This window comes from Pongo pygmaeus, chromosome 19 (assembly GCF_028885625.2).
Source record: "Pongo pygmaeus isolate AG05252 chromosome 19, NHGRI_mPonPyg2-v2.0_pri, whole genome shotgun sequence".
NCBI classification, from domain to species: Eukaryota; Metazoa; Chordata; class Mammalia; order Primates; family Hominidae; genus Pongo; species Pongo pygmaeus.
In genome coordinates, this window is record NC_072392.2 from 74298218 (window position 1) to 74369814 (window position 71597).

Consider the following 71597-nt stretch of genomic DNA (forward strand, 5'->3'; position numbering starts at 1 on the left):
CAGAACTCGGCTTGATTTGACCGAATCTAGAGCACTTACATCACAGAGAGTCCCATGCTGGTAAACCCTTCAGTCCCAGGCAAATAAGGGTAAATGGCAACACCATCACAGAGACACCTGATGCTTTCTGAATCCCAGTGGACTCCTTTTTCTACCCACCTGCTTTGGTCTAGCTCTGAATTTGGGACACATTGTGCCAAACACCCTTTCCCTAGTGAGTTTAATAGAACTGGAAGACACAGGTGGAATAGGTTGTAGCGAGAAAGATGCTTGTTACTCTTGAATCAGACTTTTGTGGATAAATAGGCTTGGGGCTGGGCATGGATTCAATGCGTCACTGTGAACATATCAGCATCACACGACTGCCCACAGACATTTCCAGTCTACATACAGTCAACCATGAGGCTGGACAGAGAGAACTATATGCCTCCTGGATCACCAGGAACTATCACATGAGCAGATGATGGTCAGAACAGGAATGATGCTGATGATGAGACTGCCTTCCTTTTATCTGAAACAAAGTTTTTATGAGTAATTCTCAATTAACAAACAGATTAAACGCTTACTTTCAAAAGATTCATAAGATTTCAGAAACAACTTCCTCTTTGACGATCGCAAAGGGAGTATGGAAAACAGTGTAAACAGCAACAAGGAAAAGTCCTGCTAATTGGTGGAAACTTTGGAGGCCAGATGTATAAAAGGTCCAGATTGCAAGGAGTCATCAGATTCTGGGAAACTCACCTCTGAACAGAAGCCCACCCTCCACCCCTGACACCATGACCCACTGTTGCTCTCCTTGCTGTCAGCCTACATGCTGCAGGACCACCTGCTGCAGGACCACTTGCTGGAAGCCCACCACAGTGACCACCTGCAGCAGCACACCCTGCTGCCAGCCCTCCTGCTGTGTGTCCAGCTGCTGCCAGCCTTGCTGCCGCCCAACTTGCTGTCAAAACACCTGCTGCAGGACAACCTGCTGCCAGCCCACCTGTGTGAACAGCTGCTGCCAGCCTTCCTGCTGCAGCACACCCTGCTGCCAGCCCACCTGCTGTGGGTCCAGCTATGGCCAGAGCAGCTCCTGTGCACCTGTGTACTGCAGAAGAACCTGCTACCACCCCACGACTGTCTGCCTGCCTGGTTGCCTCAACCAGAGCTGTGGCTCCAGCTGCTGCCAGCCCTGCTGCTGCCCAGCCTGCTGTGAGACCACCTGCTGCAGGACCACTTGCTTCCAGCCCACCTGTGTGTCCAGCTGCTGCCAGCCTTCTTGCTGCTAATCAACTCCCAAGAGAACTACCATCCTCACACAACAAATTTCTGCTCAACTGACTCATCTTTTGGGGGACTAATTTACTTTGCTGCTGACAGCCACCATGCTCTCACCCAAATTTTTATGACTTCTCTTCATGTTTAAAATCTTGGGAATCTGCTTGAGGGAGGGCAGAATGCTTCATCCTGATTCTCTTTTTCCTTACACCTTGTGGATCATGTGCCAGCTTCATGTGTTCTCAATTTTGAGTCATGGTCTCAGCTTTGACTCTAAAGTCACGAGCTTCATTCTTTGCTTCTGAGGAATTTAGGCTTCTGCAACTGATCAACAATCTTTGCAATCTTTTTTTGTTTGTTTGTTTTCAATATCCTCCTCATGGTTCTTGTATCCTTCTTTCTTCTTTTCATGATAAATTTGAGTTATGCCCCTGGTAGCAGAGATCCTTACCTATATGTTTCTGAATAAACTCTGAACCGTCCTCATCTCATATGGTGTTTTGTTTTATTTGAAAGCATTCCTGATGTGGGAATTACACACATATCACATACCATAGGTATTATCCAATTTGATTCTCAAAACAGGTGGTCATGTATTATTACCTTCATTTTTCACCTGGAAAAAAAATTAATATGTGATGTTATGTAGCTAATAAAGGACAGATTCTGATCCAAGCTGAGGTCCTCTCTTTCTGCCCAAGGACACTTACATTTAACTCTCAACATAGTAGAAATGACATTGGAAGTCAGCACTAGCAAGACATGCACTTGAGTTTATTTAACAATGAGAGAAATAATGTCTCATATTTGCAGATATTTTTATTCACAAAAAAATTCCCAAATTATTTTTTCCCACACCTCAGTGAGAAACAGCTGCATGACATGGCAGCAGGGACTTTATTTAATGGCTGCCCTGAATGCAGGGATCTTTTTATCTCAGCCTCTGACCAGGCAATCATTCAATTCATCTGCATCAAAAAGAATCTTGAGAATTCATTATATCATCATAAGAGAGAGTCTCATCTGAGGTGACTTATTCTCAGTATGATGTAAATAAAATTCTTACACAGCCTCCCTCTCCTGAATACCTATTGGCAAAGTCAATGAAACTAAGTTATTCCTTGTAAAATACAGACCATACCTTATGCCACATTAAGACAATTTGTCCCCTAATCAAAATGTTATGAGGAAAATTGAGTAAGGAATTAAGCTGGGAATTGAGAAAGTATGCAATGGGTATGTAAGACGTGGCACAATCCATAATCTCTAAACCAAGGAAGGGAATGAAAGAACATTCTGCATTTTGTAAGACCAATATGAGGCATCTAAAGAAACTGAAAACTGTGTTTCCAGGGAAATCAGAAGAATGTAAGAAAGGAGCAAAGTAGAACTTGTGCATTCATAGAAGTCATGATAGACAGAGGTTGGTGCTTTTGGTCCTGAACTGATGCAAGCTAAGCATTCACTCATGGAAAGATTGATTGATACTGGCTCTGAGAGAAATATAAAGCTTGGGGACCTGGGTCACCTTCTTGGGACCTCCTACCAGCATGGGAGTGGTAGAAATACCTCTGATGAGCTAACAATGTAGATTTCCATGACAGATGCCAACTTCTGAGACTGTGAATCTAGAATGGTCTAAAAACTTGGCTGAGGGATGAAGGCCGCTTACTGTGATCATCGTTCAGGGATGAAGTAAAGGAGATGAAAACTAGGACATTCTCTTTGACTAGCATCAGTTATGAAAGATGAATAAGTTCTGCATGTCTACTGTACAGTAGTGTCACTATAGTTGTAAACATTTTATCATATACCTGAAATTTGCCAAGAAGTTAGATCTTACATGTTCACACCACAAAAATAAAAAAGAAATGGTAACTATGTGGGCTAATAAATATGTTATTCACAATGGATATATATATTAGAGCATCACCTTGTATACCTGAAATAGACACAATTTTTATTTGTCAATTACACCTCAATACAGATAGAAAAAGTATTTAGTTGATCTAGTTAATTATTACAAAAATATTCTTCTCTTCAACGTTAAAATTAGAAATTTTCTGAACAAAAACACTAATTCTGGGCTGCCTGCTATAGGAGACGTATTGGCTAAATGCTTTGTGTACATTATTATTAATTCTTTTTTTTTTTTTTTTTTGAGATGGAGTTTGCTCTGTTGCCCAGGATGGGGTGCAGTGGTGTAATCTCGACTCACTGCAAGCTCTGCCTCCCTGGTTCATGCCATTCTCCTGCCTCAGCCTTCCGAGTAGCTGGGACTACAGGCGCCCGCCACCACACCCGGCTAATTTTATGTATTTTTAGTAGAGATGGGGTTTCACGGTTTTAGCCGGGTTGGTCTCGATCTCCTGACCTTGTGATCCGCCCGCCTCGGCCTCCCGAAGTGCTTGGATTACAGGCATGAGCCACTGCACCCGGCTATTATTAATTCTTTAACAAACTTTCAAAATAGGTATTAATGTTCCCTTTGTAGAGATGAGAAAATTGAGGCTGAGAGAGTTAGTGTATTGTCACAGATTAGTTTCTCCCAGAAGAGATTCTGAGGAAAGCATTCCAGTGAAACTAGTTTATTCGGAAGTGCAGATCACACTAGTAGGGATTGGGGAAGTGATACAGAAAAGGGTACACTATCAAGTCAGTATCACAGTCACCAACTAAAGCTTAAACTAAAGGGAAAACTATCAGAAATGACAAAAAAACACACTGCTAGAATTATCCTACTTCAGGAATGAGGAAGCTAGAGTCTTTATAAATCAGCTCTCCGGAATCATTGGTTGAGAGTTTTTCTCTGTGTTGCATTCACAGGTGACATGACTTCTTACAGCAGCAATACAAGAGCCCTTAGGCAGAGAGATGCAGATTCTAACAGATGGAAATTAGTCCAAGCACACTAAGATCTAATATATATGGATGCAGTCATGAAAACTTATCTACGATCTACAATTAGCTCCACTCAAGTAAAACCTTTGCTACTTAAATGTGATGGACAGCCACAAGCTCTAGAAGAAGGAAGAAGAGGAGGTGAGAAAGAGGAGTAAGAGAAGGGACAGAAGATGAGTGGAGGACAAAAGAAATAAAGAAAGAAATAAAGAGAGAGAAAGAAAAAGAAGGAAGGAAGGGAGAGAGAAAGAAAGAGAAAGAAAGAAAAAGAAAGAGAGAAAGAAAGAAAGAAAGAAAGAAAGAAAGAAAGAAAGAAAGAAAGAAAGAAAGAAAGAAAGAAAGAAAGAAAGGAAAGAAAGAAAGAAAGAGAAAAGAAGAAGGAAGGAAGAGGAAGGAGAGAGAAGAAGGAAATGAAAAGAAAGGAGAGGAAGGGAGATGTAAAATGAAGGCCAATGAAATAAGCTACACTTACTGTTGCTATAGTACAGTGCATCTGAGATTCACAATCTCCATTAATTACCACCAGTTCTATTCTCCCTTCACCCCTGGCCAGCACTCTTCTTGGTCTGGATAACTGCCTGATAGAGTAGCTCAGAACTTCCTTCCTGAGTGGTCTGAGCCTCTAGTTACTATACCACTGTCCACTGTGATTGCTGTTCTTACTGATTTCTGGTTATCACTGGACATGGACACACTATGAGGTTCTCCAGTGTTATGGGTTAATTTGTGTCCCCCAAAATTCATATTCAAATAGAATCATTTAAAGTGTTACGTGATAAGGCAAGGTCATATTGGAAACAATTAGGCCTCTGATTAAATATGACTGATGTCTATATAAAAGGGGGAAATTCAGAGAGTATGCATATAACAGAAAAATTATGTCAAACACACATGGAAATGGTAGATATCAACAAGTCAAGGAGAGAGACCTGGAACAAGTACTTCCCTCACAGGCTTCAGATGAAAACAACATTGCCAACAGCTTAATTTCCGAACTGTGAAAAAATAAATTTAAGCCACTTGGTTTACTGTAATTTATTATGGCAGTGCTAGTAAGTTAATACACTTACTAAGTATCCTGAGCTATAGATATGTTCTGCTACACTATATGGCTTAAAGATAATTACCCCTCACCAAATAATAACGCCTTTCTCTGTCTGTTGCTCTGCTGACAGGAAGAGTTCAAAATGACTAGGCGATAATGATTCCTTTTGATTATAACAAAGAAATAGAGAAGCAAATACAATAATTTTTATTCACATGAAAATTTTAAAAAGCCAAAAGTCACCTACTGTATTATAACTTGATAGAGTGGTTAGCTGTTTGGAAATGAGTAAGTGGATATAACTGGGAGAGAATGGGATTAATTTCTATTTCCTAACCTGGTAATGGGGACATAGATGTATTTACAATGTAATACTATATCAGGTTGGAAATTAATAATTTGTGTTCTTCTCAAATGAATGATAAACCTAGAAAATGTTTTTTTCTTTTTTTTCTTTTTTCTTTTTTATTTTCTTATTTTTTTATTTTTTTAATTTATTTTTATTATACTTTAAGTTTTAGGGCCATCCCATTACTGGGTATATACCCAAAGGACTATAAATCGTGCTGCTATAAAGACACATGCACACGTATGTTTATTGCGGCACTATTCACAATAGAAAATGTTTTAAACATGTTAGAACTCCACAATGAATCAGGTATCATCTCAACTCATCTAATCCCTTCATTGAAAAGAAATAGAAGAAATGACACTGTGCTAGTAACTAGGTTTAGGGCTAGAGCCACAGCACATGCTGGTTGGCCTGAATCTCAAGTATTTATGTGATGGAAAGTCCTCCATTCTCATCCTGGAAATCCCCACACTCCCAGACAAGTCAGAATGAATGGTCGCCCTAGGGCATAGATTGATTGATGTTGTCTAAATCCCACTGGATTTCTCTGCATCCACCTGTTCTGGATCTGCTCTGCCGCATGGAACACACTGTGCCAGACACCGTCTTCCCAAGTGACATTCAAACAACTGAAAGACACAGATGATGTGGGTGGCACAGAGAGATGCCTGTTAGTCTTCAGCCAGAATTTCTGGGGGAATAGTCTTGGGCCCAGGCATGGATTCATTTTGTCACTGTAAATATGTCAGCACCATGCTTCTCCCCACAGACACTTCCCAGTCTTCATACAGCCAAACATGAGGCTGGCCAGAGAGAACTTCCTGACCCTCCCGGATCAACAGGAACTATCACATGACCAGATGATGGTCAGAGCAGGAATGATGCTGATGATGAGACGGGCTTCCTTTTATCTGAAACAAACTTTCAATGAGTAACTCACAATTAAGAAACAGATTAAACCCTTAGTTTAAAAGGTTCATAAGATTTGAGAAACAACTTCCCCTTTGACAGTAGCAAACAGATGGTGGAAAACAATGTAAACAGCAACAAAGAAAAGTCCTGCTGATTGGTGGAAACTTTGGAGGCCAGATATATAAAAGGCCCAGACTGCAAGGGGTCATCAGATTCTGGGAAACTCACCTCTGAACAGAAGCCCACCCTCCACCCCTGACACCATGACCCACTGTTGCTCCCCTTGCTGTCAGCCTACATGCTGCAGGACCACCTGCTGCAGGACCACTTGCTGGAAGCCCACCACTGTGACCACCTGCAGCAGCACACCCTGCTGCCAGCCCTCCTGCTGTGTGTCCAGCTGTTGCCAGCCTTGCTGCCGCCCAACTTGCTATCAAAACACCTGCTGCAGGACCACCTGCTGCCAGCCCACCTGTGTGAACAGCTGCTGCCAGCCTTCCTGCTGCAGCACACCCTGCTGCCAGTCCACCTGCTGTGGGTCCAGCTGCTGTGGCCAAACCAGCTGTGGGTCCAGCTGTGGTCAGAGCAACTCCTGTGCACCTGTGTACTGCAGAAGAACCTGCTACCACCCCACGACTGTCTGCCTGCCTGGTTGCCTCAACCAGAGCTGTGGCTCCAGCTGCTGCCAGCCCTGCTGCCGCCCAGCCTGCTGTGAGACCACCTGCTGCAGGACCACTTGCTTCCAGCCCACCTGTGTGTCCAGCTGCTGCCAGCCTTCTTGCTGCTAATCAACTCCCAAGAGAACTACCATCCTCACACAACAACCTTCTGCTCAACTGACTTATCTTTCGAGGGACTAATTTACTTTGCTGCTGACAGCCACCATGCTCTCACCCAAATTTTTATGAATTCTCTGCATGTTTAAAATCTTAGGAATCTGCTTGAGGGATGGCAGAATACTTTATCCTGTTTCTCTTTTTCCTTACACCTTGTGGATCATGTCCAGCTTCATCTGTTCTCAATTTGGAGTCATGATCTCAGCTTTGACTCAAAAATCAAGAGCTTCATTCTTTGCTTCTGAGGAATTTAGGCTTCTGCAACTGATCAATAATCTTCGAAATTATATTTTTGTTTTCAATATCCTTCTCATGGTTCTTTTATCCTTCTTTCTTCTTTTCATTATAACTTTGGGTTATGTCCCTGGTAGCAGAGATTCTTACCTATATGTTTCTGAATAAACTTTGAACCATTCTCATCTCATATAGTGTTTTGTTTTGTTTGAAAGCATTCCTGATATGGGATTTACACACATATCACATACCATAGGTATTATCCAATTTGATACTCAAAACAGATGATCGTGTATTATTACCTCCAATTTTTCAGCTGAGAAAAATTTACTGTGTGATGTTATGTAGCTAGTAAGGGGCAGACTCTGGTCGAAGGTGAGGTCCTCTCTTTCTGCCCAAGGACACTTACATTTAACTCTCAATATAGTAGAAATGACACTGGAAGTCAGCACTAGCAAGATGTGTACTTGAGTTTATTTAACAATGAGAGGAATAATCTGTCATATTTGCAGATAACGCTTTTGTTCACACACAAAAAAATCCCGAAGTAGTTCCCCACACCTCAGTGAGCAAAGGCTGCATGATATGCATTTAATGGCTGCCCTGAATGCAGGGATCTTTTTATCTCAGCCTCTGACCAGCCATTCATTCAGTTCATCTGCGTCAAAAAATGTTTGAGAATTTATTGTGGACTCAGGAGACGGAGCCTCATCTGAAGAAACTTATTCTCAGTGTGACGTAAATAAAATTCTTATACAGCATCGGTCTCCTGAATACCTATTGACAAAGTAAATAAAACTAAGTTATTCCTTGTAAAATACAGACCATACATTATGCCACATTAAGACAATTTGTCCCCTACTTGAAGTGTTATGAGTAAAATTATGTAAGAACAAAGCTGGGAATTGAGAAACTATGCAATGGGCAGGTAAGACTTGGCACAACCCATAATCTCTGAGCTAAGGAAGGGAATAAAACAACCTTCCACATTTTGTGAGGCCAATATGAAGAACCTAGAGAAATGAAAAACTTCTGTTTTCAGGGAAATCAGAAGAATCTAAGAAAGGAGCAAGGTAGAACTTGTGCATTCATAGAAGACATAATAGACAGATGTTGGTGCTTCGGGTCCTGAACTGATGTAAGATAACCATTCACTCATGAAAGGATTGATTGATGCTGGCTCTGAGAGAAATTGAAAAGTCAGGGACCTGGGTCACCTTCTTGGGGCCTCCTACCAGCAGGGGAGTGGTAGAAATACCTCTGATGAGCTAAAAATGTAGATTTCCATGACAGACGCCAACTTCTGAGACTGTGAATCTAAAATGCTGTGAAGACTTGGCTAAGAGACAACGGCCACTGACTGTGATCATCGTTGAGGGATGAAGTAAAGGAGATGAAAACTAAGACATTCTCTTTGACAAGCATCAGTTATGAAGGATGAATAAGTTCAGCATGTCTAACGTACAGTAATGTGACTATAGTTAAAAACACTTTATCATATACCTGAAATTTACCAAGAAGGTAGATCTTCAATGTTCACACCAGAAAAATAAAAAGGAAATGGTGACTACGTGACCTAATAAATATGTTATTCACAATGAATATATATATCAGAACATCACCTTGTATACCTGAAATATACACAATTTTTGTTTGTTAATTATACCTCAATATAGCTGGAAAAATGTATTCAGTTGATCTAGTAATTATTACAAAAATATTCTTATCTTCAACACTAAAATTGGGAATTTTCTGAACAAAAACTACTAACTCTGCATTGCCTATAATATGATGGGTATTGGCTACATGCTTTGTGTATATTATTATTAACAATTTAACAAACTTTCAAAATAGGTATTAATGTCCCCTTTGTAGAGATGAGAAATTTGAGGCTGAGAAAGTTAACGTATTGTCATAGATTAGTTTCTCCCAGGAGAGACTCTGAGGAAAGTATTCCAGTGAAACTAGTTTATTGGGAAGTACAGATCACACCGGTAGGGATTGGGGAAGTGATACAGAAGAAGGTACACTATTAAGTCAGTATCACAGTCACCAACTAAAGCTTAAACTAAAGGGAAATCTATGAGAAATAAGGAAAAACACACAGCTAGAATTATCCTACTTCAGGAATGAGGAAGCTAGAGTCTTTATAAATCAGCTCTCCAGAATCATTGGTTGAGTGTTTTTCTCTGTGTTGCATTCACAGGTGACACGACTTTCTTTCTAAAGCTGCATTACAAGAGGTCTTAGGCACAGAGATGCAGATTCTGACAGACAGAAATTAGTCCAAGCACACTGACATCCAAGATATATGGGTGCAGTCATGAAAACTTGTCTACGATCTACAATTAGCTCCAGTCAAGTCGAATCTTTGCTACTTAAATGTGATGGACAGTAATAACCTCTAGAAGAAGGAAGAAGAAGAGGAGAGGAAGAGGAGGAAGAGAAGGGACAGAAGATGAGAAGAGGAGGAAAAAGAAAAGAAAGAAAAGGAAGGAAGGAAGGAAAGAAAGAAAGAAAGAAAGAAAGAAAGAAAGAAAGAAAGAAAGAGAAAGAAAGAAAGAGGAAGGAAGAAAGAAAAAGAGAAAAGAAGAGAAGAGGAGAGAAAAGAAAAGAAAGATGGAAGGAAGGAAAAGAAGAAAGAAAGAATGAAAGAATGAAAGAAAGAAAGAAGGAAGGAAGGAAGGAAAGAAGGAAAGAAAGAAAGGAAGAAAGAAAGAGAAAAGAAGAGGAGAGAAAAGAAAAGAAAGATGGAAGGAAGGAAAAGAAGAAAGAAAGAACGAAAGAAAGAAAGAAAGAAGGAAGGAAGGAAAGAAGGAGGGGAAGGAAGGAAGGAAGAGAGAGAGGGAAAAAGAGGAACTGAGATGTAAAAGGAAGGGCAATGAAATAAGCTACACTTACTGCTGCTATAATACTGTGCACCTGAGATTCCTAATCTCCATTAATTACCACCAGCTCTAGTCTCCCTTCACCCCTGGCCATCACTCTTCTTGGTCTGGATAACTGCCTGATAGAGTAGCTCAGAACTTCCTTTCTGAATGGTCTGAGCCTCTAGTTACTATACCATTGTCCACTGTGATTGCTGTTCTTACTGATTTCTGGTTATCACTGGACATGGACACACTATGAGATTCTCCAGTGTTATGGGTTAATTTGTGTCCCCCAAAATTGATATTCAAGTAGAATCATTTAAAATGTTATCTTCCAGAATCTACAATGAACTCAAACAAATTTACAAGAAAAAAACAAACAACCGCATCAAAAAGTGAGCGAAGGACATGAACAGACACTTCTCAAAAGAAGACATTTATGCAGCCAAAAAACACATGAAAAAATGCTCACCATCACTGGCCATCAGACAAATGCAAATCAAAACCACAGTGAGATACCATCTCACAGCAGTTAGAATGGCAATCATTAAAAAGTCAGAAAACAACAGGTGCTGGAGAGGATGTGGAGAAATAGGAACACTTTTACACTGTTGGTGGGACTGTAAACTAGTTCAACCATTGTGGAAGTCAGTGTGGCAATTCCTCAGGGATCTAGAACTACAAATACCATTTGACTCAGCCATCCCATTACTGGGTATGTACCCAAAGGGCTATAAATCATGCTGCTATAAAGACACATGCACACATATGTTTATTGCGGCACTATTCACAATAGCAAAGACTTGGAACCAAGCCAGATATCCAACAATGATAGACTGGATTAAGAAAATGTGGCACATATACACCATGGAATACTATGCAGCCATAAAAAATGATGAGTTCATGTCCTTTGTAGGGACATGGATGAAATTGGAAATCATCATTCTCAGTAAACTATCGCAAGAACAAAAAACCAAACACCGCATATTCTCACTCATAGGTGGGAATTGAACAATGAGAACACATGGACACAGGAAGGGGAACATCACACTCTGGGGACTGTTGTGGGGTGGGGGGAGGGGGGAGGGATAGCATTAGGAGATATACCTAAAGCTAAATGGTGAGTTAATGGGTGCAGCACACCAGCATGGCACATGTATACATATGTAACTAACCTGCACATCGTGCACATGTACCCTAAAACTTAAAGTATAATAATAATAAATAAATAAAAGAAATGACACTTACTTTGCTAGTAACTAGTTTAGGGCTTGAACCACAGCGCATACTGGTTGGCCTGAATCTCAAGCAGTTATGTAATAGAAAGTCCTCCATTATCAACCTGGCAATCCCCACACTCACAGACAAGTCAGAATGAATGGTTGCCCCAGGGCATAGATTGCTTGATGCTGTCTAAATCCCAGTGGATTTCTCTGCATCCACCTGTTCTCGATCTGCTCTGCCACATGGAACACACTGTGTCAGACAGCCTCTTCCCAAGTGACGTTAAAAGAACTGAAAGGCACAGATGGTAAGGGTGGCACAGAGAGATGCCTGTTAGTCTTGAGTTAAAATTTGGTGGGTGACTAGTCTTGGGCCCAGGCATGAATTAATTTTCTCACCATAAATACATCAGCGTCATGCTTCTCCCCACAGACACTTCCTAGCCTACATACAGCCAAACATGAGGCTGGCCAGAGAGAACTACGTGAGCCTCCCAGATCAACAGGAACTATCACATGACCAGATGATGGTCAGAGCGGGAATGATGCTGATGATGAGACTGCCTTCCTTTTATCTGAAACAAAGTGTCTATGAGTAATTCACAATTAAGAAACAGATTAAACACTTACTTTCAATAGATTCATAATCTTCAAGAAAGAACTTCCCCTTTGACAATACCAAAAGGACTGTGGAAAACAATGTTAACAGCAACAAGGAAAAGTCCTGCTGATCGGTGGAAACTTTGGAGGCCAGGTGTATAAAAGGTCCAGATTGCAAGGGGTCTTCAGATTCTGGGAAACTCACCTCTGAACAGAAGCCCACCCTCCACCCCTGACACCATGACCCACTGTTGCTCGCCTTGCTGTCAGCCTACCTGCTGCAGGACCACCTGCTGCAGGACCACCTGCTGGAAGCCCACCACTGTGACCACCTGCAGCAGCACACCCTGCTGCCAGCCCTCCTGCTGTGTGTCCAGCTGCTGCCAGCCTTGCTGCCGCCCAACTTGCTGTCAAAACACCTGCTGCAGGACCTGCTGCCAGCCCACCTGTGTGAACAGCTGCTGCCAGCCTTCCTGCTGCAGCACACCCTGCTGCCAGCCCACCTGCTGTGGGTCCAGCTGCTGTGGCCAAACCAGCTGTGGGTCCAGCTGTGGTCAGAGCAGCTCCTGTGCACCTGTGTACTGCAGAAGAACCTGCTACCACCCCACGACTGTCTGCCTGCCTGGTTGCTTCAACCAGAGCTGTGGCTCCAGCTGCTGCCAGCCCTGCTGCCGCCCAGCCTGCTGTGAGACCACCTGCTGCAGGACCACTTGCTTCCAGCCCACCTGTGTGTCCAGCTGCTGCCAGCCTTCTTGCTGCTGATCAAGTCCCAAGAGAACCACCATCCTCACACAACAAATTTCTGCTCAACTGACTCATCTTTTGGGGGACTAATTTACTTTGCTGCTGACAGCCACCAGGCTCTCACCCAAATTTTTATGACTTCTCTGCATGTTTAAAATCTTGGGAATCAGCTTGAGGGAGGGCAGAATACTTCATCCTGATTCTCTTTTTCCTTACACCTTGTGGATCGTGTGCCAGCTTCCTCTGTTCTCAATTTGGAATCTTGATCTCAGCTTTGACTCAAAAGTCAAGAGATTCATTCTCTGCTTCTAAGGAATATAGGTTTCTGCAACTGATCAATAATTTTTGCAATTATATTTTTGTTTTCAATATCCTCCTCATGGTTCTTGTATTCTTCTTTCTTCTTTTCATGATAACTTTGGGTTATGTCCTTGGTAGCAGAGATTCTTACCTATATATTTCTGAATAAACTCTGAACCATCCTCATCTCATATGGTGTTTTGTTTTATTTGAAAGTATTCCTGATATGGGATTTACACACATATCACATACCATAGGTATTATCCAATTTGATTCTCAAAACAGATGGTCATGTATTATTACCTTCATTTTTTTAGCTCAGTACAATTTAATGTGTGATGTTATGTAGCTAATAAAAGACAGACTCTTGTCCAAGCTGAGGTGCTCTCATTCTGCCCAAGGACACTTACATTTAACTCTCAATATAGTGAAATGACATTGGAAGTCAGCACTAGCAAGACATACACTTGAGTTTATTTAACAATGAGAGGAATAATCTCTAATATTTGCAGATAACATTTTTGTTCACAAAAAAGTTTTCCCAAATAAGTTTCCCACACCTCAGTGAGCAACAGCTGCATGATATGGCAGCAGGGACTGCATTTAATGGCTGCCCTGAAAGCAGGGAACTCTTTTCGTCTCATCCTCTGAACAGCCATTCATTCAATTCATCTGTATCAAAAAATGCTTGAGAATTCATTGTGGACTCATGAGAGAGAGTCTCATCTGAAGAAACTTATTCTCGATGTCACATAAATAAAATTGTTATATGGCCTCTGTCTCCTGAATACCTATTGACAAAGTAAATGAAACTAAGTTATTCCTTGTAAAATACAGACAGTACCTTATGCCACATTAAGAAAATTTGTCCCCTAATTGAAATGTTATGAGGAAAATTAAGTAAGAACAAAGCTGGGAATTGAGAAAGTATGCAACGGGCATGTAAGACTTGGCACAATCCATTATCTCTGTGCGAAGGAAGGGAATGAAACAACCTTCTGCAGTTTTTGAGGACAATATGAACCATCTAAAGAAATGCAAAACTTGTGTTTTCAGGGAAATCAAAATAATGTAAGAAAGGAGCAAATTAGAACTTCTGCATTCATAGAAGTCATGATAGGGGGCAGTTCCAAGGTGGCCGAATAGGAACAGCTCCAGTCTACAGCTCCCAGCGTGAGCGAAGCAGGAGATGGGTGATTTCTTCATTTCCAACTGAGGTACCGGGTTCATCTCACTGGGGCTTGTTGGACAGTGGGTGCAGAATAGTGGGTGCAGGATAGTGGGTGCAGCACACTGAGCATGAACCAAAGCAGGCCAAGACATCACCTCACCTGGGAAGCACAAGGAGTCGGGGGAAGCTGTGACAGATGGCACCTGAAAAACTGGGTCACTCCCACCCTAGTACTGTCATTTTCCAACAGTCTTACAAACGGCACACCAGGAGATTATGTCCCGTGCCTGGCTCAGAGGGTCCCATGCCCACGGAGCCTCACTCATTGCTAGCACAGCCGTCTGAGATTGAACTGCAAGGTGGCAGTGAGGTTGGGGGAGGGGTGCCTGCCATGGCTGAGGCTTGAGTAGATAAACAAAGTGGCCAGGAAGCTCGAACTGGGTGGAGCCCACCACAGCTCAAGGAGGCCCGCCTGCCACTGTAGACTCCACATCTGGAGCAGGGCATAGCCGAACAAAAGGCAGCAGAAACCTCTGCAGACTTAAATGTCCCTGTCTGACAGCTTTGAAGAGAGTAGTGGTTCTCCCAGCATGGAGTTTGAGATCTGAGAATAGACAGACTGCCTCCTCAAGTGGGTCCCTGACCCCCAAGAAGCCTAACTGGGAGACACCCTCCAGTAGGGGCAGTCTGAGACCTCACGTGGCCGGGTACCCCTCTGAGACAAAGCTTCCAGAGGAAAGATCAGGCAGCAACATTTACTGTTCAGCAATATTTGCTGTTCTGTAGCCTCCTCTGCTGATACCCAGGCAAACAGGGTCTGGAGTGGACCACCAGCAAACTCCAACAGAACTGCAGCTGAGGGTCCTGACTGTTAGAAGGAAAACTAACAAACAGAAAGGACATCCACACAAAAACCCCATCTGTATGTCACCATCATCAAAGACCAAAGGTAGATAAAACCACAAAGATGGGGAGAAACAGAGCAGAAAAGCTGAAAATTCTAAAAATCAGAGCGCTTCTCTCCTTCCGAAGGAACACAGCTCCTCACCAGCAATGGAACAAAGCTGGACAGAGAATGACTTTGATGAGTTGAGAGAAGAAGGCTTCAGATGATCAAACTTCTCCAAGCTAAAGGAGGAAGTTCGAACCCATCACAAAGAAGCTAAAAACCTTGAAAAAAGATTAGACAAATGGCTGACTAAAATAACCAGTATAGAGAAGTCCTTCAATGACCTGATTGAGCTGAAAACCATGGCATGAGAACTACATGATGAATGCACAAGCTTCAGTAGGCAATTCAATCAACTGGAAGAAAGGGTATCAGTGATTGAAGATCAAATGAATGAAATGAAGTGAGAAGAGAAGTTTAGAGAAAAAGAGGAAAAAGAAAGGAACAAAGCCTCCAAGAAATATGGGACTATGTGAAAAGACCAAATCTGCGTCTGATTGGTGTACCTGAAAGTGACAGGGAGAATGAAACCAAGTTGGAAAACACTCTGCAGGATATTATCCAGGAGAACTTCCCCAACCTAGCAAGACAGGCAAATATTCAAATTCAGGAAATACAGAGAATGCCACAAAGATACTCCTCGAGAAGAGCAACTCCAAGACACATAATTGTCAGATTCACCAAAGTTGAAATGAAGGAAAAAATGTTAAGGGCAGCCAGAGAGAAAGGTTGGGTTACCCACAAAGGGAAGCCCATCAGACTAACAGCAGATCTCTCAGCAGAAACTCTACAAGCCAGAAGAGAGTGGGGTCCAATATTCAACATTCTTAAAGAAAAGAATTTTCAACCCAGAATTTCATATCCAGCCAAACTAAGCTTCATAAGTGAAGGAGAAATAAAATACTTTACAGACAAGCAAATGCTGAGAGATTTTGTCACCACCAGGCCCGCCCTACAAGAGCTCCTGAAGGAAGCACTAAACATAGAAAGGAACAACCGGTACCAGCCACTGCAAAAACATGCCAAATTGTAAAGACCATCAATGCTAGGAAGAAACTGCATCAACTAACGAGCAAAATAACCAGCTAACATCATAATGACAGGATCAAATTCACACATAACAATATTAACCTTAAATGTAAATGGGCTAAATGCTCCAGTTGAAAGACACAGACTGGCAAATTGGATAAAGAGTCAAGACCCATCCGTGTGCTGTATTCAGGAGACCCATCTCACATACAGAGACACACATAGGCTCAAAATAAAGGGGTGGAGGAAGATCTACCAAGCAAATGGAAAACAAAAAAAAAGCAGGGGTTGCAATCCTTGTCCCTGATAAAAGAGACTTTAAACCAACAAAGATCAAAAGAGACAAAGAAGGCCATTGCATAATGGTAAAGGGATCAATTCAACAAGAACAGCTAACTATCCTAAATACATATGCACTCAATACAGGAGCACCCAGATTCATAAAGCAAGTCCCTAGAGACCTACAAAGAGACTTAGACTCCCACACAATAATAATGGGAGAATTTAACACCCCACTGTCAACATTAGACAGATCAACAAGACAGAAAGTTAACAAGGATATCCAGGAATTGAACTGAGCTCTACACCAAACGGACCTCATAGACATCTACAGAACTCTCCACCCCAAATCAACAGAATATACATTCTTCTCAGGACCACATCACACTTATTCCAAAATTGACCACATAGTTGGAAGTAAAGCTCTCCTCAGCAAATGTAAAAGAACAGAAATTATAAAAAAAAAAACTGTCTCTCAGACCACAGTGCAATCAAAGTAGGACTCAGGATTAAGAAACTCACTCAAAACCACTCAACTACATGGAAACTGAACAACCTGCTCCTGAATGGCTATTGGGTACATAACAAAATGAAGGCAGAAATAAAGATATTCTTTGAAACCAATGAGAACAAAGACACAACATACCAGAATTTCTGGGACACATTTAAAGCAGTGTGTAGAGGGAAATTTGTAGCACTAAATGCCCACAAGAGAAAGCAGGAAAGATCTAAAATTGACACCCTAACATCACAATTAAAAGAACTAGAGAAGCAAGAGCAATCACATTCAAAAGCTAGCAGAACGCAAGAAATAACTAAGATCAGAGCAGAACTGAAGGAGATAGAGACAGGAAAAACTCTTCAAAAAATCAATGAATCCAGGAGCTCCTTTTTTGAAAGGATCAACAAAATTGATAGACCGCTAGCAGACTAATAAAGAAGAAAAGAGAGAAGAATCAAATAGATGCAATAAAAAATAACAAAGGGGATATCACCATCTATCCCACAGAAATACAAACTACCATCAGAGAATACTATAAACACCTCTACACAAATAAACTAGAAAATCTTGAAGAAATGGATAAAGACTAAACCAGGAAGAAGTTGAATCCCTGAATAGACCAATAACAGGCTCTGAAATTGAGGCAATAATTAATAGCCTACCAACCAAAAAAAGTCCAGGAGCAGACGGATTCATAGCCAAATTCTACCAGAGGTACAAGGAGGAGCTGGTACCATTCCTTCTGAAACTATTACAATCAATAGAAAAAGAAGGAATCCTCCCTAACTCATTTTATACGGCCAGCATCATCCTGATACCAAAGCCTGGCAGAGACACAACAAAAAAATAGAATTTTAGACCAATATCCCTGATGAACATTGATGCAAAAATCCTCATTAAAATACTGGCAAACTGAATTCAGCAGCACATCAAAAAGCTGATCCACCATGATCAAGTGGGCTTCATCCCTGGGATGCAAGGCTGGTTCAACATACGGAGATCAATAAACGTAATCCAGCATATAAACAGAACCGAAGACAAAAACCACATGATTATCTCAATAGATGCAGAAAAGGCCTTTGACAAAATTCAACAACCCTTCATGCTAAAAACTCTCAATAAATTAGGTATTGATGGGATGATCTCAAAATAATAAGAGCTATCTATGACAAACCCACAGCCAATATCATACTGAATGAGCAAAAACTGGAAGCATTCCCTTTGAAAACTGGCACAAGACAGGGATGCCCTCTCTCACCACTCCTATTCAACATAATGTTGGAAGTTCTGGCCAGGGCAATCAGGCAGGAGAAAGAAATAAAGGGTATTCAATTAAGAAAACAGGAAGTCAAATTGTCCCTGTTTACAGATGACATGATTGTATATTTAGAAAACCCCATTGTCTCAGCCCAAAATCTCCTTAAGCTGATAAGCAACTTCAGCAAAGTCTCAGGATATAAAATCAATGTGCGAAAATCACAAGCACTGTTATACACCAATAACAGACAAACAGAGAGCCAAATCATGAGGGAACCCCCATTCACAATTGCTTCAAAGAGAATAAAATATCTAAGAATCCAACTTACAAGGGATGTGAAGGACCTCTTCAAGGAGAACTACAAACCACTGCTCAATGAAATAAAAGAGGACACAAACAAATGGAAGAACATTCCATGCTCATGGATAGGAAGAATCAATATCGTGAAAATGGCCATACTGCCCAGGGTAATTTATAGATTCAATGCCATCCCCATCAAGTTACCAATGACTTTCTTCACAGAATTGGAAAAAACTACTTTAAAGTTCATATGGAACCAAATAAGGGCCCGCATTGCCAAGACAATCCTAAGCCAAAAGAACACACCTGGAGGCATCATGCTACCTAACTTCAAACTGTACTACAAGGCTACAGTAACCAAAACAGCATGGTACTGGTACCAAAACAGAGATATAGACCAATGAAACAGAACAGAGCCCTCAGAAATAATACCATACATCTACAACCATCTGATCTTTGACAAACCTGACAAAAACAAGAAATGGGGAAAGGATTCCCTATTTAATAAATGGTGCTGGGAAAACTGGCTAGTCATATGTAGAAAGCTGAAACTGGATCCCCTCCTTACACCTTATACAAAAATTAATTCAAGATGGATTAAAGACTTAAATGTTAGACCTGAAACCATAAAAACCCTGGAAGAAAACCGAGGCAATACCATTCAGGACATAGGCATGGGCAAGGACTTCATGTCTAAAACACCAAAAGCAATGGCAACAAAAGCCAAAATTGACAAATGGGATCTAATTAAACTCAAGAGCTTCTGCACAGCAAAAGAAACTACCATCAGAGTGAACAGGCAACCTACAGAATGGGAGAAAATTTTTGCAATCTACTCATGTGACAAAGGGCAAATATCCAGAATCTACAATGAACTCAAACAAATTTACAAGAAAAAAACAAACCACCCCAACAAAAAGTGGACAAAGGAGATGAACAGACACTTCTCAAAAGAAGACATTCACACAGCCAACAGACATATGAAACAATGCTCATCATCACTGGCCATCAGAGAAATGCAAATCAAAACCACAATGAGATACCATCTCACACCAGTTAGAATGGCTATCATTAAAAAGTCAGGAAACAACAGGTGCTGGAGAGGATGTGGAGAAATAGGAACACTTTTACACTGTTGGTGGGACTATAAACCAGTTTAACCATTGTGGAAGACAGTGTGGTGATTCCTCAAGGATCTAGAACTAGAAATACCATTTGACCCAGTCATCCCATTACTGGGTATATACCCAAAGGATTATAAATCATGCTGCTATAAAGACACATGCACACGTTTGTTTATTGTGGCACTATTCACAATAGCAAAGACTTGGAACCAACCCAAATGACCATCAATGATAGACTGGATTAAGAAAATGTGACACATATACACCATGGAATACTATGTAGCCATAAAAAACGGTGAGTTCATGTCCTTTGTAGGGACATGGATGAAGCTGGAAACCATCATTCTCAGCAAACTATCGCAAGGACAAAAAACCAAACACCACATGTTCTCACTCATAGGTGGGAATTGAACAATGAGAATACTTGGACGCAGGAAGGGGAACATCACACACCGGGGCCTGTCATGGGGAGAAGGGAGTGGGGAGGGATAGCATTAGGAGATATATCTAATGTAAGTGACGAGTTAATGGGTGCAGCACATCATCACGGCGCACGTATACATATGTAACAAACCTGCACATTGTGCACATGTACCCTAGAACTTAAAGTAAACAAACAAACAAAAAAAAACCGAAGTCATGATACACAGAGGTTGGTGCTTCAGCTCCTGAACTGATGCAAGCTAAGCATTCACCCACGGAACGTTGATTGATACTGGATCTGTGAGAAATACAAAGATTAGGGACCTAGGTCCTCTTCTTGGGGACTGCTACCAGCAGGGGAGTGGTAGAAATACCTCTGATGAGCTAACAATGTAGATTTCCATGACAGATGCCACTTCTGAGACTGTGGCTCTAGAATGCTCTGAAGACTTGGCTAAGAGACAACAGCCACTGACTGTGATCATCGTTCAGGGATGAAGTAAAGGAGATGAAAACTAGGACATTCTCTTTGACTAGCATCAGTTATGAAAGATGAATAAGCTCAGCATGTCTAATGTACAGTAATATGACTATAGTTAAAAACACTTTATCATATACTTGAAATTTACCAAGAAGGTAGATCTTAAATGTTCACACCACAAAAATAAAAAGGAAATGGTAATTATGTGACCTAATAAATATGTTATTCACAATGAATATATATATCAGAGCATCACATTGTATACCTGAAATATACACAAATTTTTATTTGTCAATTATACCTAAGTACACCTTGAAAAAAAGTATTTAATTGATCTAGTTAATTATTACAAAAATATTCTTATCTTCAACATTAAAATTAGAAATTTTCTGAACAAAAATCACTAATTCTGTGTTGCCTGCCATGTGATGGGCATTGACTAAATGCTTTGTGTACATTATTATTAACTATTTAACAAACTTTCAAAATAGGTAATAATGTTCCCCTTGTAGAGGTGAGAAATTTGAGGCTGAGAGAGTTAACATATTGTCATAGACTAGTTTCTCCCAGAAGAGACTTTGAAGAAAAGATTCCAGTGAAACTAGTTTACTGGGAAGTGCAGATCACATCGGTAGGGATTGGGGAAGTGATACAGAAGAAGGCACACTATTAAGTCGGTATCACAGTCACCAACTAAAGCTTAAACTAAAGGGAAAACTATCAGAAATGATGAAAAACACACAGCTAGAATTATCCTACTTCAGGAATGGGGAAGCTAGAGTCTTTATAAATCAGCTCTCCAGAATCATTGGTTGAGTGTTTTTCTCTGTGTTGCATTCACAGGTGGCGTGACTTTCTACAGCTGCAATACAGGAACCCTTAGGCACAGAGATGCAGATTTCGACAGATGGAAATTGATCAAAGCACACTAACATCCAAGATATACGAGTGCAGTCACGAAAACTTGTCTACGATCTACAATTAGCTCCACTCAAGTCAAATATTTGCTACTTAAATAGGATGGGCAGCCACAAGCTCTAGGAGAAGGAGGAAGAGGAAGAGGAAGAGAGGAAGCAGAGGAAGAGAAGGGACAGAAGATGAGAGGAGAAGGAAAGAGAAAAGAAGGAAAGAAAAACAGAAAGAGAGAGAGAAGGAAGGAAGGACGGGAGGGAGGGAAAGGAGGCAGCGGGGAGGAACTGAGGGAGGGAAAGGAAGGAAGGAAGGAAGGAAGGAAGAAAGAAAGAAAGCGAGAAGGGAAGGGAAGGGAGGGAGGAAGGGAGGAAAAAAGGAAGGAAGGAAGGGAAAGAGAAAGAAAGAAAGAAAGAAAAAAGAGAAAGAAAGAAAGAAAGAAAGAAAGAGAAAAAAAGAAAAAGAAGAAAGAAGAAGGAAAGGAAAAGAAAGGAGAGGAAGTGAGATATAAAATGAAGGCCAATTAAATAATCTATACTTACTTCTGCTATAATACAGTGCACCTAAGTTTCATAAACTCCGTTAATTACCACTAGTTCTATTCTCCCTTCACCCCTGGCCAGCACTCTTGTTGGTTTAGATAACTGCTGATAGAGCAGCTCAGAACATCCTTACTGAAGGGTCTGAGCCCCTGGTTACTATACCATTGTCCACTGTGATTGCCGTTTCTACTCATTTGTGGTTATCACTGGACATGGACACACTATGAGATTCTGCAGTGTTATGGGTTAATTTGTGTCCCTCAAAATTCATATTCAAATAGAATCATTTAAAATGTTATCTGATAAGACAAGGTCATATTGGAAACAATTAGGCCTCTGATTAAATATGACTGTCTATCTACAAGGGAGAAATTCAGAGACAGTATGCATATAGTAGAAAAATTATGTCAAACACACTTGGAGATGATAGACTTCGACACGTCAGGGAGAGAGACCTGGAACAGATAGTTCCCTCGCAGTCTTCAGATGAAAACAACATTGCCAACACCTTAATTTCAGAAAAGAGGCCTTCAGAACTTTGATAAATAAATTTAAGCCACTTTTTTTCAGTAATTCATCAGGGCACTGCTAGTAAATTAATATACTCAGTAAATCTCCTGAGCTATAGATATATTCTGCTACACTATATGGCTTGAGGGTAATTATCCCTCACCAAATAGGAACTACTTTCTCTGTCTGCTACTTTGCTTGTATGAAGAGTCCAAAATGACTAGGCGATTAAGATTACTTTTGTTTATGCCAAAGAAATAGAGAAGCAAATACTATACTTTTTATTCACATGAAAACTTTAAAAAACCAAAAGTTACCTACTGGATTACAACTTGATAGAGTGATTAGCTGTCTTTGGGAATGAGTAAGAGGATATAATTGGGAGATAATAGGATTAATTTCTATTTCCTAACATAGATGTAATGGGGACATAGATGTATTTACAATATAATACTATATCAAGTTGAAAATTAATAATTTGCATTCTTCTCAAACGAATAGTATACCTGGAAAATGTTTTAAACATGTTAGAACTCCATGATGAATCAGGCATCATCTCAACTCATCTAATTCCTTCATTAAAAAGAAATAGAAGGAGAGAGAGAAGACATGCTGCTTACTGTGTTAGTAACCGGGTTGCAGCTAGAGCCAGAGAGCATGCTGGTTGGCCTGAATCTCAAGCAGTTATGCCATACAGAGTCCCATATTCTCATCCTGGAATCACCACACTCACAGACAAGTCAGAATGAATGGTCACTCGGGGCATAGATTGCTTGATGCTGTCTAAATCCCAGTGGATTTCTCTGCATCCAACTGCTCTCGATCTTCTCTACCACATGGAACACACTGTGACAAACACCCTCTTCCCAAGTGACGTTCAAAGAACTGAAAGACAGGTGGTGTGGGTCGCACAGAGAGATGCCTGTTAGTCTTGAGTCAGAATTTGGTTGGTGACTAGTCTTGGGCCTAGGCATGGATTCATTTTGTCACTGTAAATATATCAGCGTCATGCTTCTCCCCACAGACACTTCCCAGTCTACATACAGCCAACCATGAGGCTGGACAGAGAGAACTTCCTGAGCCTCCCAGATCACCAGGAACTATCACATGACCAGATGATGGTCAGAACAGGAATGATGCTGATGATGAGACGGGCTTCCTTTTATCTGAAACAAAGTGTCTATGAGTAATTCACAATTAAGAAACAGATTAAACCTTAATCTGTTTAACCTTAAGGAAACAACTACCCTTTGAGAATCACAAGCAGACTGGGAAAACAATGTAAACAGAAATAAGGAAAAGTCCTGCTGATTGGTGGAAACTTTGGAGGCCAGATGTATAAAAGGTGCAGATTGCAAGGGGTCCTCAGATTCTGGGAAACTCACCTCTGAACAGAAGCCCACCCTCCACCCCTGACACCATGACCCACTGTTGCTCCCCTTGCTGTCAGCCTACATGCTGCAGGACCACCTGCTGCAGGACCACTTGCTGGAAGCCCACCACAGTGACCACCTGCAGCAGCACACCCTGCTGCCAGCCCTCTTGCTGCGTGTCCAGCTGCTGCCAGCCTTGCTGCCGCCCAACTTGCTGTCAAAACACCTGCTGCCAGCCCACCTGTGTGACCAGCTGCTGCCAGCCTTCCTGCTGCAGCACACCCTGCTGCCAGCCCACCTGCTGTGGGTCCAGCTATGGCCAGAGCAGCTCCTGTGCACCTGTGTACTGCAGAAGAACCTGCTACCACCCCACGACTGTCTGCCTGCCTGGTTGCTTCAACCAGAGCTGTGGCTCCAGCTACTGCCAGCCCTGCTGCCGCCCAGCCTGCTGTGAGACCACCTGCTGCAGGACCACTTGCTTCCAGCCCACCTGTGTGTCCAGCTGCTGCCAGCCTTCTTGCTGCTGATCAAGTCCCAAGAGAACCACCATCCTCACACAACAACCTTCTGCTCAACTGACTTATCTTTTGGGGGACTAATTTAATTTGCTACTGACAGCCACCATGCTCTCACCCAAATTTTTACGACTTCTCTTCATGTTTAAAATCTTGTGAATCAGCTTGAGGGAGGGCAAAATACTTCATCCTGATTCCCTTTTTCCTTACACTTTGTGGATCATTTGCCAGCTTCGTGTGTTCTCAATTTTGAGCCATGGTCTCAGCTTTGACTCAAAAGTCAAGAGCTTCATTCTCTGCTTCTAAGGAATTTAGGTTTCTGCAACTGATCAATAATCTTTGCAATCATATTTTTGTTTTCAATATCCTCCTCATGGTTCTTGTATTCTTCTTTCTTCTTTTCATGATAACTTTGGGTTATGTCTCTGCTACCAGCGAGATTCTTAGCTATATGTTTCTGAATAAACTCTGAACCATCCTCATCTCATATGGTGTTTTGTTTTATTTGAAAGTATTCCTGATATGGGATTTACACACATATCACATACCATAGGTATTATCCAATTTGATTCTCAAAACAGATGGTCATGTGTCAGTACCTCCATTTTTTCAGCTGAGAACAATTTAATGTGTGATGTTATGTAGCTAGTAAAGGGCAGACTCTTGTCCAAGCTGAGGTCCTCTCTTTCTGCACAAGGACACTTACGTTTAACTCTCAATATAGTAGAAATGACATTGGAAGTAAGCATTAGCAAGACATATACTTGAGCTTTTTTAACAATAGGACAAATCATCTCTTATGTTTGCAGATAACGTTTTTGTTTACAAAAAATTCCCAATTTCCCACACCTCAGTGAGCAACAGCTGCATGATATGGCAGCAGGGACTGCATTTAATGGCTGCCCTGAATGCAGGGATCTCTTTTTGTCTCAGCCTCCGACCAGCCATTCATTCAATTCATCTGCATCAAAAAAACGCTTGGGAATTTATTGTGGACTCATGAGAGAGAGTCTCATATGAAGAAACTTATTGTCGATATCATGTAAATAAAATGCTTATACAGCCTTCATCTCCTGAATACCTATTGACGAAGTAAATGAAACTAAGTTATTTCTTGTAAAATACAGACCGTACATTTTGCCACATTAAGACAATTTGTCCCCTAATTGAAATGTTATGAGGGAAATTATGTAAGAACAAAGCTGAGAATTGAGAAACTACACAATGGGCATGTGAGACTTGGCACAATCCATAATCTCTGAGCCAAGTAAGGGAATGAAACAGCCTTCTGCATTTTGTGAGGCCAATAGGAAGCATTCAAAGAAATGAAAAACTTGTGTTTCCAGGGAAATCAGAAGAATGCAAGAAAGGAGCAAAGTAGAACTTGTGCATTCATAGAAGTCATAATAGACACAGGTTGGTGCTTTGGGTCCTGAACTGATGTAAGCTAAGCATTCACCCATGGAAAGATTGATTGATACAGGCTCTGAGAGAAATATAAAGGTTGGGGACCTGGGTCACCTTCTTGGGACCTCCTACCAGCATTGGAGTGGTAGAAGTACGTCTGATCAGCTAAAAATGTAGATTTCCATAACAGATGCCAACTTCTGAGACTGTGAATCTAGAATGCTCTGAAGACTTGGCTAAGAGACAACGGCCACTGGCTCTGATCATCGTTCAGGGATGAAGTAAAGGAGATGAAAACTAGGACATTCTCTTTGACTAGCATCAGTTATGAAAGATGAATAAGTTCAGCATGTCTACTGTACAGTAATGTGACTATAGTTAGTAACACTTTATCATATACCTGAAATTTACCAAGAAGGTAGATCTTAAATGTTCACACCACAAAAATTAAAAGGAAATGGTAGCTTCGTGACCTAATAAACATATTATTCACAAGGAATATATATATATCAGAGCATCACCTTGTATACCTGAAATAGATACAATTTTTATTTGTCAATTATACGTCAGTACAGCTAGGAAAAAAGTATTTAGTTGATCTAGTTAGTTATTACAAAAATATTCTTATCTTCAACATTAAAATTGGTAATTTTCTGAACAAGAGACACTAATATGTCCTGGATTGCCTGCTATGTGATGGGTATTTGCTAAACGTTTTGTGTACATTATTATTAACTCTTTAACAAACTTTCAGAATAGGTATTAATATTCCCAGCATAGAGAGAAGAAAATTGAGGCTGAGGGAGTTAACATAATGTCATAGATTAGTTTCTCCCCACGAGACTTTGAAGAAAAGATTCCAGTGAAACTAGTTTACTGGGAAGTGCAGATCACATCGGTAGGAATTGGGGAAGTGATACAGAAAAGGGTACACTATCAAGTCAGTATCACAGTCACCAACTAAAGCTTAAACTAAAGGGAAAACTGTCAGAAATGATGAAAAACACACAGCTAGAATTATCCTACTTCAGGAATGAGGAAGCTAGAGTCTTTATAAATCAGCTCTCCAGAATCATTGGTTGAGTGTTTTTCTCTGTGTTGCATTCACAGGTGGCATGACTTTCTACAGCTACAATACAAGAGCCCTTAGCCACAGAGATGCAGACTCTGACAGATGGAAATTAATCCAAGCACACTAACATGCAAGATATATGGGCACACTTATGAAAACTTGTCTGAGACCTATGATTAGCTCCACTCAAGTCAAATCTTTGCTGTTTAAATGTGATGGACAGCCACAAGCTCTAGAAGAAGGAAGAAGCAGAGGAGAGGAAGAGAAGGAACAGAAGATGAGAGGAGGAAAGAGAAAAGAAACAAAAAAGAAAAAGAGAGAGAAGGGAGGAAGGAAGGAAGGAAAAGGAAAGGGAAGGGAAGGGATAAAGGAACCAAAAAAAAAAAAAAACACGAAGGAAGGAGAAGGGGTGATTGAAGAAAAAGAAAGAAAGAAAAATGAAGAAGGAAATGAAAAGCTGGGGGAGGAAGTGAGATATAAAATGAAGGCCAATGAAATAAGCTACACTTACTGCTGCTATAATACAGTGCACCTGAGATTCATAAACTCCATTAATTACCACCAGTCCTATTCTCCCTTCACCCCTGGCCAGCACTCTTGTTTGTCTAGATAACTGACTGAGGGAGTAGCTCAGAGCATCCTTCCTGAAGAGTCTGAGCCCCTGGTTACTATACCACTGTCTGCTGTGATTACTGTTTTACTCTTTTGTGTATCACTGGGCATGGACACACTGTGAGATTCTGCAGTGTTATGGGTTAATTTGTGTCCTCCAAAATTCATATTCAAATATAATCATTTAAAATGTTATGTGATAAGAAAAGGTCATATTGGAAACAATTAGGCTTCTGATTAAATATGACTGATATCTATACACAAGGGGGAAATTCAGAGACAGTATGCATATAGTAGAAAACTTACGTCAAACACACATGGAAATGATAGACATCTACAAGTCAAGGAGAGAGACCTGGAACAGATACTTCCCTCATAGACTTCAGAAGAAAACAACGTTGCCAACAGCTTAATTTCAGACTAGAGGCCTTAGGAACTGTGAAAAAACAAATTTAGGCCACTTGGTTTGCAGTAATTTATCATGGCACTGCTAGTAAATTAATATACTCAGTAAATCTCCTGAGCTATAGATATATTCTCCTACACTACATGGCTTGAGGATAATTACCCCTCACCAAATAGTAACTCCTTTCTCCGTCTGCTGCTCTCCTGACATGAAGAGTCCAAAAACTTTTGATTATGCTAAAGAAATAGAGAAGCAAATACTATAATTTTTATTTACATAAATATTTTTTAAAGCCAGAAGTTACCTACAGGATTACAACTTGACAGAGGGATTAGCTGTCTTTAGGAATGAGTAAGAGGATATAATTGGGAGAGAATGGGATTAATTTCTATTTCCTAACATAGATGTAATGGAGGCATAGATATATTTACAATATAATAATGTATCAAGTTGGAAATTAATAATTTGCAGTCCTCTGAAATGAATGGTATTCCTAGAAAATGTTTTAAACATGTTAGAACGCCATGATGAATCAGGTGTCATCTCAACTCATCTAATTACTTCATTAAATAGAAGGAGAGGCTGTGGATGGTGGCTCACGCCTGTAATATCAGCACTTTGGGAGGGCGAGGCGGGCAGCTCACAAGGTCAGGAGTTCGAGACCAGCCTGACAAATATAGTGAAACTCTCTCTCTACTAAAAATACAAAAATTAGTAGGGCATGGTGGCGGGCATCTGTAGTCTCAGCTACTCGGGAGGCTGAGGCAGGAGAATCCCTTGAACCCGGGAATCGGATGTTGCAGTGAGCCGAGATCACACCACTGCACTCCAGCCTAGGCGACAGAGCAAGACTCCGTCTAAGAAAGAAAGAGAAGAAATGACACTGACTGTGCTAGTAACCAGGGTTATGGCTAGAGCCACAGCTTATGCACGTTGGCCTGAATCTCAAGCAGTTATGTCATAGAAAGTTCTACATTCTCATCCTGGTAATCCCCACACTCTCAGACAGGTGAGAATGAATGGTCACCCCTGGGCGTAGATTGCTTGATGCTGTCTAAAGACCAGTGGATTTCTCTCCATCCACCGGCTCTCGATCTGCTCTGCCACATGGAACACACTGTGACAGACACTCTCTTCCCAAGTGACGTTCAAAGAACTGAAAGACAGGTGGTGAGGATTGCACAGAGAGATGCCTGTTAGTCTTGAGTCAGAATTTGGTGGGTGAATTGTCTTGGGCCCAAGCATGGATTCATTTTGTCACCGTAAATATATCGGCATCATGCTTCTCCCCACAGACACTTCCCAGTCTACATACAGCCAACCATGAGGCTGGGCAGAGAGAACTTCCTGAGCTTCCCAGATCACCAAGAACTATCACATGACTAGATGATGGTCACAGCAGGAATGATGCTGATGATGAGACGAGTTTCCTTTTATCTGAAAGGAAGTTTCTAAGAGTAATTCACAATTAAGAAACAGATTAAACCCTTACTTTCAAAAGATTCATAACTTTTAGGAAACCACGTCTCCTTTGACAATACCAAAGGGACTGTGGAAAACAATGTTAACAGCAACAAGGAAAAGTCCTGCTGATTGGTGGAAACTTTGGAAGCCAGGTGTATAAAAGGTCCAGATTACAAGGGGTCATCAGATTCTGGGAAACTCACCTCTGAACAGAAGCCCACCCTCCACCCCTGACACCATGACCCACTGTTGCTCCCCTTGCTGTCAGCCTACATGCTGCAGGACCACCTGCTGCAGGACCACTTGCTGGAAGCCCACCACTGTGACCACCTGCAGCAGCACACCCTGCTGCCAGCCCTCCTGCTGTGTGTCCAGCTGCTGCCAGCCTTGCTGCCGCCCAACTTGCTGTCAAAACACCTGCTGCAGGACAACCTGCTGCCAGCCCACCTGTGTGAACAGCTGCTGCCAGCCTTCCTGCTGCAGCACACCCTGCTGCCAGCCCACCTGCTGTGGGTCCAGCTGCTGTGGCCAAACCAGCTGTGGGTCCAGCTATGGTCAGAGCAGCTCCTGTGCACCTGTGTACTGCAGAAGAACCTGCTACCACCCCACGACTGTCTGCCTGCCTGGTTGCCTCAACCAGAGCTGTGGCTCCAGCTGCTGCCAGCCCTGCTGCCGCCCAGCCTGCTGTGAGACCACCTGCTGCAGGACCACTTGCTTCCAGCCCACCTGTGTGTCCAGCTGCTGCCAGCCTTCTTGCTGCTAATCAACTCCCAAGAGAACTACCATCCTCACACAACAACCTTCTGCTCAACTGACTTATCTTTCGAGGGACTAATTTACTTTGCTGCTGACAGCCACCATGCTCTCACCCAAATTTTTATGAATTCTCTGCATGTTTAAAATCTTAGGAATCTGCTTGAGGGATGGCAGAATACTTTACCCTGTTTCTCTTTTTCCTTACACCTTGTGGATCATGTGCCAGCTTCATCTGTTCTCAATTTGGAGTCATGATCTCAGCTTTGACTCAAAAATCAAGAGCTTCATTCTTTGCTTCTGAGGAATTTAGGCTTCTGCAACTGATCAATAATCTTCGCAATTATATTTTTGTTTTCAATATCCTTCTCATGGTTCTTTTATCCTTCTTTCTTCTTTTCATTATAACTTTGGTTTATGTCCCTGGTAGCAGAGATTCTTACCTATATGTTTCTGAATAAACTCTGAACCATTCTCATCTCATATAGTGTTTTGTTTTATTTGAAAGCATTCCTGATATGGGATTTACACACATATCACATACCATAGGTATTATCCAATTTGATTCTCAAAACAGATGATCATGTATTATTACCTCCAATTTTTCAGCTGAGAACAATTTACTGTGTGATGTTATGTAGCTAGTAAGGGGCAGACTCTGGTCGAAGGTGAGGTCCTCTCTTTCTGCCCAAGGACACTTACATTTAACTCTCAATATAGTAGAAATGACACTGGAAGTCAGCACTAGCAAGATGTGTACTTGAGTTTATTTAACAATGAGAGGAATAATCTGTCATATTCGCAGATAACGCTTTTGTTCACACACAAAAAAATCCCGAAGTAGTTCCCCACACCTCAGTGAGCAAAGGCTGCATGATATGCATTTAATGGCTGCCCTGAATGCAGGGATCTTTTTATCTCAGCCTCTGACCAGCCATTCATTCAGTTCATCTGCGTCAAAAAATGTTTGAGAATTTATTGTGGACTCAGGAGACGGAGCCTCATCTGAAGAAACTTATTCTCAGTGTGACGTAAATAAAATTCTTATACAGCATCGGTCTCCTGAATACCTATTGACAAAGTAAATAAAACTAAGTTATTCCTTGTAAAATACAGACCATACATTATGCCACATTAAGACAATTTGTCCCCTACTTGAAGTGTTATGAGTAAAATTATGTAAGAACAAAGCTGGGAATTGAGAAACTATGCAATGGGCAGGTAAGACTTGGCACAACCCATAATCTCTGAGCTAAGGAAGGGAATAAAACAACCTTCCACATTTTGTGAGGCCAATATGAAGAACCTAGAGAAATGAAAAACTTCTGTTTTCAGGGAAATCAGAAGAATCTAAGAAAGGAGCAAGGTAGAACTTGTGCATTCATAGAAGACATAATAGACAGATGTTGGTGCTTCGGGTCCTGAACTGATGTAAGATAACCATTCACTCATGAAAGGATTGATTGATGCTGGCTCTGAGAGAAATTGAAAAGTCAGGGACCTGGGTCACCTTCTTGGGGCCTCCTACCAGCAGGGGAGTGGTAGAAACACCTCTGATGAGCTAAAAATGTAGATTTCCATGACAGACGCCAACTTCTGAGACTGTGAATCTAAAATGCTGTGAAGACTTGGCTAAGAGACAACGGCCACTGACTGTGATCATCGTTGAGGGATGAAGTAAAGGAGATGAAAACTAAGACATTCTCTTTGACAAGCATCAGTTATGAAGGATGAATAAGTTCAGCATGTCTAACGTACAGTAATGTGACTATAGTTAAAAACACTTTATCATATACCTGAAATTTACCAAGAAGGTAGATCTTCAATGTTCACACCAGAAAAATAAAAAGGAAATGGTGACTACGTGACCTAATAAATATGTTATTCACAATGAATATATATATCAGAACATCACCTTGTATACCTGAAATATACACAATTTTTGTTTGTTAATTATACCTCAATATAGCTGGAAAAATGTATTCAGTTGATCTAGTAATTATTACAAAAATATTCTTATCTTCAACATTAAAATTGGGAATTTTCTGAACAAAAACTACTAATTCTGCATTGCCTATAATATGATGGGTATTGGCTACATGCTTTGTGTATATTATTATTAACTATTTAACAAACTTTCAAAATAGGTATTAATGTCCCCTTTGTAGAGATGAGAAATTTGAGGCTGAGAAAGTTAACGTATTGTCATAGATTAGTTTCTCCCAGAAGAGACTCTGAGGAAAGTATTCCAGTGAAACTAGTTTATTGGGAAGTACAGATCACACCGGTAGGGATTGGGGAAGTGATACAGAAGAAGGTACACTATTAAGTCAGTATCACAGTCACCAACTAAAGCTTAAACTAAAGGGAAATCTATGAGAAATAAGGAAAAACACACAGCTAGAATTATCCTACTTCAGGAATGAGGAAGCTAGAGTCTTTATAAATCAGCTCTCCAGAATCATTGGTTGAGTGTTTTTCTCTGTGTTGCATTCACAGGTGACACGACTTTCTTTCTAAAGCTGCATTACAAGAGGTCTTAGGCACAGAGATGCAGATTCTGACAGACAGAAATTAGTCCAAGCACACTGACATCCAAGATATACGGGTGCAGTCATGAAAACTTGTCTACGATCTACAATTAGCTCCAGTCAAGTCGAATCTTTGCTACTTAAATGTGATGGACAGTAATAACCTCTAGAAGAAGGAAGAAGAAGAGGAGAGGAAGAGGAGGAAGAGAAGGGACAGAAGATGAGAAGAGGAGGAAAAAGAAAAGAAAGAAAAGGAAGGAAGGAAGGAAAGAAAGAAAGAAAGAAAGAGAGAAAGAAAGAAAGAAAGAAAGAAAGAAAGAAAGAAAGAGGAAGGAAGAAAGAAAGAAAGAGAAAAGAAGAGAAGAGGAGAGGAAAGAAAAGAAAGATGGAAGGAAGGAAAAGAAGAAAGAAAGAACGAAAGAATGAAAGAAAGAAAGAAAGAAGGAAGGAAGGAAGGAAGGAAAGAAGGAAAGAAAGAAAGGAAGAAAGAAAGAAAGAGAAAAGAAGAGGAGAGAAAAGAAAAGAAAGATGGAAGGAAGGAAAAGAAGAAAGAAAAAACGAAAGAAAGAAAGAAGGAAGGAAGGAAAGAAGGAGGGGAAGGAAGGAAGGAAGAGAGAGAGGGAAAAAGAGGAACTGAGATGTAAAAGGAAGGGCAATGAAATAAGCTACACTTACTGCTGCTATAATACTGTGCACCTGAGATTCCTAATCTCCATTAATTACCACCAGCTCTAGTCTCCCTTCACCCCTGGCCAGCACTCTTCTTGGTCTGGATAACTGCCTGATAGAGTAGCTCAGAACTTCCTTTCTGAATGGTCTGAGCCTCTAGTTACTATACCATTGTCCACTGTGATTGCTGTTCTTACTGATTTCTGGTTATCACTGGACATGGACACACTATGAGATTCTCCAGTGTTATGGGTTAATTTGTGTCCCCCAAAATTGATATTCAAGTAGAATCATTTAAAATGTTGTCTTCCAGAATCTACAATGAACTCAAACAAATTTACAAGAAAAAAACAAACAACCGCATCAAAAAGTGAGCGAAGGACATGAACAGACACTTCTCAAAAGAAGACATTTATGCAGCCAAAAAACACATGAAAAAATGCTCACCATCACTGGCCATCAGACAAATGCAAATCAAAACCACAGTGAGATACCATCTCACAGCAGTTAGAATGGCAATCATTAAAAAGTCAGAAAACAACAGGTGCTGGAGAGGATGTGGAGAAATAGGAACACTTTTACACTGTTGGTGGGACTGTAAACTAGTTCAACCATTGTGGAAGTCAGTGTGGCAATTCCTCAGGGATCTAGAACTACAAATACCATTTGACTCAGCCATCCCATTACTGGGTATGTACCCAAAGGGCTATAAATCATGCTGCTATAAAGACACATGCACACATATGTTTACTGCGGCACTATTCACAATAGCAAAGACTTGGAACCAAGCCAAATATCCAACAATGATAGACTGGATTAAGAAAATGTGGCACATATACACCATGGAATACTATGCAGCCATAAAAAATGATGAGTTCATGTCCTTTGTAGGGACATGGATGAAATTGGAAATCATCATTCTCAGTAAACTATCGCAAGAACAAAAAACCAAACATCGGGTGCAGCGCACCAGCATGGCACATGTATACATATGTAACTTACCTGCACATTGCGCACATGTACCATAAAACCTAAAGTATAATAATAATAATAATAATAATAATAATAATACAAGAAAAAAAAAAAAAACCAAACACCGCATATTCTCACTCATAGGTGGGAATTGAACAATGAGAACACATGGACACAGGAAGGGGAACATCACACTCTGGGGACTGTTGTGGGGTGGGGGGAGGGGGGAGGGATAGCATTAGGAGATATACCTAAAGCTAAATGGTGAGTTAATGGGTGCAGCACACCAGCATGGCACATGTATACATATGTAACTAACCTGCACATCATGCACATGTACCCTAAAACTTAAAGTATAATAATAATAAATAAATAAAAGAAATGACACTTACTTTGCTAGTAACTAGTTTAGGGCTTGAACCACAGCGCATACTGGTTGGCCTGAATCTCAAGCAGTTATGTAATAGAAAGTCCTCCATTATCAACCTGGCAATCCCCACACTCACAGACAAGTCAGAATGAATGGTTGCCCCAGGGCATAGATTGCTTGATGCTGTCTAAATCCCAGTGGATTTCTCTGCATCCACCTGTTCTCGATCTGCTCTGCCACATGGAACACACTGTGTCAGACAGCCTCTTCCCAAGTGACGTTAAAAGAACTGAAAGGCACAGATGGTAAGGGTGGCACAGAGAGATGCCTGTTAGTCTTGAGTTAAAATTTGGTGGGTGACTAGTCTTGGGCCCAGGCATGAATTAATTTTCTCACCATAAATACATCAGCGTCATGCTTCTCCCCACAGACACTTCCTAGCCTACATACAGCCAAACATGAGGCTGGCCAGAGAGAACTACGTGAGCCTCCCAGATCAACAGGAACTATCACATGACCAGATGATGGTCAGAGCGGGAATGATGCTGATGATGAGACTGCCTTCCTTTTATCTGAAACAAAGTGTCTATGAGTAATTCACAATTAAGAAACAGATTAAACACTTACTTTCAATAGATTCATAATCTTCAAGAAAGAACTTCCCCTTTGACAATACCAAAAGGACTGTGGAAAACAAGGTAAATGGCAACAAGGAAAAGTCCTGCTGATCGGCGGAAACTTTGGAGGCCAGGTGTATAAAAGGTCCAGATTGCAAGGGGTCTTCAGATTCTGGGAAACTCACCTCTGAACAGAAGCCCACCCTCCACCCCTGACACCATGACCCACTGTTGCTCGCCTTGCTGTCAGCCTACCTGCTGCAGGACCACCTGCTGGAAGCCCACCACTGTGACCACCTGCAGCAGCACACCCTGCTGCCAGCCCTCCTGCTGTGTGTCCAGCTGCTGCCAGCCTTGCTGCCGCCCAACTTGCTGTCAAAACACCTGCTGCAGGACCTGCTGCCAGCCCACCTGTGTGAACAGCTGCTGCCAGCCTTCCTGCTGCAGCACACCCTGCTGCCAGCCCACCTGCTGTGGGTCCAGCTGCTGTGGCCAAACCAGCTGTGGGTCCAGCTGTGGTCAGAGCAGCTCCTGTGCACCTGTGTACTGCAGAAGAACCTGCTACCACCCCACGACTGTCTGCCTGCCTGGTTGCTTCAACCAGAGCTGTGGCTCCAGCTGCTGCCAGCCCTGCTGCCGCCCAGCCTGCTGTGAGACCACCTGCTGCAGGACCACTTGCTTCCAGCCCACCTGTGTGTCCAGCTGCTGCCAGCCTTCTTGCTGCTGATCAAGTCCCAAGAGAACCACCATCCTCACACAACAAATTTCTGCTCAACTGACTCATCTTTTGGGGGACTAATTTACTTTGCTGCTGACAGCCACCAGGCTCTCACCCAAATTTTTATGACTTCTCTGCATGTTTAAAATCTTGGGAATCAGCTTGAGGGAGGGCAGAATACTTCATCCTGATTCTCTTTTTCCTTACACCTTGTGGATCGTGTGCCAGCTTCCTCTGTTCTCAATTTGGAATCTTGATCTCAGCTTTGACTCAAAAGTCAAGAGATTCATTCTCTGCTTCTAAGGAATATAGGTTTCTGCAACTGATCAATAATTTTTGCAATTATATTTTTGTTTTCAATATCCTCCTCATGGTTCTTGTATTCTTCTTTCTTCTTTTCATGATAACTTTGGGTTATGTCCTTGGTAGCAGAGATTCTTACCTATATATTTCTGAATAAACTCTGAACCATCCTCATCTCATATGGTGTTTTGTTTTATTTGAAAGTATTCCTGATATGGGATTTACACACATATCACATACCATAGGTATTATCCAATTTGATTCTCAAAACAGATGGTCATGTATTATTACCTTCATTTTTTTAGCTCAGTACAATTTAATGTGTGATGTTATGTAGCTAATAAAAGACAGACTCTTGTCCAAGCTGAGGTGCTCTCATTCTGCCCAAGGACACTTACATTTAACTCTCAATATAGCGAAATGACATTGGAAGTCAGCACTAGCAAGACATACACTTGAGTTTATTTAACAATGAGAGGAATAATCTCTTATATTTGCAGATAACATTCTTGTTCACAAAAAAGTTTTCCCAAATAAGTTTCCCACACCTCAGTGAGCAACAGCTGCATGATATGGCAGCAGGGACTGCATTTAATGGCTGCCCTGAAAGCAGGGAACTCTTTTCGTCTCATCCTCTGAACAGCCATTCATTCAATTCATCTGTATCAAAAAATGCTTGAGAATTCATTGTGGACTCATGAGAGAGAGTCTCATCTGAAGAAACTTATTCTCGATGTCACATAAATAAAATTGTTATATGGCCTCTGTCTCCTGAATACCTATTGACAAAGTAAATGAAACTAAGTTATTCCTTGTAAAATACAGACAGTACCTTATGCCACATTAAGAAAATTTGTCCCCTAATTGAAATGTTATGAGGAAAATTAAGTAAGAACAAAGCTGGGAATTGAGAAAGTATGCAACGGGCATGTAAGACTTGGCACAATCCATTATCTCTGTGCGAAGGAAGGGAATGAAACAACCTTCTGCAGTTTTTGAGGACAATATGAACCATCTAAAGAAATGCAAAACTTGTGTTTTCAGGGAAATCAAAATAATGTAAGAAAGGAGCAAAGTAGAACTTCTGCATTCATAGAAGTCATGATAGGGGGCAGTTCCAAGGTGGCCAAATAGGAACAGCTCCAGTCTACAGCTCCCAGCGTGAGCGAAGCAGGAGATGGGTGATTTCTTCATTTCCAACTGAGGTACCGGGTTCATCTCACTGGGGCTTGTTGGACAGTGGGTGCAGAATAGTGGGTGCAGGATAGTGGGTGCAGCACACTGAGCATGAGCCAAAGCAGGCCAAGACATCACCTCACCTGGGAAGCGCAAGGAGTCGGGGGAAGCTGTGACAGATGGCACCTGAAAAACTGGGTCACTCCCACCCTAGTACTGTCGTTTTCCAACAGTCTTACAAACGGCACACCAGGAGATTATGTCCCGTGCCTGGCTCAGAGGGTCCCATGCCCACGGAGCCTCACTCATTGCTAGCACAGCCGTCTGAGATTGAACTGCAAGGTGGCAGTGAGGTTGGGGGAGGGGTGCCTGCCATGGCTGAGGCTTGAGTAGATAAACAAAGTGGCCAGGAAGCTCGAACTGGGTGGAGCCCACCACAGCTCAAGGAGGCCCGCCTGCCACTGTAGACTCCACATCTGGAGCAGGGCATAGCCGAACAAAAGGCAGCAGAAACCTCTGCAGACTTAAATGTCCCTGTCTGACAGCTTTGAAGAGAGTAGTGGTTCTCCCAGCATGGAGTTTGAGATCTGAGAATAGACAGACTGCCTCCTCAAGTGGGTCCCTGACCCCCGAGAAGCCTAACTGGGAGACGCCCTCCAGTAGGGGCAGTCTGAGACCTCACGCGGCCGGGTACCCCTCTGAGACAAAGCTTCCAGAGGAAAGATCAGGCAGCAACATTTACTGTTCAGCAATATTTGCTGTTCTGTAGCCTCCTCTGCTGATACCCAGGCAAACAGGGTCTGGAGTGGACCACCAGCAAACTCCAACAGAACTGCAGCTGAGGGTCCCGACTGTTAGAAGGAAAACTAACAAACAGAAAGGACATCCACACAAAAACCCCATCTGTATGTCACCATCATCAAAGACCAAAGGTAGATAAAACCACAAAGATGGGGAGAAACAGAGCAGAAAAGCTGAAAATTCTAAAAATCAGAGCGCTTCTCTCCTTCCGAAGGAACACAGCTCCTCACCAGCAATGGAACAAAGCTGGACAGAGAATGACTTTGATGAGTTGAGAGAAGAAGGCTTCAGATGATCAAACTTCTCCAAGCTAAAGGAGGAAGTTCGAACCCACCACAAAGCAGCTAAAAACCTTGAAAAAAGATTAGACAAATGGCTGACTAAAATAACCAGTATAGAGAAGTCCTTCAATGACCTGATTGAGCTGAAAACCATGGCATGAGAACTACAGGATGAATGCACAAGCTTCAGTAGGCAATTCAATCAACTGGAAGAAAGGGTATCAGTGATTGAAGATCAAATGAATGAAATGAAGTGAGAAGAGAAGTTTAGAGAAAAAGAGGAAAAAGAAAGGAACAAAGCCTCCAAGAAATATGGGACTATGTGAAAAGACCAAATCTGCATCTGATTGGTGTACCTGAAAGTGACAGGGAGAATGAAACCAAGTTGGAAAACACTCTGCAGGATATTATCCAGGAGAACTTCCCCAACCTAGCAAGACAGGCAAATATTCAAATTCAGGAAATACAGAGAACGCCACAAAGATACTCCTCGAGAAGAGCAACTCCAAGACACACAATTGTCAGATTCACCAAAGTTGAAATGAAGGAAAAAATGTTAAGGGCAGCCAGAGAGAAAGGTTGGGTTACCCACAAAGGGAAGCCCATCAGACTAACAGCAGATCTCTCAGCAGAAACTCTACAAGCCAGAAGAGAGTGGGGTCCAATATTCAACATTCTTAAAGAAAAGAATTTTCAACCCAGAATTCCATATCCAGCCAAACTAAGCTTCATAAGTGAAGGAGAAATAAAATACTTTACAGACAAGCAAATGCTGAGAGATTTTGTCACCACCAGGCCTGCCCTACAAGAGCTCCTGAAGGAAGCACTAAACATAGAAAGGAACAACCGGTACCAGCCACTGCAAAAACATGCCAAATTGTAAAGACCATCAATGCTAGGAAGAAACTGCATCAACTAACGAGCAAAATAACCAGCTAACATCATAATGACAGGATCAAATTCACACATAACAATATTAACCTTAAATGTAAATGGGCTAAATGCTCCAGTTGAAAGACACAGACTGGCAAATTGGATAAAGAGTCAAGACCCATCCGTGTGCTGTATTCAGGAGACCCATCTCACATACAGAGACACACATAGGCTCAAAATAAAGGGGTGGAGGAAGATCTACCAAGCAAATGGAAAACAAAAAAAAAGCAGGGGTTGCAATCCTTGTCCCTGATAAAAGAGACTTTAAACCAACAAAGATCAAAAGAGACAAAGAAGGCCATTGCATAATGGTAAAGGGATCAATTCAACAAGAACAGCTAACTATCCCAAATACATATGCACTCAATACAGGAGCACCCAGATTCATAAAGCAAGTCCCTAGAGACCTACAAAGAGACTTAGACTCCCACACAATAATAATGGGAGAATTTAACACCCCACTGTCAACATTAGACAGATCAACAAGACAGAAAGTTAACAAGGATATCCAGGAATTGAACTGAGCTCTACACCAAACAGACCTCATAGACATCTACAGAACTCTCCACCCCAAATCAACAGAATATACATTCTTCTCAGGACCACATCACACTTATTCCAAAATTGACCACATAGTTGGAAGTAAAGCTCTCCTCAGCAAATGTAAAAGAACAGAAATTATAAAAAAAAAAAACTGTCTCTCAGACCACAGTGCAATCAAAGTAGGACTCAGGATTAAGAAACTCACTCAAAACCACTCAACTACATGGAAACTGAACAACCTGCTCCTGAATGGCTATTGGGTACATAACAAAATGAAGGCAGAAATAAAGATATTCTTTGAAACCAATGAGAACAAAGACACAACATACCAGAATTTCTGGGACACATTTAAAGCAGTGTGTAGAGGGAAATTTGTAGCACTAAATGCCCACAAGAGAAAGCAGGAAAGATCTAAAATTGACACCCTAACATCACAATTAAAAGAACTAGAGAAGCAAGAGCAATCACATTCAAAAGCTAGCAGAAGGCAAGAAATAACTAAAATCAGAGCAGAACTGAAGGAGATAGAGACAGGAAAAACCCTTCAAAAAAATCAATGAATCCAGGAGCTCCTTTTCTGAAAGGATCAACAAAATTGATAGACTGCTAGCAGACTAATAAAGAAGAAAAGAGAGAAGAATCAAATAGACGCAATAAAAAATAATAAAGGGGATATCACCATCTATCCCACAGAAATACAAACTACCATCAGAGAATACTATAAACACCTCTACACAAATAAACTAGAAAATCTTGAAGAAATGGATAAAGACTAAACCAGGAAGAAGTTGAATCCCTGAATAGACCAATAACAGGCTCTGAAATTGAGGCAATAATTAATAGCCTACCAACCAAAAAAAGTCCAGGAGCAGACGGATTCATAGCCAAATTCTACCAGAGGTACAAGGAGGAGCTGGTACCATTCCTTCTGAAACTATTACAATCAATAGAAAAAGAAGGAATCCTCCCTAACTCATTTTATAAGGCCAGCATCATCCTGATACCAAAGCCTGGCAGAGACACAACAAAAAAATAGAATTTTAGACCAATATCCCTGATGAACATTGATGCAAAAATCCTCATTAAAATACTGGCAAACTGAATTCAGCAGCACATCAAAAAGCTGATCCACCATGATCAAGTGGGCTTCATCCCTGTGATGCAAGGCTGGTTCAACATACGGAGATCAATAAACGTAATCCAGCATATAAACAGAACCGAAGACAAAAACCACATGATTATCTCAATAGATGCAGAAAAGGCCTTTGACAAAATTCAACAACCCTTCATGCTAAAAACTCTCAATAAATTAGGTATTGATGGGACGATCTCAAAATAATAAGAGCTATCTATGACAAACCCACAGTCAATATCATACTGAATGAGCAAAAACTGGAAGCATTCCCTTTGAAAACTGGCACAAGACAGGGATGCCCTCTCTCACCACTCCTATTCAACATAATGTTGGAAGTTCTGGCCAGGGCAATCAGGCAGGAGAAAGAAATAAAGGGTATTCAATTAAGAAAACAGGAAGTCAAATTGTCCCTGTTTACAGATGACATGATTGTATATTTAGAAAACCCCATTGTCTCAGCCCAAAATCTCCTTAAGCTGATAAGCAACTTCAGCAAAGTCTCAGGATATAAAATCAATGTGCGAAAATCACAAGCACAGTTATACAACAATAACAGACAAACAGAGAGCCAAATCATGAGGGAAACCCCATTCACAATTGCTTCAAAGAGAATAAAATATCTAAGAATCCAACTTACAAGGGATGTGAAGGACCTCTTCAAGGAGAACTACAAACCACTGCTCAATGAAATAAAAGAGGACACAAACAAATGGAAGAACATTCCATGCTCATGGATAGGAAGAATCAATATCGTGAAAATGGCCATACTGCCCAGGGTAATTTATAGATTCAATGCCATCCCCATCAAGTTACCAATGACTTTCTTCACAGAATTGGAAAAAACTACTTTAAAGTTCATATGGAACCAAATAAGGGCCCGCATTGCCAAGACAATCCTAAGCCAAAAGAACAAACCTGGAGGCATCATGCTACCTAACTTCAAACTGTACTACAAGGCTACAGTAACCAAAACAGCATGGTACTGGGTACCAAAACAGAGATATAGACCAATGAAACAGAACAGAGCCCTCAGAAATAATACCATACATCTACAACCATCTGATCTTTGACAAACCTGACAAAAACAAGAAATGGGGAAAGGATTCCCTATTTAATAAATGGTGCTGGGAAAACTGGCTAGTCATATGTAGAAAGCTGAAACTGGATCCCTTCCTTACACCTTATACAAAAATTAATTCAAGATGGATTAAAGACTTAAATGTTAGACCTGAAACCATAAAAACCCTGGAAGAAAACCGAGGCAATACCATTCAGGACATAGGCATGGGCAAGGACTTCATGTCTAAAACACCAAAAGCAATGGCAACAAAAGCCAAAATTGACAAATGGGATCTAATTAAACTAAAGAGCTTCTGCACAGCAAAAGAAACTACCATCGGAGTGAACAGGCAACCTACAGAATGGGAGAAAATGTTTGCAATCTACTCATGTGACAAAGGGCAAATATCCAGAATCTACAATGAACTCAAACAAATTTACAAGAAAAAAAACAAACCACCCCAACAAAAAGTGGACAAAGGAGATGAACAGACACTTCTCAAAAGAAGACATTCACACAGCCAACAGACATATGAAACAATGCTCATCATCACTGGCCATCAGAGAAATGCAAATCAAAACCACAATGAGATACCATCTCACACCAGTTAGAATGGCTATCATTAAAAAGTCAGGAAACAACAGGTGCTGGAGAGGATGTGGAGAAATAGGAACACTTTTACACTGTTGGTGGGACTATAAACCAGTTTAACCATTGTGGAAGACAGTGTGGTGATTCCTCAAGGATCTAGAACTAGAAATACCATTTGACCCAGCCATCCCATTACTGGGTATATACCCAAAGGATTATAAATCATGCTGCTATAAAGACACATGCACACGTATGTTTATTGTGGCACTATTCACAATAGCAAAGACTTGGAACCAACCCAAATGACCATCAATGATAGACTGGATTAAGAAAATGTGACACATATACACCATGGAATACTATGTAGCCATAAAAAACGGTGAGTTCGTGTCCTTTGTAGGGACATGGATGAAGCTGGAAACCATCATTCTCAGCAAACTATCGCAAGGACAAAAAACCAAACACCACATGTTCTCACTCATAGGTGGGAATTGAACAATGAGAATACTTGGACGCAGGAAGGGGAACATCACACACCGGGGCCTGTCATGGGGAGAAGGGAGTGGAGAGGGATAGCATTAGGAGATATATCTAATGTAAATGACGAGTTAATGGGTGCAGCACATCATCACGGCGCACGTATACATATGTAACAAACCTGCACGTTGTGCACATGTACCCTAGAACTTAAAGTAAACAAACAAACAAAAAAAAACCGAAGTCATGATACACAGAGGTTGGTGCTTCAGCTCCTGAACTGATGCAAGCTAAGCATTCACCCACGGAACGTTGATTGATACTGGATCTGTGAGAAATACAAAGATTAGGGACCTAGGTCCTCTTCTTGGGGACTCCTACCAGCAGGGGAGTGGTAGAAATACCTCTGATGAGCTAACAATGTAGATTTCCATGACAGATGCCACTTCTGAGACTGTGGCTCTAGAATGCTCTGAAGACTTGGCTAAGAGACAACAGCCACTGACTGTGATCATCGTTCAGGGATGAAGTAAAGGAGATGAAAACTAGGACATTCTCTTTGACTAGCATCAGTTATGAAAGATGAATAAGCTCAGCATGTCTAATGTACAGTAATATGACTATAGTTAAAAACACTTTATCATATACTTGAAATTTACCAAGAAGGTAGATCTTAAATGTTCACACCACAAAAATAAAAAGGAAATGGTAATTATGTGACCTAATAAATATGTTATTCACAATGAATATATATATCAGAGCATCACATTGTATACCTGAAATATACACAAATTTTTATTTGTCAATTATACCTAAGTACACCTTGAAAAAAAGTATTTAATTGATCTAGTTAATTATTACAAAAATATTCTTATCTTCAACATTAAAATTAGAAATTTTCTGAACAAAAATCACTAATTCTGTGTTGCCTGCCATGTGATGGGCATTGACTAAATGCTTTGTGTACATTATTATTAACTATTTAACAAACTTTCAAAATAGGTAATAATGTTCCCCTTGTAGAGGTGAGAAATTTGAGGCTGAGAGAGTTAACATATTGTCATAGACTAGTTTCTCCCAGAAGAGACTTTGAAGAAAAGATTCCAGTGAAACTAGTTTACTGGGAAGTGCAGATCACATCGGTAGGGATTGGGGAAGTGATACAGAAGAAGGCACACTATTAAGTCGGTATCACAGTCACCAACTAAAGCTTAAACTAAAGGGAAAACTATCAGAAATGATGAAAAACACACAGCTAGAATTATCCTACTTCAGGAATGGGGAAGCTAGAGTCTTTATAAATCAGCTCTCCAGAATCATTGGTTGAGTGTTTTTCTCTGTGTTGCATTCACAGGTGGCATGACTTTCTACAGCTGCAATACAGGAACCCTTAGGCACAGAGATGCAGATTTCGACAGATGGAAATTGATCAAAGCACACTAACATCCAAGATATACGAGTGCAGTCACGAAAACTTGTCTACGATCTACAATTAGCTCCACTCAAGTCAAATATTTGCTACTTAAATAGGATGGGCAGCCACAAGCTCTAGGAGAAGGAGGAAGAGGAAGAGGAAGAGAGGAAGCAGAGGAAGAGAAGGGACAGAAGATGAGAGGAGAAGGAAAGAGAAAAGAAGGAAAGAAAAACAGAAAGAGAGAGAGAAGGAAGGAAGGAAGGAAAGAAGGAAGGAAGGAAGGAAGGAAGGACGGGAGGGAGGGAAAGGAGGCAGCGGGGAGGAACTGAGGGAGGGAAAGGAAGGAAGGAAGGAAGGAAGGAAGAAAGAAAGAAAGCGAGAAGGGAAGGGAAGGGAGGGAGGAAGGGAGGAAAAAAGGAAGGAAGGAAGGGAAAGAGAAAGAAAGAAAGAAAGAAAGAAAAAAGAGAAAGAAAGAAAGAGAAAAAAAGAAAAGAAAGAAGAAAGAAGAAGGAAAGGAAAAGAAAGGAGAGGAAGTGAGATATAAAATGAAGGCCAATTAAATAATCTATACTTACTTCTGCTATAATACAGTGCACCTAAGTTTCATAAACTCCGTTAATTACCACTAGTTCTATTCTCCCTTCACCCCTGGCCAGCACTCTTGTTGGTTTAGATAACTGCTGATAGAGCAGCTCAGAACATCCTTACTGAAGGGTCTGAGCCCCTGGTTACTATACCATTGTCCACTGTGATTGCCGTTTCTACTCATTTGTGGTTATCACTGGACATGGACACACTATGAGATTCTGCAGTGTTATGGGTTAATTTGTGTCCCTCAAAATTCATATTCAAATAGAATCATTTAAAATGTTATCTGATAAGACAAGGTCATATTGGAAACAATTAGGCCTCTGATTAAATATGACTGTCTATCTACAAGGGAGAAATTCAGAGACAGTATGCATATAGTAGAAAAATTATGTCAAACACACTTGGAGATGATAGACTTCGACACGTCAGGGAGAGAGACCTGGAACAGATAGTTCCCTCGCAGTCTTCAGATGAAAACAACATTGCCAACACCTTAATTTCAGAAAAGAGGCCTTCAGAACTTTGATAAACAAATTTAAGCCACTTTTTTTCAGTAATTCATCAGGGCACTGCTAGTAAATTAATATACTCAGTAAATCTCCTGAGCTATAGATATATTCTGCTACACTATATGGCTTGAGGGTAATTATCCCTCACCAAATAGGAACTACTTTCTCTGTCTGCTGCTTTGCTTGTATGAAGAGTCCAAAATGACTAGGCGATTAAGATTACTTTTGTTTATGCCAAAGAAATAGAGAAGCAAATACTATACTTTTTTATTCACATGAAAACTTTAAAAAACCAAAAGTTACCTACTGGATTACAACTTGACAGAGTGATTAGCTGTCTTTGGGAATGAGTAAGAGGATATAATTGGGAGATAATAGGATTAATTTCTATTTCCTAACATAGATGTAATGGGGACATAGATGTATTTACAATATAATACTATATCAAGTTGAAAATTAATAATTTGCATTCTTCTCAAATGAATAGTATACCTGGAAAATGTTTTAAACATGTTAGAACTCCATGATGAATCAGGCATCATCTCAACTCATCTAATTCCTTCATTAAAAAGAAATAGAAGGAGAGAGAGAAGACATGCTGCTTACTGTGTTAGTAACCGGGTTGCAGCTAGAGCCAGAGAGCATGCTGGTTGGCCTGAATCTCAAGCAGTTATGCCATAGAGAGTCCCATATTCTCATCCTGGAATCACCACACTCACAGACAAGTCAGAATGAATGGTCACTCGGGGCATAGATTGCTTGATGCTGTCTAAATCCCAGTGGATTTCTCTGCATCCAACTGCTCTCGATCTTCTCTGCCACATGGAACACACTGTGACAAACACCCTCTTCCCAAGTGACGTTCAAAGAACTGAAAGACAGGTGGTGTGGGTCGCACAGAGAGATGCCTGTTAGTCTTGAGTCAGAATTTGGTTGGTGACTAGTCTTGGGCCTAGGCATGGATTCATTTTGTCACTGTAAATATATCAGCGTCATGCTTCTCCCCACAGACACTTCCCAGTCTACATACAGCCAACCATGAGGCTGGACAGAGAGAACTTCCTGAGCCTCCCAGATCACCAGGAACTATCACATGACCAGATGATGGTCAGAACAGGAATGATGCTGATGATGAGACGGGCTTCCTTTTATCTGAAACAAAGTGTCTATGAGTAATTCACAATTAAGAAACAGATTAAACCTTAATCTGTTTAACCTTAAGGAAACAACTACCCTTTGAGAATCACAAGCAGACTGAGAAAACAATGTAAACAGAAACAAGGAAAAGTCCTGCTGATTGGTGGAAACTTTGGAGGCCAGATGTACAAAAGGTGCAGATTGCAAGGGGTCATCAGATTCTGGGAAACTCACCTCTGAACAGAAGCCCACCCTCCACCCCTGACACCATGACCCACTGTTGCTCCCCTTGCTGTCAGCCTACATGCTGCAGGACCACCTGCTGCAGGACCACTTGCTGGAAGCCCACCACAGTGACCACCTGCAGCAGCACACCCTGCTGCCAGCCCTCTTGCTGTGTGTCCAGCTGCTGCCAGCCTTGCTGCCGCCCAACTTGCTGTCAAAGCACCTGCTGCCAGCCCACCTGTGTGACCAGCTGCTGCCAGCCTTCCTGCTGCAGCACACCCTGCTGCCAGCCCACCTGCTGTGGGTCCAGCTATGGCCAGAGCAGCTCCTGTGCACCTGTGTACTGCAGAAGAACCTGCTACCACCCCACGACTGTCTGCCTGCCTGGTTGCTTCAACCAGAGCTGTGGCTCCAGCTACTGCCAGCCCTGCTGCCGCCCAGCCTGCTGTGAGACCACCTGCTGCAGGACCACTTGCTTCCAGCCCACCTGTGTGTCCAGCTGCTGCCAGCCTTCTTGCTGCTGATCAAGTCCCAAGAGAACCACCATCCTCACACAACAACCTTCTGCTCAACTGACTTATCTTTTGGGGGACTAATTTAATTTGCTACTGACAGCCACCATGCTCTCACCCAAATTTTTATGACTTCTCTTCATGTTTAAAATCTTGTGAATCAGCTTGAGGGAGGGCAAAATACTTCATCCTGATTCCCTTTTTCCTTACACTTTGTGGATCATTTGCCAGCTTCGTGTGTTCTCAATTTTGAGCCATGGTCTCAGCTTTGACTCAAAAGTCAAGAGCTTCATTCTCTGCTTCTAAGGAATTTAGGTTTCTGCAACTGATCAATAATCTTTGCAATCATATTTTTGTTTTCAATATCCTCCTCATGGTTCTTGTATTCTTCTTTCTTCTTTTCATGATAACTTTGGGTTATGTCTCTGCTACCAGCGAGATTCTTAGCTATATGTTTCTGAATAAACTCTGAACCATCCTCATCTCATATGGTGTTTTGTTTTATTTGAAAGTATTCCTGATATGGGATTTACACACATATCACATACCATAGGTATTATCCAATTTGATTCTCAAAACAGATGGTCATGTGTTATTACCTCCATTTTTTCAGCTGAGAACAATTTAATGTGTGATGTTATGTAGCTAGTAAAGGGCAGACTCTTGTCCAAGCTGAGGTCCTCTCTTTCTGCACAGGGACACTTACATTTAACTCTCAATATAGTAGAAATGACATTGGAAGTAAGCATTAGCAAGACATATACTTGAGCTTTTTTAACAATAGGACAAATAATCTCTTATGTTTGCAGATAACGTTTTTGTTTACAAAAAATTCCCAATTTCCCACACCTCAGTGAGCAACAGCTGCATGATATGGCAGCAGGGACTGCATTTAATGGCTGCCCTGAATGCAGGGATCTCTTTTTGTCTCAGCCTCCGACCAGCCATTCATTCAATTCATCTGCATCAAAAAAACGCTTGGGAATTTATTGTGGACTCATGAGAGAGAGTCTCATATGAAGAAACTTATTGTCGATATCATGTAAATAAAATGCTTATACAGCCTTCATCTCCTGAATACCTATTGACGAAGTAAATGAAACTAAGTTATTTCTTGTAAAATACAGACCGTACATTTTGCCACATTAAGACAATTTGTCCCCTAATTGAAATGTTATGAGGGAAATTATGTAAGAACAAAGCTGAGAATTGAGAAACTACACAATGGGGCATGTGAGACTTGGCACAATCCATAATCTCTGAGCCAAGTAAGGGAATGAAACAGCCTTCTGCATTTTGTGAGGCCAATAGGAAGCATTCAAAGAAATGAAAAACTTGTGTTTCCAGGGAAATCAGAAGAATGCAAGAAAGGAGCAAAGTAGAACTTGTGCATTCATAGAAGTCATAATAGACACAGGTTGGTGCTTTGGGTCCTGAACTGATGTAAGCTAAGCATTCACCCATGGAAAGATTGATTGATACAGGCTCTGAGAGAAATATAAAGGTTAGGGACCTGGGTCACCTTCTTGGGACCTCCTACCAGCATTGGAGTGGTAGAAGTACGTCTGATCAGCTAAAAATGTAGATTTCCATAACAGATGCCAACTTCTGAGACTGTGAATCTAGAATGCTCTGAAGACTTGGCTAAGAGACAATGGCCACTGGCTGTGATCATCGTTCAGGGATGAAGTAAAGGAGATGAAAACTAGGACATTCTCTTTGACTAGCATCAGTTATGAAAGATGAATAAGTTCAGCATGTCTACTGTACAGTAATGTGACTATAGTTAGTAACACTTTATCATATACCTGAAATTTATCAAGAAGGTAGATCTTAAATGTTCACACCACAAAAATTAAAAGGAAATGGTAGCTTCGTGACCTAATAAACATATTATTCACAAGGAATATATATATATCAGAGCATCACCTTGTATACCTGAAATAGACACAATTTTTATTTGTCAATTATACGTCAGTACAGCTAGGAAAAAAGTATTTAGTTGATCTAGTTAGTTATTACAAAAATATTCTTATCTTCAACATTAAAATTGGTAATTTTCTGAACAAGAGACACTAATATGTTCTGGATTGCCTGCTATGTGATGGGTATTTGCTAAACGTTTTGTGTACATTATTATTAACTCTTTAACAAACTTTCAGAATAGGTATTAATATTCCCAGCGTAGAGAGAAGAAAATTGAGGCTGAGGGAGTTAACATAATGTCATAGATTAGTTTCTCCCCAAGAGACTTTGAAGAAAAGATTCCAGTGAAACTAGTTTACTGGGAAGTGCAGATCACATCGGTAGGAATTGGGGAAGTGATACAGAAAAGGGTACACTATCAAGTCAGTATCACAGTCACCAACTAAAGCTTAAACTAAAGGGAAAACTGTCAGAAATGATGAAAAACACACAGCTAGAATTATCCTACTTCAGGAATGAGGAAGCTAGAGTCTTTATAAATCAGCTCTCCAGAATCATTGGTTGAGTGTTTTTCTCTGTGTTGCATTCACAGGTGGCATGACTTTCTACAGCTACAATACAAGAGCCCTTAGTCACAGAGATGCAGACTCTGACAGATGGAAATTAATCCAAGCACACTAACATGCAAGATATATGGGCACACTTATGAAAACTTGTCTGAGACCTATGATTAGCTCCACTCAAGTCAAATCTTTGCTGTTTAAATGTGATGGACAGCCACAAGCTCTAGAAGAAGGAAGAAGCAGAGGAGAGGAAGAGAAGGAACAGAAGATGAGAGGGGGAAAGAGAAAAGAAACAAAAAAGAAAAAGAGAGAGAAGGGAGGAAGGAAGGAAGGAAAAGGAAAGGGAAGGGAGGGGATAAAGGAACCAAAAAAAAAAAAACCACGAAGGAAGGAGAAGGGGTGATTGAAGAAAAAGAAAGAAAGACAAATGAAGAAGGAAATGAAAAGCTGGGGGAGGAAGTGAGATATAAAATGAAGGCCAATGAAATAAGCTACACTTACTGCTGCTATAATACAGTGCACCTGAGATTCATAAACTCCATTAATTACCACCAGTCCTATTCTCCCTTCACCCCTGGCCAGCACTCTTGTTTGTCTAGATAACTGACTGAGGGAGTAGCTCAGAGCATCCTTCCTGAAGAGTCTGAGCCCCTGGTTACTATACCACTGTCTGCTGTGATTACTGTTTTTACTCTTTTGTGTATCACTGGGCATGGACACACTGTGAGATTCTGCAGTGTTATGGGTTAATTTGTGTCCTCCAAAATTCATATTCAAATATAATCATTTAAAATGTTATGTGATAAGAAAAGGTCATATTGGAAACAATTAGGCTTCTGATTAAATATGACTGATATCTATACACAAGGGGGAAATTCAGAGACAGTATGCATATAGTAGAAAACTTACGTCAAACACACATGGAAATGATAGACATCTACAAGTCAAGGAGAGAGACCTGGAACAGATACTTCCCTCGTAGCCTTCAGAAGAAAACAACGTTGCCAACAGCTTAATTTCAGACTAGAGGCCTTAGGAACTATGAAAAAACAAATATAGGCCACTTGGTTTGCAGTAATTTATCATGGCACTGCTAGTAAATTAATATACTCAGTAAATCTCCTGAGCTATAGATATATTCTCCTACACTACATGGCTTGAGGATAATTACCCCTCACCAAATAGTAACTCCTTTCTCTGTCTGCTGCTCTCCTGACATGAAGAGTCCAAAAACTTTTGATTATGCTAAAGAAATAGAGAAGCAAATACTATAATTTTTATTTACATGAATATTTTTTAAAGCCAGAAGTTACCTACAGGATTACAACTTGACAGAGGGATTAGCTGTCTTTAGGAATGAGTAAGAGGATATAATTGGGAGAGAATGGGATTAATTTCTATTTCCTAACATAGATGTAATGGAGGCATAGATATATTTACAATATAATAATGTATCAAGTTGGAAATTAATAATTTGCAGTCCTCTGAAATGAATGGTATTCCTAGAAAATGTTTTAAACATGTTAGAACTCCATGATGAATCAGGTGTCATCTCAACTCATCTAATTACTTCATTAAATAGAAGGAGAGGCTGTGGATGGTGGCTCACGCCTGTAATATCAGCACTTTGGGAGGGCGAGGCGGGCAGCTCACAAGGTCAGGAGTTCGAGACCAGCCTGACAAATATGGTGAAACTCTCTCTCTACTAAAAATACAAAAATTAGTAGGGCATGGTGGCGGGCATCTGTAGTCTCAGCTATTCGGGAGGCTGAGGCAGGAGAATCCCTTGAACCCAGGAATCGGATGTTGCAGTGAGCCGAGATCACACCACTGCACTCCAGCCTAGGCGACAGAGCAAGACTCCGTCTAAGAAAGAAAGAGAAGAAATGACACTGCCTGTGCTAGTAACCAGGGTTATGGCTAGAGCCACAGCTTATGCACGTTGGCCTGAATCTCAAGCAGTTATGTCATAGAAAGGTCTACATTCTCATCCTGGTAATCCCCACACTCTCAGACAAGTGAGAATGAATGGTCACCCCTGGGCGTAGATTGCTTGATGCTGTCTAAAGACCAGTGGATTTCTCTCCATCCACCTGCTCTCGATCTGCTCTGCCACATGGAACACACTGTGACAGACACTCTCTTCCCAAGTGACGTTCAAAGAACTGAAAGACAGGTGGTGAGGATTGCACAGAGAGATGCCTGTTAGTCTTGAGTCAGAATTTGGTGGGTGAATTGTCTTGGGCCCAGGTATGGATTCATTTTGTCACTGTAAATATATTGGCATCATGCTTCTCCCCACAGACACTTCCCAGTCTACATACAGCCAACCATGAGGCTGGGCAGAGAGAACTTCCTGAGCTTCCCAGATCACCAAGAACTATCACATGACTAGATGATGGTCACAGCAGGAATGATGCTGATGATGAGACGGGTTTCCTTTTATCTGAAAGGAAGTTTCTAAGAGTAATTCACAATTAAGAAACAGATTAAACCCTTACTTTCAAAAGATTCATAACCTTTAGGAAACCACGTCTCCTTTGACAATACCAAAGGGACTGTGGAAAACAATGTTAACAGCAACAAGGAAAAGTCCTGCTGATTGGTGGAAACTTTGGAAGCCAGGTGTATAAAAGGTCCAGATTACAAGGGGTCATCAAATTCTGGGAAACTCACCTCTGAACAGAAGCACACCCACCACCCCTGACACCATGACCCACTGTTGCTCCCCTTGCTGTCAGCCTACATGCTGCAGGACCACCTGCTGCAGGACCACTTGCTGGAAGCCCACCACTGTGACCACCTGCAGCAGCACACCCTGCTGCCAGCCCTCCTGCTGTGTGTCCAGCTGCTGCCAGCCTTGCTGCCACCCAACTTGCTGTCAAAACACCTGCTGCAGGACAACCTGCTGCCAGCCCACCTGTGTGACCAGCTGCTGCCAGCCTTCCTGCTGCAGCACATCCTGCTGCCAGCCCACCTGCTGTGGGTCCAGCTGCTGTGGCCAAACCAGCTGTGGGTCCAGCTATGGTCAGAGCAGCTCCTGTGCACCTGTGTACTGCAGAAGAACCTGCTACCACCCCACGACTGTCTGCCTGCCTGGTTGCTTCAACCAGAGCTGTGGCTCCAGCTGCTGCCAGCCCTGCTGCCGCCCAGCCTGCTGTGAGACCACCTGCTGCAGGACCACTTGCTTCCAGCCCACCTGTGTGTCCAGCGGCTGCCAGCCTTCTTGCTGCTGATCAAGTCCCAAGAGAACCACCATCTTCACACAACAACCTTCTGCTCAACTGACTTATCTTTTGGGGGACTAATTTAATTTGCTACTGACAGCCACCATGCTCTCACCCAAATTTTTATGACTTCTCTTCATGTTTAAAATCTTGTGAATCAGCTTGAGGAAGGGCAGAATACTTCATCCTGATTCTCTTTTTCTTATACCTTGTGAATCATGTGCCAGCTTCATGTGTTCTCAATTTTGAGTCATGGTCTCAGCTTTGACTCAAAAGTCAAGAGCTACATTCTCTTCACTTAAGAAACTTAAGTTGCTGCAAATGATTAAGAATCTTCACAACTATGTTTTCTTTTCAATATACTCATGATTCTTGTATCCTGCTTCCTTCTTTTAATGATCACTTTGGGTTATCTCCCTATAACCAGGGATCTTACCTATATATTTCTTAATAAATAAATTTGGAACTATTATTCATCCCATATGGTGATGTGTTTTATCTGAAAACATTCCTGACGTGGGATTTACACATATATCACATACCATATGTATTACCCAATTTGATTCTCAAAACAGACAGTCATGTATTATTGCCTCCATTTTCCAACTGGGAAAATTTTAATATGTGATGTTATGTAGCTAATAGTTGACAGACTCTGATGCAAGGTTGCGTCTTCTCTATCCAAAGACACTTACATTTAACTCTCAATAAAGTAGAAATGACATTGGGACTCAGCACTAGCAAGTTATACACTTGAGTTTATTTAACAATGGAAAGAATCATCTCTAGTATTTGGCAAGAGATAACATTTCAATTCACAAAAGTCTTCCCAAATTAATTGCCCACCCGTCAGTGAGCAACAGCTACATGATACAGCAGCAGGGTCTGCATTTAACAGCTGTCATGAATGCAGGGATCCTATTGGCCTATACCAGCCAATAATTCAATTCACGTGCATCAAAGAAATTTTTTAACCTTTTTTTAAGGTTCAGGGGTATGTGTGCCGGTTTATTTTATAGTTAAATTGTGTGTTGCAGGGTTTGGTGGGCAGATTAATTTTTCACCCAGGTAATAAGCATAATACCCGATAGGCAGTTTTTTGATCCTCATTCTCCTCCCACAGTCCATCCACAGGTAAGTTCCAGTGTCTGTTGTTCCCTTCTTTGTGTTCATATGTATTCAATGTTTGGCCCCCACTCTTATGTGAGAACATGTGGTATTTGGTTTTCTGTTCCTGTGTTAGTTCCCTTGGGATAATGGCCTCCAGCTCCATCTGTGTTGCTGCAAAGGACATTATCTTGTTCTTTTTTTCCTTTTTTTTCTGTGTAGTATTCTATGGTGTATATGTAACACGTTTTCTTTATCCAGTCTACTTTTGACGTACATTTTAAGTTGACTCTATGTCTTTGCTATTGTGAGTAGTGCTGCAATGAACATACGCATGCATGTGTCTTTATGGTAGAACAATTTATATTCATTTGGGTGTATACCCAATAATTGAATTGCTGGGTCAAATATTAATTCTAAGTTCTTTGAGAGATCCCAAAACTGCTTTCCGTAATGGTTAAACTAATGTACAATTCCACCAACAGTGTATAAGTGTTCCTTTTTCTACAAAAACTTGCCAGCATCTTTTATTTTTTGACTTTAATAAGAGCTATTCTGATTTGTGTCAGAGGGCATCTCATTGTGGTTTTAACTTGCATTTCTCTAATGATCAGTGATGTTGATCATTTGTTCATATCCTTTTTGGCCGCTTGAATGTCTTGTTTTTAAAAGTGTCTGTTCATGTCCTTTGACCACTTTCTAATGAGATTGTTTGGTTTTTGCTTGTAAATTTGTTTAACTTCCTTACAGATTCTGGATATTAGACCTTTGTCGGATAGATAGCTTGCAAATATACTCTCCTATTCTGTAGGTTGTCTGTTTACTCTGTTGATAGTTTCTTTTGCTGCGCAGAAGCTCTTTAGTTTAATTAGATCCCATTTGACAATTTTTTCTCTTTTTACAATTACTTTTGGTGACTTCATCATAAAATCCTTGCCTAGTCCTGTGTTTAGAGTGGTATTGCCTAGGTTGTCTGCCAGGGTTTTTATAGCCTTGGGTTTTACATGTATGTCTTTGATCCATCTTGAGTTGATTTTTGTATACCATGTAAGGAAGGGGTCAAGTTTCAATCTTCTGCAAATGACTAGCCAGTTATCTCAGCACCATTTATTAAATCAGGAGTCTTTTCCCCATTGCCTATTTTCATCAACTTTGCTGAAGATCACATGTTGTAGGTGTGCAACATTATTTCTGGGTTGTGTATTCTGTTCCATTGGTCTATGTGTCTGTTTTTGTACCAGTACCATGCGGTTTTGGTTATTTTAGCCTGTAATGTAGTTTGAAATCAGTTAAAGTGATGTCTTCGGCTTTGTTATTTTTGCTTAGGATTGCCTTGGCCATTCAGGCTGTTTTTTGGTTCCATATGAATTGTAAAACATTTTTTTTTCTCATTCTGTGAAGGCTGTCATTGGTAGTTTGACAGGGGTGGTATTGAATCTGTAAATTGCTTTAGGGAGTATGGCCATTTTAACAATATTGATTCTTTCTACCCATGAGCCTAAAATGTGTTTCAATTTGTTTGTGTCATCTTTAATTTCTTTGAGCAGTGTTTTGCAATTCTTGTTGTAGAGATCTTTCACCTCCCTGGTTGGCTCTATTCCTAGGTATTTTGTTGTTTTTTGTGGCTATTGTGAAAAGGATTACATTATTGATTTGGCTCTCAACTTGGATGTTGTTGGTGTATAGGAATGCTACTGATTTTTGTACAATAATTTTGTATCCTGAAACTTTGCTGAAGTTGCTAATCAGATCAAGGAGTTTTGGGGTAGACACTATGAGGTTTTCTGGGTGTAAAATCTTATTCACACAGAGAGATAGTTTAACTTCCACTTTTCCTATCTAGATACCTTTACTTTATTTCTCTTGCCATATTTCTCTGGCTAGGACTTTCATTACTATTTTGAATAGGAGTGGTGAGATATGGCATGTTTGCCTTGTTCTGGTTTTCAAGAGGACACATCAAAAACTTTTCAGAATGCATCGTATCCTCATTTGAAGAGACTAATTCCTTCATATCAAATAAATCAAATTCATATCTGGCCTCCTCCTGAAATTTCATTGAAAAAGCAAAATGGAATTAAGTAATTCCATGTAAAATACAGACCATACCTTATGCAACATTTAGGCAATTTGACTTCCTGATAAAAATGTTATCAGGAAAATTAAGTAAGGACAAAGTTTAGGATTGAGACACTATGCAACAGGCACATATGACTTTGCATAATCCATAATCTCTGAGCTATCTAATGGGTTAAAACAATCTTCTATGTTTTATGAGGCCAAAATTAAGCATCTAAAGGAAATAAATATTTGTGTTTTCAGGGAAATCAGAAGAATGTAAGAAAGACTGAAAGTAGAAAAATGTGTACATTCGTAGAAGTCATGGTAGACAGATGACTGGTGCTTTAGGCCTTGAACTGATCGTACAACTCAAGCATTCACTAATGGAAGGACTGATTTATACTGGCTCTGAGAGAAATAGAAAAGTCTGGGACCTGGATTACCTTTGTGGGACCTCCTACCAACATGGGAGTGCTAGAAATACCTCTGATGAGCAAACAATGTAGACTTCCAGGACAGATGCCAACTTCTGAGGCTGTGTACCTAGAATGCTTTGAAGACTTGGCTAAGAGACCAAACCCATTGACTGTGATTCTTCTGGGGTGACAGGGTAAAGGAGATGAAGACCTAAAACATTCACTTCAGCCAAGATCAGTTATGCAAGGTGAATAAGTTCTGCAGACCTAGTGTACAGTAGTGTGGCTATAGCTAAAAATACTTTATTTTACACCTGAAATGGCAAGTGTGTGAGCTAATGAATATGTGAATTAGCTTCACTGTGGTGAATATCTCACTATAAATATATATATCAAAACATCACTTTGTATACCTTAAATATATACAATTTTTATTCAGTTATACCTCAATAAAGTTAGTAAAAACCAAATCTAGCAGCACATCAAAAAGCTTATCCACCATGATCAAATTGCTTCATCCCTGGGATGCAAGGCTGGTTCAACATATGCAAATCAATAAACATAATCCATCACATAAACAGAACCAATGATAAAAACCACATGATTATCTCAATAGATGCAGAAGAGGCCTTCAATAAAATTCAACATCCTTCATGTTAAAAACTCTCAATAAACTAGGTATTGATGGAACATATCTCAAAATGATAAGAGCTATTTTTGACAAACCCATAGCCAATATTACACCGAATAGGCAAAAGCTGGAAGCATTCCCTTTGAAAATGGCACAAGACGAGAACGCCCTCTCTCACCACTCCTATTCAACATAGTATTGGAAGTTCTGGCCAAGACAATCAGGCAAGAGAAAGAAATAAAGGGCATTCAGATATGAAGAGAGGAAGTCAAATTGTCTTTGTTTGCAGATGATGTGATTCTATATTTAGAAAACCTCAGTGTCTCATCCCAAAAACTCCTTAAGCTGATAAGCAACTTTAACAAAGTCTCAAGATACAAAATCAATGTGCAAAAATCACAAGCATTCTTATATACCAATAATAGACAAGCAGAGAGCCAAATCATGAGTGAACTCCCATTCACAATTGCAACAAAGAGAATAAAATACCTAGGAATACAACTTACAAGAGATGTGAAGGACCTCTTCAAGGGAAACTATAAACCACTGCTCAAGGAAATAAGAGAGGACACAAACAAATTGAAAAACATTACATGATCATGGATAGAAATAATCAATATCATGAAAATGGCCATGCTGCCCGAAGTAATTTATAGATTAAATGCTATTCCCATCAAGTTAACCTTGACTTTCTTCACAAAATTTAAAAAAAAAAAAACTACTTTAAATTTCACATGGAACCAAAAGAGAGCTTGTATCACGAAGACAATCCTAAACAAAAGAACAAAGCAGGAGGCATCACGCTACCTGACTTCAAACTATACTACAAGGCAACTGTAACCACAACAGCATGGTACAGGTATCAAAACAGATATATAGACAAATGGAACAGAACTGAGACCTCAGAAATAACACCACACATCTACAACCATCTGATCTTTGACAAACCTGACAAAAACAAGCAATGGGGAAAAGATTCCCTATTTAATAAACTGGGCTGGGAAAACTGGCTAGCCATATGCAGAAAACTGAAACTGGACCCCTTCATTATACCTTATACAAAGGTTAACTCAAGATGGATTAAAGACTTAAATGTGAAACCCAAAATCATAAAAACCCTGGAAGAAAACCTAGGCAATAACTTTCAGGACATAGACATGGACAAAGACTTCATGACAAAAATGCCAAAAACAATCACAACAAAAGCCAAAATTGACAAATGGGATCTAATTAAACTAAATAGCTTCTGCACAGCAAAATAAACTATCATCAGAGAGAACATACAACCTATAGAATGGGAGAGAATTTTTGCAATCTACCCATCTGACAAAGATCTAAAATCCAGAATCTACAAGGAACTCAAACAAGTTTACAAGAAAAACAAACAACCTCATCAAAAAGTAGGAAAAGGATATGAACAGACACTTCTCAAAAGAAGACTTTTATGTGGTCAACAAACATATGGAAAAAAGCTCATCATCATTGATCATTAGAGAAATGCAAATCAAAACCACAATGAGATACCGTCTCATGCCAGTCATAATGGTGATTATTAAAAAGTCAGGAAACAATAGATGCTGGCGAGGCTGTGGAGAAATAGGAACGCTTTTACACTGTTGGTGGGATTGTAAATTAGTTCAACCACTGTGTAAGACAGTGTGGCAATTCCTCAAGGATCTAGAACCAGAAAAACCATTTGACTCAGCAATCCTATTACCAGGTATATACTCAAAGGAATATAAACGATTCTACTATAAAAACACATGCTCATGCTAAATGACGAGTTAATGGGTGCAGCACACCAGCATGGCACATGTATACGTATGTAACTAACCTGCACATTGTGCACATGTACCCTAAAACTTAAAGTATAATTTAAAAAAATGCACATATATGTTTATTGCAGCAGTATTTACAATAGCAAAGACTTGGAACCAACCCAAATGCCCATCAATGATAGACTGGATAAAGAAAATGTGGCACATATACACCATGGAATCCTATGCAGCCATAAAGACAATGAGTTCATGTCCTTTGCAGGGACATGGAAGAAGCTGGAAGCCATCATTCTCAGCAAAGTAACACAGGAGCAGAAAACCAAACACCGCATGATCTCGCTCATAAGTAAGAATTGCTCAATGAGAACACACGGACACAGGGAGAGGAACTTCACACACCAGGGCCTGTTGAGGGGGTTGGAGGCAAGGGGAGGGAGAGCATTAGGACAAATACCTAATGCATGCAGGGCTTAAGACCTAGAGGACAGGTTGATAGGTGCAGCAAACAATCATGGCACATGTATACCCACTCAACAATCCTGCACATTCTGCACATGTGTCCTGGAACTTAAAGTAAAAGAAAAAAAGTTGATCTAGTTAATTATTATAAATATATTCTTATCATCAACATTAAAATTAGTTTAGGAATTTTCTGGAGAGAAAAGAAATAATATGTTTTCAGTTGCCTGTCATTTGATGGATATTGTGTAAATCTTTTACGTACATTATCATTAATTATTGAAAAAACTTTCAAGGTAGGCATTAGTGTTCTAATTGTAGAGATGAGGAAATTGAGGCTGAGAGATGTAATGTCATAGTTTGGTTTTTCCCAGAAGATACTCTGAGAAAAAGATTCCAATGAATACAGTGTATTAGGAAGGGCAGAACATGCCAGAAGGGATTGTGGAAGTGATACAGAAAAGGGTATACTATTAAGCCAGTATCACAGAGATCAACTGAAGCTTAAGCTAAAGGGAAATTTTTCAGAAATGATGAAAAACACACAACTTTGAATTCTCAAACTTCAGGAGTGAAGAAACTAGAGTCTGTATAAATCCACTCTTTAGAATTTTCAGCTGAATATTTTTCTCCCTGTAGCGTGCACAGGTGACATGACTTTCTGTAGTTGCAATACAAGAGCCCTAAGGCACAGAGACGCAGATTCAGGCAGATGGAAATTGGTACGAGCACCCTAAGTTCCATGATATACAGGTATGGTAATGAAGACCTGTCTACAGTAACGTTTGCTCCATTCAAGTCCAATCTTTCCTTCTTAAATGTAGTGGACAGCCATGAACTCTAGGAGAAAGAGGAGGAGGAGGAAGAGGAAGAACAGAAGGTGAGAGAGGAGGAAAAACTAGGAAAGATATGGGAAGAAGACAATATACACAGACAGGAAGAAAGAAACAGAGGAAGAAAGAGAGCAAGAGAGAGAAGGAAAGAGAGAGTAAAAAGGAAGGAAGGAAGGAAGGATGGACGGAAGGAAGGAAGGAAAAGGAAAGAAGGAAAGAAAGAAAGAAAGAGAGAAAGAAAGAAAGAAAGAAGGAAAGAAAGAAAGAAGAGAAAGAGAGGGGAGGGGAGGGGAGGGGAGGGGAGGGGAAAGGAAGGGAAGGGAAGGGAAGGGAAAAGAAACTACTGCTGTAATAGGGTGCTTCTGAGATTCATAATCTCCATCAGTTTCCACCAGTTCTATACTCCCTTCACCACTGTCCAGCACTCCTGTTGGTCTAGATAATTGCCTGATGAGGAAGCTCAGAACTTCCTGCCTGATGGGTCTTACCCTCTAGTTACCTACTATAACATTGTCCAACTGTGGTTGCATTTGTTACTCATTTGTGTTTATCACTGGGCATGGATACACTACGAGATATTCCAAGGTTATGGGTCGAATTGTGTCCCCAAGAACTCATATTCAAATACGGTCATTTAAATGCAATATGGTAAGATAAGGTCATATTGGAATAAATTGTGCTTCTGATTCAATATGACTGATGTCTGTATAAAAAGGAGAAATTCAAACAGGATGCATACAGAGGGAAGATGATGTAAGAGACACATGAAGAAGATAAACATCTACAGGTCAAGGAGAGAGAATTGGAACAGATACTTCTCTCACAGCCCTCACATGAAAACAACATTGCCAACACCTTTATTTTAGCCTTCAGAACTGTGAGAAAATAAACTTCAGCCACTTGATTTGCCATAGTTTTTAATGGCAGTGTAATACTTTAATATATATAGTAAATCTCTTGAGTTTCAGATATATTCTCCCTACACTCTATGGCTTCTTGAAAATTATCCCTCATGGAATATTAACTCCTTTATCTACCTGCTGGTCTGCTAACATGAAGAATCCAAAATGAAATGACCAGGTTATAATTGCTGCTTTTGATTATGCCAAAAACACAGTGAAGCAAATTCTATAATTTTTATTTACATAAAAGTCAAAGAAAAAGCCAAAACTGACCTACAGGATTAAAACTTGATAGTGACTAGCTACCTTTGGAGATAGGTAAAAAGATATAATTTGAAGGGAATGGAATTAATTTCTATTTTGTAAACTGGTAATGGGGACTTAGATGTTTTTACAATGTAATATTATATCAAGTTGGAAATTCATAATTTGCACTCTTCTGAAATGAATGGTATAATTTAAAAAGTTTTAAACATGGTAGACCTCAAAGAGGAATCAGATATCATCTCAACTCATCTAATTCCCTCATTGAAAACAGAGAGAGACAGAGAGACAGAGACAGAGACAGAGACAGAGACAGAGAAATGGCAATGATTGTGCCATTAACCTGGATTAGGGCTAGAGCCACAGCTCATACTGCTTTGCCTGGACCTAAAGCAGTAATGTCACAGTAATTCCCAGTCCCACATTCTCATGCTGGTAAGCCCCTCAGTCCCAGGCAAATCAGGATGAATGGTCACCCCAGCACGTAGATTGCTTGATGCTTTGTGAATTCCAGTGAACACCTCCTCTTTCTATGTGTTTGCTTTGGCTCTGCTCTGCCACGTGGAACACATTGTGCCGAACACCCTCTTCCCAAGAGGCTTCTATAGAACTGGAAGAGACAGGTAAAGTAGGTTGTACATAGAGAGATGCCTGTCAGTCTTGAATCAGACTTTGGTGGGTGAACAGTCTTGGTCCCAAGCATGGATTCAATTCACCCCTGTGAATATATCAACATCATGCTTCTCCCCACAGACACTTCCCAGTCTACATACAGCCAAAGGATGAGACTGGGCAGAGAGAAGTTCCTGAGACTCCCCAGTCACCAGGAACTATCACATGACGAAATGATGGTCAGAGCAGGAACAAAGCTGATGATGAGATTGCCTTCCTTTAATCTGAAACAAAGTTTCTACGAGTAATTCACAATTAAGAAACAGATTAAGCCCTTACTTTCCAAAGATTCATAACATTTAGGAAATGACTTCCTCTTTGACAACGCCAAACAGACTATGGAAAACAATTGTAAACAGCAAGAAAGAAAAATCCTGCTGACTGATGGAAACTTTGGAGGCCACATGTATAAAAGGTCCAGATTGCAAGGAGTCATCAGATTCTGGGAAACTCACCTCTGAACAGAAGCCCACCCTCCACCCCGACACCATGACCCACTGTTGCTCCCCTTGCTGTCAGCCTACATGCTGCAGGACCACCTGCTGCAGGACCACTTGCTGGAAGCCCACCACTGTGACCACCTGCAGCAGCACACCCTGTTGCCAGCCCTCCTGCTGTGTGTCCAGCTGCTGCCAGCCTTGCTGCCGCCCAACTTGCTGTCAAAACACCTGCTGCAGGACAACCTGCTGCCAGCCCACCTGTGTGACCAGCTGCTGCCAGCCTTCCTGCTGCAGCACGCCCTGCTACCAGCCCACCTGCTGTGGGTCCAGCTGCTGTGGCCAAACAAGCTGTGGGTCCAGCTATGGCCAGAGCAGCTCCTGTGCACCTGTGTACTGCAGAAGAACCTGCTACCACCCCACGACTGCCTGCCTGCCTGGTTGCCTAAACCTGAGCTGTGGATCCAGCTGCTGCCAGCCCTGCTACTGCCCAGCCTGCTGTGTGTCCAGCTGCTGCCAGCCTTCTTGTTGCTGAGCAGCACCACAGAGGATCATCATCCTCACACAACAACCTTCTGCTCAACTGACTTTTTTTTCTTTTGAGACGGAGCCTCGCTGTCACCCAGGCTGGAGTGCAGCAGCATGCTCTCGGCTCGCTGCAACCTCCATCCTGGGTTCAAGTGATTCTCCTGCCTCAGCCTCCTGAGTAGCTGGGATTACATGCCTGTGCCACCACCCCTGGCTAATTTTTTGTATTTTTAGTAGAGACAGGGTTTCCCCATGTTGAACAGGCTTGTCTGGAACTCCTGCCCTCAAGTGATCCACCTGCCTCAGCCTCCCAAAGTGCTGGGATTACAGGTGTGAGCTACCACACCTGGCCCCAACTCACTTATCTTTCAGAAGACAAATTTACTTTCAAACTTTACTGATACACAGTATGCTTTCACCAATTTTTTTTTATTTCTTTGCATGTTTAAAATCTTGTGAATCAGCTTGAGGGAGGGCAGAATACTTCATCCTGATTCTTTTTTCCTTACACTTTGTGGATCATGTGCCAGTTTCATGTATTCTCAACGTGGAGTCACGGTCTCCATTCGACTCTAAAGTCAAGAGCTTCATTCTCTCCTTCTAAGAAACTTAGGTTTCTGCAACTGATCAATAATCTTTACAATCATATTTTTGTTTTCAATTTTGTCATCATGGTTCTTTTAACCTTCTTTCTTCTTTTCATGGTAACTTTGGCCTATGTCCTTAGTAGCAGGGATTCTTACCTATATGTTTCTGAATAAATTCTGAACCATCCTTCATCTCATGTGGTGTTTTATTTTACAGAATTGCTGATATGGGATTTACACTCATATTGCATGCCATATATATTATCCAATTTGATTCTGAAAACTGAATTATTATTATGTATTATTACCTCAATTTTTCAACTGAGAACAATTTAATGTGTGATTTTATGGAGCTAGTAAAGGACAGACTGTGGTCCAAGGTGAGAGCTTCTCTTTCTGCCCAAGAACACTTACATTTAACTCTCAGTAAAGTAGAAATGATATTGAGACTCGGCAATAGCAAGACATGCACTTGAGTTTATTTAATGTGGGAGGTATAATCTCTCATATTTGCAGATAACATTTCTGTTCACAAAGGTCTTCCCAAATTAGTTGTCCACACCTCAGTGAGTAATAGCTACATGGGATGACAACAGGGACTGCATTTAATAGCTGCCCTGAGTGAGGATCCCTTTTTGTCTCAGTCTTCGACCAGCTATTTATTCAATTAATCTGCATCAGAAAATTTCGAGAATGCATCATGTCATCATGAGAGAGGATCTCATTTGGGGATTTTTTTCCTGGTATCATGTAAATAATATTCTTATATGGCTTCCTTCTCCTCGATACCTGTTGACAAAGCAAAAAGAATTTAAGTTATTCCTTCGAAAATATGGACCACACGTTAAGCCACATTAAGTCAAATTGTCCCTCAAATCAAAATGTTATTAGGAAAATTAAGTGAAACAAACTTGGGGATTGAGGGACCATGCAATGGGCATGTATGACTTCGCACAAACCATAAAGGTATAAAACAACCTTCTGAGTTTTGTGAGGCAAATAGGAAGCATCTCAAGAAACCAAAAACCTGTGTTTCCAGGGAAATCAGAAGGAGGAAACGTGGAAGAACTTTCTCATTCATGGAAGTCATGATAGATGGAAAACTGGTGCTTTTGTTCCTGAACTGATGATGCAACTGAAGTATTCAGTCATGGAGGGATTCGTTGATACTGGCCCTGAGAGAATTAGAAAAGTTAGGGACCTGGGCCACCTTCTTGGGACCTCCTACCGACATGGGAGTGGTACAAATACCTCTGAGGAGCTAACGATGTAGTTTTCCAGGACAGATACCAGCTTCTGAGGCGGTGTATCTAGAATGCTCAGAAGACTCAGCTAAGGGACAAAAGCCACTGACTGCGATAGTTGTTGCATAATGGGGTAAAGAAGCTGAAGGACTATCACAGTCTCTTTGACCAACATCAGTTATGCAAGATGAGTCAGTTCTGCAGATCTAGTGTACAGCAACGTGACTATAGTTAACAAAAATGCTTTATTTTATACCTGAAATGTGCTAAGAAGGTAGATCTGAAGTGTTTACACCACAAAAATAAAAAGGAAATGGTAACTATGTGAGCTAAGGAATATATGATGATTCACAATAAGTATATATATCTCAAAACTTCACCTCGTACACATTAAATGTACACAATTTTATTTTTATTTATCAATTATGCCTTAATAAAGCTAGTAAAGAAAGAAGTGAGTTGATCTGGTTAATTATTATTCATGTATTCTTATCTTCAACGTTAAAATTAGAAGTTCTCTGGACAAAAAAAAAACTAATATGTCCTAGGTTACCTACTATTTAATGGGTATTGATTAAATGTTTTATGAACATTATCATTAATTCTTGAAGAAGCATTCAAAGTAGGTATTAATGTTCCCACTGTAGAGATGAGAAAATTGAGTCTGAGAGAGGAAATGTAATATCAGAGTTTGGTTTTCCCATAACAAACTCCAAGAAAAATATTCCAGTGAAAGTAGTTTATTGGAAAGTGCAGATCACACCAGCAGATATTGGAGAAGTGATACAGAAAAGGGTAGACTATTAAACTAGTATCACAGTGACCAATTAAAGCTTAAACCAAACAAAGTACTATCATCAGAAATAATGAAAAACAAACAAATTAGAATTATCCTACTTCAGGAATGAGGAAGCTAGAATCTTCACAAATCAGCTCTCTGGAATCATTGGTTGAGTGTTTTTCTCTGTGTGGCATGCACAGGCGACATGACTTTCTGCAGTTACAATACAAAAGCCCGTAGGCACAGAGATGCAGATTCTGGCAAATGCTTATTGGTCTGAGCATACTAAGATCCAAGATATAGGAATGGGATAAGGAAATCCTATCTACAATCTACCATTTGCTCCACACAGACTCAGTCTTTGCTTCTTAAATGTGGTGGACAGCCACAAACTCTAGAAGAAGGAAGAGGAGGAGGAAAGGAAGAGGAGAAAGAGGAAAAACAGAAAATGAGAGGAAGAAGAAAGATGGAAAAATGAAAGAAAGAGAAAGAAAGAGAGAAGAAAGGAAGGAAGGAAAGAAGGGGGGAAGGAAGAAGAGGGAAGGAGAGAGGGAAGGAGAGAGGGAAGGAAGAAGGAAAGGAGGGATGGAAGGAAGAAAAGAAGGAGGAAAGAAAGAGAGAAAAGGAAGGAAGGAGAGAGAGAAAAAGCAGAAAGAAAGAAAAAGAAAGAAAGAAGGAAAGAAAGAAAGAAAGAAAGAAAGAAAGAAAGAAAAAGAAGAAAGAGAGAGGGAGGGAGGGAGGAAGGAAGGAAAGAAGGAAGGAAGGAAGGAAGGAAGGAGAAATTAAGAAGCAAAAAAGGAGGGGGAGAGATATGTAAAATGAAGGCCAATGGAACAAGCAACAGTTACTGCTGCTATAATAGGGTGCACCTGACAGTAATAATCTCCATTAATTATCAAAAGTCTGTATTTCCTTCACCACTGTCCAGCACTTTTGCTACTCTAGATAATTTCCAGAAGGAGTAACCCAGATGTTCCTGCCCAAAGGGTCTGAGCCACTAGTTACTGTACCATTGTCCACTGTGATTGCTGTTTTCACTCACTTGTGGTTATCACTGGGCATGGACACAGTACGAGATTCTCCAGTGTTATGGGTTGAATGAGTCCCCCAAAATTCATATTCAAATGAGGTCATTGAAAATGTAATTAGTTAAGATCAGGTCATACTGGAACAAGTTAGGCCTCTGATTCGATAGGACTGATGCCTGTATAGAATGGGGAAGTTCAGACGCTATGTGCATCTAGAAGGAAGATCATGTAAGAGACACATGGAGAAGACAGACATTTACAAGTCAAGGAGAGACACCTGGAATAGATACTTTCCTAACAGTCCTCAGGTAAAAACAACCTTGTCAACACCTTAAATTCAGACTACTAGCCTTCAGAACTGTGAGAAAATAAATTTCAGCCACTTGGTTTGTAGTGGTTTATCATGGCAGTGCTAGTAAATTAACATATTCAGTAAATCTCCTGAGCTACAGATACATTCTCCTACATTCTATGCCTTCAGGATAATTACCCCTCACCAACTCTGTTCTCTGCCTTCTAATCTGCTGACTTGAAGAGTGCAAAATGACTAGGCGATAATTATTACTTGCGATTATGCGAAAGAAATTGAGAAACAAATATTGTAATTTTTATTCACATAGAAGTAAAAAAGGAAAAGCCAAATTGACCTACAGGGTTACAACTTGATAGAGTGATTAGCGGTTTTGGGGGATGAGTAAGGAAATATAACTGAAAGGGAATGGGATTAATTTCTATTTCCTAACCCGGTAATGGCAACACAGATGTATTTACAGTTATATCAAGTTGGAAATTAATAATTTGCATTCTTCCAAAATGAATGGTATACCTAAAAAATGTTTAAATATGTTAGAACTCCAAAACAAATCAGGTATCATCTCAACTTATCTAATTCCTTCATTAAAAAGAAATAGACAGAGAGAGAAGAAATGGTGATAACCTGCCCAGTGACAACCTGACTGTGTTAGTACCAGAGTTAGAGCTAGAACCACAGCTCATGCAGGTTTGCCTGAATCTAAAGCAGTTATGTTACAGAAAGCCCCACATTCTCATCCTGGTAAGCCCGTCACTTTCAGACAAATCAAGATGAATGGTCACCCCAGGGCATAGATTGCCTGATGTTATCTAAATCCCACTGGACTTCTCCTTGTACCCACCTGCTTTGGTTCTCTCTGACACATAAAACACAATGTACCAATCACCCTCTTCCCAAGTGACTTTGATGGAGCTGAAAGACACAGGTGGTGTGGGTTGTACAGAGAGCAATACCTGTTAGTCTTGAATCAGACTTTGGTGGGTGAACAGTCTAGGCCACAGACATGAATTCATTTAGTCGTTGTGAACACATCAGCATCACGCTTCTCCCCACAGACACTTCCCAATCTACATACAATCAAAGAAGGAGGCTGGGTAGAGAGAACTTCCTGAGCCTAACTGGTCACCAGGAACTATCACATAATCAGAAGATGGTCACATCAGGAATGATGCAGATGATGAGACGGGCTTCCTTTTATTGAAAACAAACTTTCTATGAGTAAACTACAATTAAGCAACAGATTAAACCCTTACTTTCAAAAGATTCATAACCTTTAGGAAACAACGTCCCCTTTGACAATACCAAAATGACTGTGGAAAACAAAGTAAACAGCAACAAGGAAAAGTCCTGCTGATTGGTGGAAACTTTGGAGGCCAGGTGTATAAAAGGTCCAGATTACAAGGGGTCATCAGATTCTGGGAAACTCACCTCTGAACAGAAGCCCACCCTCCACCCCTGACACCATGACCCACTGCTGCTCCCCTTGCTGTCAGCCTACATGCTGCAGGACCACCTGCTGCAGGACCACTTGCTGGAAGCCCACCACTGTGACCACCTGCCGCAGCACACTCTGCTGCCAGCCCTCCTGCTGTGTGTCCAGCTGCTGCCAGCCTTGCTGCCGCCCAACTTGCTGTCAAAACACCTGCTGCAGGACAACCTGCTGCCAGCCCACCTGTGTGACCAGCTGCTGCCAGCCTTCCTGCTGCAGCACACCCTGCTGCCAGCCCACCTGCTGAGGGTCCAGCTGCTGTGGCCAAACCAGCTGTGGGTCCAGCTGCTGCCAGCCCGGCTCCTGTGCACCCGTCTACTGCAGGAGAACCTGCTACCACCCCACGAGTGTCTGCCTGCCTGGTTGCCTCAACCAGAGCTGTGGCTCCAGCTGCTGCCAGCCCTGCTGCCGCCCAGCCTGCTGTGAGACCACCTGCTGCAGGACCACTTGTTTCCAGCCCACCTGTGTGACCAGCTGCTGTCAGCCTGCTTGCTGCTGATCAGTCCCGCAGAGGACCATCATCCCCATACAGTAACCCTCTGGCAACAGATTTATCTTCTGGGGGACAAATTTACTTTCAAACTGTGATGACAACCAACAAAGTGAACTTAGGGTGAACTTTGCTCACCCTAATTTTTATGACTTCTCTGCATGTTTAACATCTTGTGAATCAGCTTGAGTGAGGGTAGAGTACTTCATCCTGATTCTCTTTTTCTTTACACCTTGCGGATCATGTGCCACCTTCATGTATTTTCAATTTGGAGTCATGGTCTCCGCTTGACTCTAAAGTCAAGAGCTTCATTCTGTTTATCTAAGAAACTTAGGTTTTGCAACTGATCAATAATCTTCACAATCATGTTTTCATTTTCAATGTCCTCCTCGTGGTTCTTTTATCCTTATTTGTTTCATGATCATTTTGGGTTATCTCTCTAGAAACAGGGACTCTTACCTATATGTTTCTTAATAAACTCAAAACTGTCCTTCATCTCACATGGTGGGTTTTTTTTTATTTTAAGGCATTCCTGATATGGGATTTACACACATATTGCATACCATACATGTTACCTAATTTGATTGTAAAAACAGACAGTCATGTTTTATTACCTCCACTTTCCTGCTGAGGAAAATTTTAATGTGTGATGTTATTTAGCTAAAAATGCAGACTCAGATTTAAGGTTGGGTCTTCTCTTTCTGTCCAAGAGCACTTATATTTAACTCTCATTAAAGTAAAAATTACATTGGGACTCTGCATTAGCAAGACATGCACTTAAGTTGACTTAACAGTGGAGGAGTAATCTCCTGTATTTGCAGGTAACATTTGCAGATAACATTTCCATTCTTATATGGCCTCCTTCTTCTTCTCCTGAATACATATTGACAAGGCAAAATGAACTTAAGTTATTCCTTATAAAATACAGATACCATCTTTTGAGACTGTATATCTGGAATGCTCTGAAGATTCCAGAAAGAGAGAAAAGCCACTGACTGAGATAGTTGTTGGGTGATGGGGTAAAGGAGAAGAACTAGCACATTCTCATGACCAACATCAGTTATATAAGATGAATACGTTCTGCAGATCTGGTGCACCCTAATGTGGCTATAGTTTAAAATACTTTATTGTATACCTGAAATTTGCTGAGAAAGTGGATCTTAAATGTTCACACCACAAAAATAAAAAGGAAATGGTAACTATGTGAGCTAATAAATATATGATTATTTCACTCTGTATATATATGTATATCAAAACATAACCTTTTATACCTTACATATACACAATTTTTATTTGTTAATTATACCTCAATAAAACTCATAAAGAAAGAATTTTGTTGATCTAGTTAGTTATTATAAATATATTCTTATATTCAATATTAAAATTATTTTTTAAGTTTTCTGGACAAAAAAAGAACTAATATGTTCTAGGTTGCCTACTGTTTGATAGTGACTACATGCTTTATGTTCATTAATATTTATTCTCAAGGAAATGTTCAAAGTAGGTATTAATGTTACCATTGTAGAGATGAGGAAATTGAGGCTGAGAGAGTTAATGTAATATCATAGCATGGTTTCTCCCAGAACAGACACTGAGAAAAATATTCCAGTGAAAGTAGTTTATTGGGAAGTGCAGATCACACTATTAGGGACCAGGGAAGAGATACAGAAAAGGGTACACTATTGAGCCAGTAAGTATCACAGTGACTAACTAAAGTTTAAACCAAAAGGAAAACTATCAGAAATGATGAAAAACACATAAATTAGCAATTTCCATCTTCAGGAATAAGGGAGCTAGAATCTTTGTAAATCAGTCCTCCAGGATCATTGGTTGAGTTGAGTGATATTCCTCTGTGTGGAATGCACAGGTGACATGACTTTCTGCAGTTGCAATACAAGAGCCCTTAGGCACAGAGATTCAGATTCTGGCAAATAGAAACT

General features: G+C 40.7%; 9 protein-coding genes and 1 pseudogene across 9 annotated transcripts; all 10 read left to right on the plus strand.

Moving 5' to 3' along the window:
- Nucleotides 1–759: 759 nt before the first annotated feature.
- LOC129018065 (keratin-associated protein 9-2-like) lies at nt 760–1739 on the plus strand. The gene has a single exon (XM_054459248.2). The coding sequence runs from the start codon at nt 777–779 to the stop codon at nt 1269–1271; it is 495 nt and encodes a 164-aa protein (XP_054315223.1). The 5' UTR covers nt 760–776; the 3' UTR covers nt 1272–1739.
- A 4930-nt stretch (nt 1740–6669) lies between these two features.
- Nucleotides 6670–7708, plus strand: LOC129018063 (keratin-associated protein 9-2-like). Its single transcript, XM_054459245.2, has one exon. The coding sequence runs from the start codon at nt 6734–6736 to the stop codon at nt 7256–7258; it is 525 nt and encodes a 174-aa protein (XP_054315220.2). The 5' UTR covers nt 6670–6733; the 3' UTR covers nt 7259–7708.
- Nucleotides 7709–12466: 4758 nt separating this feature from the next.
- LOC129018064 (keratin-associated protein 9-2-like) lies at nt 12467–13468 on the plus strand. Its single transcript, XM_054459246.2, has one exon. It carries the CDS (start codon nt 12474–12476, stop codon nt 12993–12995), a length of 522 nt encoding a protein of 173 aa, XP_054315221.2. The 5' UTR covers nt 12467–12473; the 3' UTR covers nt 12996–13468.
- Nucleotides 13469–24148: 10680 nt separating this feature from the next.
- LOC129018066 (keratin-associated protein 9-4) lies at nt 24149–24740 on the plus strand. Its single transcript, XM_054459249.1, has one exon. It carries the CDS (start codon nt 24175–24177, stop codon nt 24652–24654), a length of 480 nt encoding a protein of 159 aa, XP_054315224.1. The 5' UTR covers nt 24149–24174; the 3' UTR covers nt 24655–24740.
- A 5090-nt stretch (nt 24741–29830) lies between these two features.
- On the plus strand, nt 29831–30783 carry LOC129018062 (keratin-associated protein 9-2). The gene has a single exon (XM_054459244.2). It carries the CDS (start codon nt 29842–29844, stop codon nt 30364–30366), a length of 525 nt encoding a protein of 174 aa, XP_054315219.1. The 5' UTR covers nt 29831–29841; the 3' UTR covers nt 30367–30783.
- Nucleotides 30784–35735: 4952 nt separating this feature from the next.
- Nucleotides 35736–36343, plus strand: LOC129017348 (keratin-associated protein 9-2-like). Its single transcript, XM_054457808.2, has one exon. The coding sequence runs from the start codon at nt 35736–35738 to the stop codon at nt 36240–36242; it is 507 nt and encodes a 168-aa protein (XP_054313783.2). The 3' UTR covers nt 36243–36343.
- Nucleotides 36344–47400: 11057 nt separating this feature from the next.
- On the plus strand, nt 47401–48408 carry LOC129017349 (keratin-associated protein 9-4-like). Its single transcript, XM_054457809.1, has one exon. The coding sequence runs from the start codon at nt 47454–47456 to the stop codon at nt 47931–47933; it is 480 nt and encodes a 159-aa protein (XP_054313784.1). The 5' UTR covers nt 47401–47453; the 3' UTR covers nt 47934–48408.
- Nucleotides 48409–53119: 4711 nt separating this feature from the next.
- Nucleotides 53120–54114, plus strand: LOC129017420 (keratin-associated protein 9-2-like). The gene has a single exon (XM_054457981.1). It carries the CDS (start codon nt 53122–53124, stop codon nt 53644–53646), a length of 525 nt encoding a protein of 174 aa, XP_054313956.1. The 5' UTR covers nt 53120–53121; the 3' UTR covers nt 53647–54114.
- Nucleotides 54115–63249: 9135 nt separating this feature from the next.
- On the plus strand, nt 63250–63732 carry LOC129017421 (keratin-associated protein 9-6). The gene has a single exon (XM_054457982.1). It carries the CDS (start codon nt 63250–63252, stop codon nt 63730–63732), a length of 483 nt encoding a protein of 160 aa, XP_054313957.1.
- Nucleotides 63733–69141: 5409 nt separating this feature from the next.
- Nucleotides 69142–69666, plus strand: LOC129017682 (keratin-associated protein 9-2-like; annotated as a pseudogene).
- The last annotated feature ends 1931 nt before the right edge of the window (nt 69667–71597 follow it).

Bases quoted from the DNA above. Each gene is read 5' to 3' on its own strand.
- LOC129018065 (XM_054459248.2), top strand. From the start codon at position 777: ATGACCCACTGTTGCTCTCCTTGCTGTCAGCCTACATGCTGCAGGACC.
- LOC129018063 (XM_054459245.2), top strand. From the start codon at position 6,734: ATGACCCACTGTTGCTCCCCTTGCTGTCAGCCTACATGCTGCAGGACC.
- LOC129018064 (XM_054459246.2), top strand. From the start codon at position 12,474: ATGACCCACTGTTGCTCGCCTTGCTGTCAGCCTACCTGCTGCAGGACC.
- LOC129018066 (XM_054459249.1), top strand. From the start codon at position 24,175: ATGACCCACTGTTGCTCCCCTTGCTGTCAGCCTACATGCTGCAGGACC.
- LOC129018062 (XM_054459244.2), top strand. From the start codon at position 29,842: ATGACCCACTGTTGCTCCCCTTGCTGTCAGCCTACATGCTGCAGGACC.
- LOC129017348 (XM_054457808.2), top strand. From the start codon at position 35,736: ATGACCCACTGTTGCTCGCCTTGCTGTCAGCCTACCTGCTGCAGGACC.
- LOC129017349 (XM_054457809.1), top strand. From the start codon at position 47,454: ATGACCCACTGTTGCTCCCCTTGCTGTCAGCCTACATGCTGCAGGACC.
- LOC129017420 (XM_054457981.1), top strand. From the start codon at position 53,122: ATGACCCACTGTTGCTCCCCTTGCTGTCAGCCTACATGCTGCAGGACC.
- LOC129017421 (XM_054457982.1), top strand. From the start codon at position 63,250: ATGACCCACTGTTGCTCCCCTTGCTGTCAGCCTACATGCTGCAGGACC.